Here is a 57,271-nt window from a genome sequence, read left to right on the forward strand (position 1 = left end):
AATCTGCATTGTCTCCCCGGAGTCTCCATCTCAAGCAGGGGGGTTCCAACCTTGACAACTTTAAGATTTGTGGACTTCAACTCCCAGAATTCCCACAATACTGGCTAGGGAATTCTTGGAGTTCATTTCATTTTCATTTTTTTTATTTATTGGATTTGTATACTGTCCTACTCCCGAAGGACTCAGGGCAGTGAACAGCCACAAAATAAAACACATAAATACAAAATTTAAAAACAGAATAAAACCGAATTAAACAATTTGGCTGAGACAAATTTAAAACACCCAATAATTTAAAAAACAAATTAAAATTTACATTTTAAAGGGGAAAGATTTAGGCCAGGCCGGCTTGATGGAATAAAAAAGTATTGAGAGCGCGACGGAAGGTGCGCAGATCCGGGATCCTCTGTTTCTCCGGGGGGAGCTCATTCCAGATAGTATGTGCCCCCACAGAGAAAGCTCTCCCCCTGGGGGCTGCCAGTCGACATTGTTTGGCCGACGGGACCCGGAGGAGCCCCTCTCTATGAGAGCGTACCGGCCAGTGGGAGGCTATTGGTGGTAGCAGGCGCTCCCGTAAATAACCAGGTCCTAAGCCATGGAGCGCTCTAAAGGTGATAACCAAAACCTTGAAGCGCACCCGGAAGACCACCGGGAGCCAGTGCAGCTCGCGCAGGAGAGGTGTTACATGGGAACACCACGTTGCTCCCATAACCACCTGCGCGACCGCACTCTGCGCCAGTTGGAGCCTCCGAGTGCTCCTCAAGGGGAGCCCCATGTAGAGAGCGTTGCAGTAGTCCAGGCGGGAGGTGACGAGGGCATGAGTCCCGATCTAGAAAGGGATGCAGTTGGCGAATCAGGCAGACCTAATGAAAAATCCTCCCGGTCACGGCTGTCAAATGCTCTTCTAAAGACAGCCGTGAATCCAGGAGGACGCCCAAGTTGCGAGCCCTCTCCGTGGGGGCCAGCGATTCACCCCCAATAGTCAGTGATGGCGCCAACTGACTATATCGGGATGTCAGAAACCACAGCCACTCGGTCTTGGATGGGTTGAGCCTGAGCCTGTTTCTCCCCATCCAGATCCGCACGGCCTCCAGACACCGGGACATCACTTCAAGGCCATCGTTGGGGTGATCTGGGGTGGAGATGTACAGCTGGGTGTCGTCAGCATACTGGTGGTACTTCACCCCGAAACCACGGATGATCTCGCCCAGCGGCTTTACATAAATGTTGAACAAAAGGGGCGAGAGGACCGAACCTTGTGGCACTTGTGTTGAAGTCCACAAGTCTTAAAGTTGCCAAGGTTAGACACCCCACCCCCACCCCCGATCTAAAAGGCTTCATTGGAGGGAAAGAAAAGCTAATTTGAATCCATGTACCCCCCTCCCCTTCCAGAGACATCTCTGCAGGAATGTCTTCAAAAGGACAGAGTTCAAATTGAAAGCAAACAATTTTCTCACTTTCAGGAAAATTTCAAATGGTTCCTTTCAAGAGGTTTCCGGGCCAAAACAAATAACGGGGAGTATCATTTCTCTCTTTTGCTGCAAAAATGCTGACGTCAAGGACATCATTGGGAGTGATAAAACAAAGGCCTTCCCGGAAATCAGATGTTGAGTCTTGCTGAGTTCATGGTAGAGTAAAAAACAGCATTAGATCTGAAGAAAGGGAGCTAAAGATGGCTGGTTCTTCCTTCTGGCCCTTAATTGTTTTCCTGAGCATCTTGTCCGTATCTGGTGAGTTGATTAATACACTTTTATTACACTTGGCTCACTGTAGCTTTTTTTGCTGCAGCTCAAAAGTTGTGTTTATCTTACTTTTTTCTCCTTCCTAGCATTTTTCCTGCAAGCACAGGGTCTGCTCTTTTCAGATGTATCTTTCTTATCCATGGCTTAACCCATGGTTAGCTGAATTATGGTTTATACAATTCACCTACTTTTCTGAAGCAACAACAAATTGTGGGGATTATTTTTGCAACCGCAAGCTAGTCTAAAAGCTAGGTAGATATTTTATGATTTAATTTGTTGGATAGTTGGAAGTAGTCTGTTCTTCAACAATTATGAGCAAGAGTAGGCTTCTTTTTGTATTCCCCAAATAATGAATTTTTAGAAGGGGCAGACATTAGATTTACCAGGCTATCTTTTGCATATTGGTGGATTTGAAAAAAACAGATTTTAAGCAAGTAACAGTGCTAGGAGATGCAAAGGAAAGTTATGGCAGGCATGGGCTGATGGCACACCTTGAAATATATAGCAGTTGTGTGCATTCACTGGAGGGAAAAAATATTGCAACCACGAATCACACAGGAAGCTACAAGCAACTTCCAGAGAAATAAGAATAACAGCCAGCTCAGTTTTTAAAAAGAAATGGCAAGAGAGCTTTCCAAAATACAGGTAGTCCTTGAATTATGACCGCAATTGAGACCAAAATTTCTGTTGCTCAGTGAGACAGTTGCTAAGTGAATTTTGCTCCATTTTACAACCTTTCTTGCCACAGTTGTTAAGTGAATCATTCCCCATTGGCTTTGCTTGTCAGAAAATCGCAAAGGTGATCACATGACCCTGGGACACTGCAACCGTCATAAATATGAACCAGTTGCCAAGTATCTGAATTTTGATCATCTGACCATGAGCATGCTGCAATAGTCATAAGCGTGAAAAATGGTCATGTCACATTTTTCAGTGCTGTTGTAACTTTGAATGGTCACTAAATGAACCGTTATAAGTCGAGGACTACCTGTAGTGTAACTTTGCTCACATGCTTTCTCCAGTTTTTTCATCCTATGTAGCAGTGGTGGGTTGCCCCCGGTTCGCACCGGTTCTATGGAACCAGTCAGTGGTGGGATTCAAATAATTTAACAACCAGATCTCTGCCTTAATGATTTCCTCCAACAACCAGTTCACCAAACTGCTCAGAAAGTTAACAACCGGTTCTCCCGAAGTGGTGCGAACTGGCTGAATCCCACCACTGGAACTGGTAGTAAAACCAGTGGGAGGCTCCACCCACTGACCCCGACATCATCAAAACGCTTCTGGGCATGCGCAGAAGCTTCTGCGCTTGTACCCAGTCCCACTGTGAACCGGTAGTAAAGGTAAGTAGAACCCACCCCTGCTACGTGGCTGCTGATATTGAGACATAAAGGCTGGACTCCGAAAATTTTAAATACCCTTCCTTACCCATCATTTGAATACCCAAGCTATAATATAACTGTACAAAATTTGCCAAATTCATGGAGGAATTTCTCTAGCAATGTGTATCAGCCAAGAAGTAAATAGAACCTCCATGAATGGAGGTAGTCTATCTCTAAACAGAGTTGGCGATATTTAGAGGGAAAAGACCAATACCAGACCCTTTTACTTTAATCAAAATATGGGGGTAGGGGTGGCTCTTTTATATATACACATAGGGGTGAAATCCAGCAGGTTCTAACAGGTTCTGGAGAACCGGTAGCGGAAATTTTGAGTAGTTCAGAGAATTGGCAAATACCACCTCTGGCTGGCCCCAGAGTGGGGTGGGGAGTGGAGATTTTGCAATGGGCTTTTTTTTTAAAAAAAAAATACTTTTCAGCCTATTTTAGGGACTGCATTGCTGTTTTCATGTGTTTATTTTTTTCAACAAGGAGTGGGGTGGGAATGGGATTTTGCAGTATCCTTCCCCTGCCACACCTCACCAAGCCGCGCCCACAGAACCGGTAGGGAAAAACTTTGAATTTCACCCCTGTATACATATACATATACATTATAAAAGAGAAGGCCAGAATAAATGGAGCATATTGTAAAATTGATGGATCTTTGTCATGCAACTAAAAATGTCATTTTCCCCTAGACGAATGGGCTTTAAAAAAAAAAAAAAACTTTTCAGCCTATTTTAGGGACACATGCTGTTTTCATGTGTTTATTTTTTTCAACAAGGCAGGGAAAAAAATGTTTTTCCAACACACGGACTAATTGCAGGTCTAATTGGACCAGCGTAAGGGGAGAAAAGAGGGTGTTTGATCCAATCCTGCAGCATTTTCATGTCCTCCTCCACCACCGATTGGTGGCCACTGGGATTTTGAACTCCATATTCCTTTCCCACCGGCCTATTCAATTATATATTGAAATGCGGTCCTGTGTGCATGTTCCTGCCTGGCTCTAGGGCAAAAGTAAAGTGGTTTTCCAGGATGCAGGCTAAAACACAGCCTTTTCTCCCTCCCAGCGAATCGTCCCAGGGGCCGTATCCTGGGGGGATCAGAGAGTGCCCCTCATCACAGGCCTTACATGGCGTCTCTGCAGGAGAACGGGAAGCATCTCTGCGGAGGGTTCCTGATCGCTGCTCAGTGGGTGCTGAGCGCAGCCCATTGCTTGGAGGAAACGTAAGTGTGGGATTTCTTCTCTGGTGACCGGAGATGCAAAGCTCATTTTGAATACAGATAAACCTCTCTTCCCCACTCTGTGTAAGAGCAGGGAATCGGTCCAGCAGCCAAGGATATAATAACCAGGCCTGCCTCTTCTTCTGCCTTAGACCAGCTTGAATGTTTTAGAAATTAGCAGGCAGGCAGGTGTAACCCACCACAGAAATCCACTCCTTTGCCTAAAAGAAGGCAACCATTTGGTTGTATCTGCTGCCTTCATTATTGGCAGTTGTTCAGGGAAGAGGAAACTCTGGTCCATATAAAAGAAAAAAAGAAGATGCATGTTGGCAGATACAAATCCAAATCCATTATTAGGAAATATCTTACTGGTTTGTAGACATGGACACAGTCCCTTCCCCTTCCCTCCCTCCTCCCTCCTTCCCTCCCCCCTCCTCTCCTTCCTTCCTTCCTGCCTTCCTTCTTTCCTTCCTCCCATCCTCCCCCCTCCTCTCCTTCCTGCCTTCCTCCCTTCCTGCCTCCCTCCGCCCCTCCCTTCCTTTTGAGATGATGTTTAAAGTTTGAATAGCTACAGAATATTCTTAGAACGAACAGGAGACCTTATACCAGGGGTGTCAAACCAGTGGTGGGTTCCTCCCGGTTCGGTCCGGTTCGGCCGAGCCGGTAGCGGTGACGATATGATGTCACCGAACCGGTTCCTCCCCCCCGCCCTCCCACCCCCCCCACCTTATTCTTACCTTTTATTTGGTCCCACCTCCAATCTATTGCTGCTGCCTCCTGAGTCCCAGCTGATGACTAGAGGGAAAAAAACTGTTTAAACTCTTGCCGCGGGGCTTCAAAGGGCCGTCCTACAGCTGATCAGTGTTAAAAGCAAACAAATGAGTCAGGTCGTAAGTGCGAGGACTGGTCGTAAGTGCGAGGACCTTCTAGAAATGACTGACCATCTAGCCATGCCTACCTAGTCACATGACCTCCAAGCCACATCCACAAAATAAACCACGCCCACAGAACCGGTAGTAAAAAAAATTAGAACCCATCCGTGTCAAACTCAATTTCATTGAGGGCCACATCAGTGCTGTGGTTGACCTCGGTGTGTGGGGGAGGTGCATGGCCAACTGAGTGGGCATGGCCAGCTTGACGCCACTCACTGGGCGTGGCCAACTGGGTGGGTGTGGCCATCTGGGTGGGCGTGGCCAGCTTGATGCCACTTCCCAAACTCCTGGCATGTTTCCTCTTTGCATTGGGTAGACTGGGTCGAAGCGATGTGGGTAGACCGGGATAGTCCCACGGGCTGGATCCAACCACATCATGGGCTGGATCTGGCCCATGGGCCTTGAGTTTGACACCCCTGGCCTTTACCATTCCAGACAAATGGCTGTCTAAATCTCTTCTTAAAAACCTCCAGTGGTGGAGCACCCACAACTTCTAGAGGCAAGGGGTTCCACTGATTAATTGTTCTCATTGTCAGGAAATTTCTCCTTAGTTTTAGGTTGGATCTTTCTTTGATAAGTTTCCCACCCATTATTTCTTGTCCGGCCCTCAGGTGCTTTGGAGAATAGGTCGACCCCCTCCTCTGTTGGGCAGCCCCTCAAATATTGGAAGATCGCTATCAAGTCACCCCTTGATAGCAGTCTTCCAATTGATTGTTTCAGAGGGCAAACATAGTTATGCAAACACAGCCACTCTGCATGTAGTGTATTCAGCAAAACTGTTTATGTAAACGAGCCAGACTTTAGCCCATGGTGCAAACTCAGCCACTCCGATATGTAGTTTGGTTGACTGATAAGGTCCCTTTGATTAACTTTTTAGATCATAGCTAAACAAGCTATATCATATGCTGATATGGAAACCAATTTCAAGAAGTTGTGGTACTTAGTTTTGACTCAGTATACTTAGATCTCTCGCTTTTTTTATCCATTTATCTGTAAGCCGCCCTGAGTCTCCGGAGATGGGCAGCATATAAATCAAATTAAAAAAAAAAATTGACTTTCCTTCTTGATCAACTGTAATTCTAACAAAAGAGAATATTTGTAGCTCAGGGTTGAAATGAACGGTCCTTGGTGCTGTCTAAGACATCACTAGCACTGATGATGTTAACTAGGACATCATTAGGAGCCTGGTGGTGCAGTGGACTAAACCAGTGGTCCCCAACCTTTTTATCGCCGCGGACCAATCAGCCTTTGATAATTTTACCGTGGCCCGCTGAGCGCGCGCAGGGGTGGGGGCTTTGGGCCACACGTGCGTACCTGCGCGGGGCTCTCTTCTCTGGAGCCTTTGCGCACGGCCCAGGAGCTTTTGCGCACGGCCCAGGAGCCTTTGCGCTGCAGCGTTCATGTCCCCCGGCCGCTGCGCGGCCCGGTGCCAGGTACTCCACGGCCCAGCACCGGTCCGCGGACTGGGGATTGGGGACCACTGGACTAAACTACTGTTAAAGTAGTATTTAGCTGCCAGCTGCCTGCAATTACTGCGAGTTCAATTCTCACCAGGCTCAAGGTTGACTCAGCCTTCCATCCTTCCGAAGTAGGTAAAATGAGGACCTGGTTTGTGGGGGCAATAAGCTGACTTTGTATAAAAAAGAACACCGCTTTGGGGGGGGGTCAAAAGCCCTACTAAGCAGGTATATTCAAAAGTATGAAGGCTATTGCTTAACACATTGTAAGCTGCCCTGAGTCTCCGGAGAAGGGCGGCATATAAATCAAACTAATAAAATAAAATAAACTAGTTGGGGTAATGAAACGTCTGTAAGAAAACAACCAAGCTCAGACAGCACTAAACCCTTCAATTCTAATTTTATTATGTTTAGAATCACAAGTAAACTGAGAACAGAGCTGAGCAGATTCCATTGAGGTTTTAACTCTTTACATTTCCACATTTATTTTGAAACATGCATCAATCTAAAAAATGATGGAAGATATCATTCTTCAAAGGGTTGTATGAGAAGGATGCATGACAGAGACCTGTTAACATAGAGGACCCTGATTGTTCACACTAACCACAATCTCCGGTGCAGGAACAATGGGACGCTTCAGGTCCTCTTGGGGGCCCATTCGCTCTCAGAAACCGAACCGAACAAGCGTCTGTATGGAATCCGTCGACTCATTTCTCACCCAGGGAGCAGCGAAGACACCATTCTCCATGATCTCTTGCTTATCCAGGTGGGTATTCCACGGCTGAAATCAATTTTGCCTTTTAAGAAAATGTAATGGCACGTGGGAAGGATCGGACGAAGAGGTTCTCCCTAGATAAGAGGAAGCAAAGTCCACAGCTGTATAGTGATTGGAGCAAGAAGCTCAGGTGGGATCCCCCCCAAGTTATCAAGCTGTAAAGGTAACAGCAGGACAATCGTACTTCATACTACATGTACAAGATTCTACAAATAGTCCTTGACTTACAACCACAATCGAGCCCAAAACTTGTGTTGCTAAGCGAGACAGTTGTTCAGTGAGTTTTGCCCCATTTTATGACCTTGCTTACCACAGTTGTTAAGTGAATCATTACAGTTATGTTACTAACACGGTTGTTAAGTGAAACTCGCTTCCCCATTGACTTTGTTGGTCAGAAGATCACAGAAAGTGATCACATGACCATGGGATCAGGAGTGAAATTCAGCCGGATCTATCCGGCTCGGGTGAATCAGTAGCGGAAGCTTCACTCGCGCATGGCGCATGCACATTTGCGAACCAGTAAGGAAGGTAAGTGAATTTCGCCCCTGCCTGGGATACTGTAACTCTCATAAATACATACCAGTTGCAAAGCATCTGAATTTGTAATGTTGTACATCATCATACATTGTGCTATTTCAGTGCAATAAAATCTGTATAACATGATTTTAAATAATTAACATGCCATTATTTAAAAAGCTCATAGCGTTGGAAATAAAAAGAGAAAAGTAAAATTATTTTCAATATCAATTGCCATTTAGGATGTCATTATTCCAAGCATAAGATTATTTAATTTTTCATCCAAAGCTGAATACAGTATAAGGTTTAAAAAAAGATGTAATTCATATCAAAGTGTTAGCTATGTAATTATAATTTTAGTCTTGAACTAATTACTTAATAAAGCATTAACATCTCTATTGTTAGTGTTTGTGCATGTTGATAAAAGGAAATAAATAATTGATGAAGCACATTTAACAAAAGTTAGAATTCCTTTTTTTTCTTTTTTGTACTGTTTTGTGCAAGGTTTTGCAGGAACATGTCTAAATCTTACTAAACCATTATACAAAATGGAGTTTGGTGCAAACTTAGGTCCTGTTTTATCTTCTCACTTTCAGGACCAACTCCCTTTTTTTACAACCCTTTAATCCCTGTTTGGGGTAGAGTCAGGTCAATGGATGGAGCTGAGTCTTTACTGGACAGATCTCCTTCTGGACACCATGTGGAGTTCGCAGCAGATATTTTTTTCTCTGCACACTAGGAAAGAAACATGTTGCTACCTGAAATTGATCTCTCAACCTAACACTTATCCGTTCTTCCCGTTTTATGGCAATAGAATATTGGCAATTGGGGATCAAATTTCTCTGCCCGGTTGCTGGGTGGGCATGGCCGTGGTGGGCGTGGCCTACTTGTCCTCCTGCAGCATGGGGGGGGCGTTTTCACCCTCCCCAGAATCCAGAGGTTTTCCTCGAGCCTCAAGGAGGGCGAAAATGGGCTACCCCAGGCTCTGGAGGCCCCCCAGAGGTCAGAAACGAGCCTGTTTTTTGGACTTCTGGTATTTCCAGTAGGCCCATTTTTCGCCCTCCCCAGGCTCTGGAGGCTTTCCTCAAGCCTCCAGGAGGGCGAAAATGGAGGCCGGAAACAGGGCCATTTTTGGACTTCTGGTACTTCTGGTAGGGCCGTGTTTTGCCCTCCCCAGGCTCCAGAGGTTTTCCTCAAGTCTCTGGGAGAGCAAAAATGGCCTCCCCGGGCTCCAGAGGCCCTTCGGAGGCCAGTTTCTGGGCTTCCGGACCTTCCAGTTGGCCCATTTTTCACCCTCCCAGAGCCTCCACGCAGGCTCTGTACTTACCTGGCATCCAAAACGGGCTGTGTGGAGACTCCTGGGAGGGGTGGGATAGGATGGGCGGGGTCAGCCAGTCTTTGCAACAGCTGCTTCGGTGAACCAGATCAAAATTAACATCCGGTTTTCCCGAACCGATCTGAACTGGCTGAATCCCACCCCTGCTTCCAACTCTGTTAATCTGAAGGAATTGATATCCTGGATGCAGTCTGCTTCCTTCATCTCTGGTTCTCTCAAAATTAGCTTGCAGAGCCCGCGGTCCTTGGGTCACATGTGCAGATCCTGCCATATCAGACTGTAAACAATGATGTCCCTGAACATACTCGGTGTGAAGTGGCCGGCTGGGGTATTACTAGCAATACGGGAAAGAAAACAGACAAGCTGAAGTTCGTGCAACTTAGCATCATCGGTCGAAATCAATGCAATAGGAGGCAATACCATGACGGCAGCGTGACGGAGAACATGATGTGCGCTGAATCCAGAAAGAAAGACTCCTGCAAGGTGATCACAGGGCTGGGGGAGAGGGGGTGGGGAGGGGGGAAAGAAAGAGGCCTTCTTTACCATGCTACTCTAGGGTGAAGCAGAATCTTGGAAACTCCTCGGGTTGAATTCTCAGCCAAAGTTTCAGTGAGTTAATTAAGGCTTCCCATTGCCCTGAACTCCGCAGCCTTTTCTCATTGTAAACCATACTCTTCCTCCCCTGCTTTCTTCTCACGACTTCTCACATCTGGTTATTTGAATTGAAACTTGTTCAGGTTAAACTGCTTCTGAACATGGATGCTCTGTTGCAGGTAGCAAGCCTGCCAGGTTTCATTCGCCACCCACAGGCTGCACATAATATATTCAGCCATACTTTATGTTTATGTGGCTCACAAGCTCTCTGGAGAGCCTGCTATTCTCTCTCTCTCTCTCTCTCTCTCTCTCTCCCCTCCCTCCCTTCCTCTCCCCCATCCATCCATCATCTCTATCTATCATTTATAAGGTGACCAGATTTTAACATTGGTAAAGAGGGACATTGTGGGCGTGGCTTATTTTGTGGGCGTGGCTAGCTGGTCATGTGACTGGGTGGGCGTGGCTAGCTGGCCATGTGACCGGGTGGCCATGGCTATGTGTATAGGATAAGGTGAACAGATTTTAACATTGGTAAGAAGGACACCATTGTGGGCGTGGCTTATTGTGTGGGCGTGGCTTGGAGGCCATGTGACTGGGTGGGCGTGGCTAGCTGGTCATGTGACCGGGTGGCCATGGCTATGTGTATAGGGACTACTCAGAGGGCTGAAAAGTCATTTCTGACTGGTCCTCACACTTATGACCATCCTCACATTTATGCCCGTGCAGCATTCTTAACAACCATGTCACTCATTTCACAACTGCTTCTCTTCACCATGGTGACAAGATAGGGCAAAAATGTAAAATGTGAGGACAGTCGTAAGTTCGAGGACTGGTCAAAAGTGCGAGGACCAGTCAAAAATAACTTTTTCAGCCCTCCAAGTAGTCCATATGCACAAAAGGACTAACCAGAGGGCTGAAAAAAGTCATTTCTGACAGGTCCTCGCACTTTTGACTGGTCCTCACACTTATGACCATCCTCATATTTATGCCCGTGCAGCATTCTTAACAACCATGTCACTCATTTCACAACTGTTTCTCTTCACCATGATGACAAGATAGGGCAAAAATGTAAAATGTGAGGACAGTCGTAAGTTCGAGGACTGGTCAAAAGTGCGAGGACCAGTCAAAAATAACTTTTTCAGCCCTCTGAGTAGTCCATATGCACAAAAGGACTAACCAGAGGGCTGAAAAAAGTCATTTCTGACAGGTCCTCGCACTTTTGACTGGTCCTCACACTTATGACCATCCTCACATTTATGCCCGTGCAGCATTCTTAACAACCATGTCACTCATTTCACAACTGCTTCTCTTCACCATGATGACAAGATAGGGCAAAAATGTAAAATGTGAGGACAGTCGTAAGTTCGAGGACTGGTCAAAAGTGTGAGGACCAGTCAAAAATAACTTTTTCAGCCCTCTGAGTAGTCCATATGCATTAAAGGATACAGCAATAGAGACGGATGAAGGAAGGGAAATTAGAGTAGGAGTGAGGGTAAGAGAGGGAGGAAGAGAGGAGGAGAAGGAGAAAGGAAGAGGAAGTAGGGAGGAGAAAAAGAGGGTGGGGGGAAGAGAAAGTAAGAAGGAAAGAAAAGAGAGAGGTGGTAGGTTTGAGGAGAAAGACTGCTGTACAATAAAAAAGATGAAAGGGAAGAAAGCCAACCCCAAGCAAATATAAAGATATTAAGATAATGAATTGTTAAACTTTAAAGAATAAAAGAGAACAAATATGAATAAATAGCAATAATTAGAAACACACATACAAACATACAATGTATTTTCTTTGAACAGAATAGTTGGCTGGTTCACAAATTTAAACAGCGTTTAGTCATTTCAATTAAATTTACAATTTCTATATTTCCTTTTTGCCATATTTATTCCTCATCTATTTTTTTAAAAAACCAATATTACCCTTCATCCTCATCTCTAATCTTAATCAAATTCAATTTTTCCCTTCTATTCTATATTATACCCCTTCCCATTGTCATCTATTTTTATATCCATCCTCACATTGGTTAATTATGTAATTATGTAATACAGTTCTTTAATACAAATTCAACATTTTAATATAAATCAATTAGTTATATAACTATCTTTTTTGTATATTAATCAATATGAACATGAATATTCCAATTATTTCCATGCAATCCAATTTCTTACAAATCAATTAATTATATTTACCAATAATAATAAACCAAATAATTTCCCCCATATATTCCTCCAAACCACAACTTAATTGCTGGGTCGCCCGCCCCTCCTCCCATCCGCGCAGCATTAGCCTACCCTAGCCCAGGGCTGGGCAATTGTGGCTCTTTTACAACGTTTGGACTTCAACTCCCGCCGAGCCCATTCTGGGGAATTGTGGAGAATTCTGGGAGTTGAAGTCCACAAGTCTTAAAGCTGCCAAGGTGGGAGACATCAAGCATGAGGCTGGCCAAGTATCCTCCTTGAGAGACAACAGTTGAACATCAGGAGAGCTGTAAGAGGGCAGGGCTACATTTGGAAATTTTCGCATTTTTGCAGGTGGTGCATTACGATCTGGTGTCTGCAATGGAGAGCAAAATCCGGCTTCTTCCCTCCGCTGTAAGGGCGGCATCAGGATTCCACCTTGGTATATTTGCAGCACAAGGCAGCCCTCCTCTCCTGTCGCTTGGGACTCGGAGCGGTAAACAGCGTCTGGTTCGGGGAGCAGCCGGATTTTGCTCTCCATTGCTCTCTCGGCCCCCTGCAAGCTCTCGTCTCTCGAGGAGCGCTCCCTGAAATGGCGCGGGAAACTTTGGTTGGGCTTCTCGAGAGACGAGAGCTTGCAGGGGGCCGAGAGAGCAATGGAGAGCAAAATCCGGCTGCTCCCTGAACCAGACGCTGTTTACCGCTCCGAGTCGGCAGGAAACGAGGGCGGCCTTGCGCCGCAAATATACCAAGGTTTTTTTTTTTAACACTGATCAGCTGTAGGTCGGCCCTTTGAAGCCCAGCGGCAAGAGTTCAAACAGGTTTTTTTTCCCTCTAGCCATCAGCGGGGACTCAGGAGGCAGAATGAAAAATCGGGACTTTTTTAAAACGCCGCGGGACGCGGGACAAATTGCTCAAAAGCGGGACTGTCCCGCCAAAAGCGGGACGTCTGGTCACCTTAATCATTTATCATCTATCTACAATACAAAATATCCAGTTCAATACAGAACTAGGCATTGGACAGCTTATCACATCAACAGCCCAGGTGGAGAGAAATATGGGAAGGAACATTCAAACAGACTTTACTAGGAAATTCCTCTTCCAATTTCCAACATTTTGTATGAATCCTAGGCGGGCCTTCAAGAGGTAAATGCTGGCTAGGGGAATTCTGGGAGTTGAAGTGCATGCATCTTAAAGTTGCCGAAGTTAAAAAAAAACACTGCTCCAAGTCAAAACTCACATTAGCTGGAGGCAGGGAAAAAGCAGCCACCCCCAGTAAGAAGGGAACATTCTCTGAACTTTTTAATTTGTGGTTTCACGTTGTTCTTATAATAAATAATGTCTTCTGCCCTCTGGTTGATTATTGATTCATCTAAACACCATTCTTTGTGACCTGGGTCCTGTTAATCAAGACAAGCCCTTACATTTAATTGCAGAAGAAGGACAGTAGAAATCCATACCAAAAAACTGTATATTAGAAGAAAAACACAGTATGTTACAAGGGGTGTCAATAAATCTGTTGCCCTCTTCCAATCCTGTGAGGTTTTTTTTTAAATAAACTTTTTTACTTCTGAAAAGGAAATGCTTTCTTGCTGCAAATTTTTAGCAAAGTTACTAGTAAAAAAAAAAAAAATAGCATTCCAAAAATCAAATGGAGGGCTTTTCTTTTTTTTAAAAAAAAAGACACAGGGAAACAAAACTGGACAACCAGGAATACACACTGCACTTCATAGGTTCAAAATATTTGGCAAATATTTTCTCTACCGCATCTTTACAAAGTAGGTCAGTGATAGGAATAGATGGAACCTCTCATGGAAGGTGAGATTTGAAGCAAGGTATTACTAATAATAGAGACCCGGTGGTTCAGTTAATGTAATGAAGTGGGCTCTGATGGATGACCACTGGATAACTTTCTATTCACTCTATTCTAAAAAGCAATGCATCCGGCTGGAAAGAGTACAAACTCAGCCAAGGTCCTTTTGGTTCCTCTAGGAGGCCTCTAAGTTGTCAGAAGAAAGGAACATTCTAATGACATACAGCTTAAAGGTTGGTTAGGTCAAGGGGATCCACATGAGTTAAAAGTTGTCCATCGTCAAAAGATAAAAGAGATGCTTCAGTAATCTACAAAAAAGAATTATGATTGTTTTGCAAAGAAACTCTGTAATGTCAATTAAAATTGATAAATGTATAGGACCATATGAACTGCTGACTTCAAAAGAATCCTTTGTCTAGAAGGGTATAAAACCATTGTACCTAATTCCTGTCTTTGTTCAACGCTTCATGTACAGAGCCTTGAACCTATTGCGCAATATATAAAATCTGTCTCTGATCAACCCAAAAGTTGTGTTTGTCTTATTAAATCCACAACACAGTGGCTAAGATGTTGAGCTTGTCGAGCGAAAGGTCGGCAGTTCAGCAGTTCGAATCCCTACTGCCGTGTAATGGGGTGAACTCCCGTTACTTGTCCCAGCTTCTGCCAACCTAGCAGTTTGAAAGCACGTAAAAAATGCAAGTAGAAAAATAGGGACTACCTTTGGTGGGAAGATAACAGCATTCCGTGCACCTTTGGCGTTTAGTCATGCCGGCCACATGACCACGGAGACATCTTTGGACAGCGCTGACTCTTCGTCTTTGAAACGGAGATGAGCATCGCCCCCTAAAGTCTGGAACAACTAGCACCTATGTGTGAGGGGAACCTTTACCTTTACCTTATTTCTAATAATAGTAATATTAAAACTGGGACTGACTCTGATTTGCTTCTCAGGGAGATTCTGGCGGACCTATTGTTTGCAACGGCATTGCTGAAGGCATCGTGACTACCGGCTCCACTGTTTGTGGCAATTGGCGGAAACCTGGGATTTACACCCGGACTGCTCCCTACGTCTCATGGATCACCAGCACCATAGAGTCTAACAATTAAGTCATAAGAGGGATTGCTTGGTAGCTCTCAATGCTGAGGCTTCAAGATGCAGAGGGGGATGAGATTGGACAACCATTTGTCTGAAATGATGTAAGGGTTCCTGCCTGAGCAGGTGGTTGGACTAGAAGACCTCCAGTGTCTCTTCCAACTCTATTATTCTGTTATTCTGTTCTCTTAAGAGGTTCAGAAAAAAATCTCTTTCGCTTATGGAGATGGGCTCTGCTTTTTTTCTTTTTCTTTTCATCAAGGGGCACCTGTACACCAACCAGCAATGCTTACCAAGAATTATTGTCAGCTTGCAAAAAATAAAGAAATATATGGAATGCAGATGGCTGCTACTTTTGTCCTTATTTAAGACTCAGAGAGACTGGAATCCCGTTCCTCATACCCAATCTCTTATTTGAGTGGTGGCTAATTTCAAAAAATGATTTTGTGTGACAGATTTACCAGCCTATGAGTTCTGAGTATAATTCCTGACGGCTTCAAAGTGGACCAGGGCAGAAAACCCTGGAGAATTCCTGCCAATCAATGCAAATCATACTAAATCATACTGGTTGGACAATTCTGGGAGTTGAAGCTCACACAATAAAGTTGCCATCTTAAAATCAGAATGATTTTGATTCATACCCTATATCAGTGTTTTTCAATCTCAGCTCCCACAATTCCCCAACCAGCCATGCTGAGAAACACAGCTATAAGTGGCTGAGAAATTGGTCCAAAAAAGTTTTGGGGAAGGCTAGATATATTTTATTTTATTTTATTTATTTTATTTATTAGTCATATTTCTATGCCGCCCACTCTCCGAGGATTCTGGGCGGCTTACACCAAAGACAGTATACTAAATAGCATATTGCCCCCTAACAATCTGGGTCCTCATTTTACCCACCTCGGAAGGATGGAAGGCTGAATCAACCTTGAGCCGGTGAGATTTGATCCGCTGATCTGCTGAACTAGCAGTCAGCTGAAGCGCTGCAGTACTGCACTCTAACCACTGTGCCACCTCGGCTCTTTTTAGAGACTGGATAGACCTGTTGCTTTAAATTACAGGTAATCCTTGACTTTCAATTATTGGTTTAATGACTCTGGGAGTTGAGGGTGCTCTATGGAGGTTTACAAAAATACAGACTACGGGATTTGACCAGAATGATATAAGATCTCCTGTCATGAGCAGGAGGTTGGATTAAAAGACTTCTTCCAGCCCTACGATTCTATGTTTTATCACAGTACAAATTCACAACAGCCTTGGAAAAAGTGACAACTGTACTTGCACTTATGACAGTTGCACCATCCCTGTGGTCACATGATCACAATTCAGGCACTTACATTTACAACCTGTTGCAGCATCCTGCAGATACATAATTATGATCCGTGACCCTTTTTTGCCAATTTCTTGCAAAAAAACTACCCACTGGGGAAGCTGGATTTCCTTAATGTCTGTAGTGATTCACTTAACAATCACCATACCAATTGTTGTGAACTCTGATCCAGCTTGACTTAGAACTACAATGACGTAACAATGGTAATTCCAGGCCCAATTGCAGTTGTAAGACAAACGTCAAGACAACCACCCACCCTGTTGCATTGTATGGCACTGAATGCTGGGCAGCAACAACAAGAACCGAAAGCCATGGAAATGCAAATGCTCCGTTGGATATAGGACCATATCACAAATGACACTATTTGACAGCATTTTGGTGTGGCACCAGTGGTGGGTTGCTCCCAGTTCGCACCAGTTCGCAAGAACCGGTAGTAAAAATTTGTAGTAGTTCGGAGAACCAGTAATAACATTGGCTGGCCACGCCCCTGAACCAGTCCCCGGCCCGGTCACCGCTCGTTTACCCCGCCCACCTCATCAGAGGCTTTTTTTTTTTTTTTACTTTTAAAAGCATTTTTTCTACAACCTCTTCGGCCGATAAAATGCTTTTAAAAGTTAAAAAAAAAGCCTCTGATGATCGCGTGGCTCAGCTGGGATCGTCAGAGGCTTTTAAAAGCATTTTTTTCTGCAACCTCTTCGGCCGAAGAGGTTGTAGGAAAAAAAATGCCTTTAAAAGCCTCTGGCGATCCCAGCTGAGTTGCCTGATCGGCAGAGGCTTCTAAAAGCACTTTTTTTCTGCAACCTCTTAAGGTTGTAGAAAAAATGCTTTTAAAAGTAAAAAAAAAAAAAGTTGGCCATGCCCACCCAGTCACATTACACCCCCACCAAGCCACACCCACAAAATAAGCCACGCCCACAGAACCTGTAGTAAAAAAATTTAGACCCCACCCCTGTGTGGCACCAATTATAAAGATGAGAGAAGCCGGCTCCGATGGTATGAACATGTTCAGAAAACAGCACCTTCCACCATTGCCAAGACTGCCTACCAATGGCCGGTGACCTCGCAGGCATCCAAAACAGAGGTGGCAAGACACCATCAACAAAGATATGCAAGTTGCGGGACTGAACCCTGGAGACGCAACTGACCGTGCAAAGTGGCACTCAATGATTCGAAAAGCCTGCACCTGCAGAAATACGCTAGGAAGAAGAAGAAGAATTATAGTCGTAAATTGAAGATTATATGGATGTAAGTGCAACTCAGTTTGTCAGGCAGGATTACTGTACATATAGATGCAGTTTTCTAGAGGCAAGCATTGACTTCTATTTTCCACTAGAGGGTGCCCACGTATTCTGGAATCCAAAAATCTTTCTCTTCTTCATATATATATATATATACTACCTACTATCTCAAAAGAAAATCGCTTTACAATAAAAATGTAGAAGAGGTTTCTCTTTCCTTTAAAAACCGGGACAAACTTTTGCCACAGTTCCAGGCCAGGTTGGCTGTTGGCCTGATTTCCAACTGGAAATGGTAATGAAATTCATTTAGCTTACATTTAGATGTGAACTTACTTAAGGTTGCAAACAAATACCCAAACTGGAAATTAGGCAGTGGTGGGATTCAGCCAGTTCGCGCCACATCGGGAGAACCGGTTGTTAACTTTCTGAGCAGTTTGGCAAAATGGTTGTTGGAAGAAATCATTAGAGCAGAGAACCGGTTGTTAAATTACTTGATTCCCACCACTGAAATTAGGTATTATTAAAATGCAATGTTCTCCAAACATTACAATACAGGAACATGAAAAAGGAATCTGTTAGGAAAGACTAATGTAAAACGCACATTTTAAAGAAATATGTATTATGCAAAATTATTTCTTATCTCTGGTATTTCCTCTCTTTTTATGTTTGTCCTCTTGGAAGGAAGAGAGGGATGGAAGAGAAGATTGTGTTTGTAGGTGTGCATGTGTTAGAGAATGGCTTGTGTGAATGAAATAGAATGGTTGGTGAAAAGAAATATGCATCAGGTGAGCTACTATTTTTATGAATTAAGGTTGTGGTGTTGTTAGTTGCGAAGTCGTGTCCGACCCATCGCGACCCCATGGACAACGTTCCTCCAGGCCTTCCTGTCCTCTACCACCCTCTGGAGTCCATTTAAGCTCACGCCGACTGCTTCAGTGACTCCATCCAGCCACCTCATTCTCTGTCCTCCCCTTCTTCTTTTGCCCTCACTCGTTGCCAGCATTAGGCTCTTCTCCAGTGAGTCCAGTGAATTAAGGTACCGTACTTTATTTTACAGGTCATTAATTCGATTTTTAATTTGGATGTGACTCTTTCTTAGTGTTATCTCTAGCAGGTTTTGTCTGTGTATGTGTGAATTGATTGACTCCTAGGGCCAATTCACAAGTGTGAATTGATTGACTCCTACCGACCACATTGACAGATTTTCTCCAAATTGATCTGCTTCTATCCTAGTTTTTCAGGTTGTTCCTATCACCGTTATAACGGAGTCTGTTCCCCTTCTTGGTGGCCATCCTCTTCTTTACTTCCACTCTTTCAGGCATTAGTGCCTTTTTTTGTTTTTTAAGAAAACTAGGTCTTTGTATGAGAGCTAGTTTGATTTAATTTAATTTAATTTAATTTAATTTCGAATTTATATACCGCCCTTCTCCCTGAGGACTCAGGGCGGTGTACAGCCAAGATAAAAAACATAGAATACAAATATTAAAACATTTAAAAATATATATAAAATTTGGCCCAAAAAATTAAAAATCGCAGACTAATTAAAAGGATTTAAAAATTTTAAAAATTTCTTCTTAAGCCAACCCGGCTTGCTGAAAAAGATAGGTTTTCAGGGAACGACGGAAGGCATTGAGGTCCTGGATTCTTCTTATCTCCGGGGGCAACTGATTCCAGAGGGTGGGAGCCCCCACAGAGAAAGCCCTCCCCCTGGGGGCCACCAGCCTACATGATGTAGTATTTATTTATTTATTTATTTATTTATTTATTTATTTATTTGTTTGTTTGTTTGTTTGTTTGTTTGATTTATATGCCGCCCTTCTCCGGAGACTCAGGGCGGTTTACAATGCGTTAAGCAATAGCCTTCATACTTTTGTATATACCTGCTTAGTAGGGCTTTCGGGGGGCCCTTAAGCGGTGTTCCTTTTTATACAAAGTCAGCTTATTGCCCCCACAATCCGGGTCCTCATTTTACCTACTTCAAAAGGATGGAAGGCTGAGTCAACCTTGAGCCTGGTGAGAATTGAACTCGCAGTAATTGCAGGCAGCTGGTGCTATTTAACAGCACTTTAGTCTGCTGCGCCACCAAGGCTCTTGCAGTAGTTAACGTTTCAGGATAAAAACTAGAAACACCTTGCCAAGCTGGGTGACCTTGGGCCAGTCACTCTCCTTCAGACCCAAGAAGAAGGCAATGTCAAACTACTTTTGAAAATCCTTAACTAAGAAACCGCAGGGACCAAGAGTCAATGCTGATCTGAAGATACACGCACACACGAATACACACATACCAGTAGTCGGTTGCCCCCGGTTCAGATTGGTTCACAAGAACTGGTAGTAAAACTGGTGGGAGGCTCCGCCCACTGACCCGGACGTCATCGTAGGTGAACTGCGCATGCGTAGAAGCTTCTGTGCATGTGCAGAAGAGCGAGCACGGGGGCGGGGGCATGAAGCAAACATGTAGTAAAGGTAAGTAGAACCCACCCCTGACACATACACCTTGGTATAATGTGCTTGAAGTATGGTTACTTCTACCTTAATCAGAAGTTTGAAAATCCATTTATTTGTTTGTGTTTGGCTGTCCACTGTATTTATTTATTTATTTATTTATTGGTTCAGTTTATATGCTGCTCTTTTCCGGAGACTCAGGGCGCCTTACAATGCTTTAAGCAATAGCCTTCATACTTTTGTATATATCTGCTCAGTAGGGCTTTCGCCCCCCCCCCCAAGCGGTGTTCTTTTTTATACAAAGTCAGCTTATTGCCCCCACAAACCGGGTCCTTATTTTATCTACCTCAAAAGGATGGAAGGCTGAGTCAACCTTGAGCCTGGTGAGATTTGAACTTGCAGTAATTGCAGGCAGCTGATGTTATTTAACAGTGCTTTAGTCTGCTGGGCCACCAAGGCTCTTTCCCAGGAGTCTTCTCCAACATCACAGTTCAAAAATGTCAATAATCTTCTACCCTGCTTCTTCAAGGTTCAACTATCATATCTGTGAAGTGTTGCAAGGAAAACCATGGTTTGTATGATTTTGATCTTAGACATAGTATAGACACATCACAGCATCCGAGAATCTTTTCCAAGATCTTCATGGCTACCAAAATGCTACCCTGCAGCATATTTCTTGAATGCTGATTCTTTTGCAGCTGAATATTTGTGTGTGTACAAAGACAGACAGACAGAATCATAAGCAGACATGAGGTCCTTTCCACTCTTTTCAAGGGGAAGTGGAAATTTCAGTGGCAATCTACAGCCTTAAGAGGTGCAGTGGCTCAGTGGCTTAAAAAACACGAGAGAAGGTCTATATTCCAGCGGTTCGAGTTCTACCACCACATGATGGAGTGAGCTCTTGTCCCTTGTCTCAGCTCCTGTCAATCTAGCAGTTTGAAAGCATGTCAATCAGAGGTGGGTTTCAGCAGGTTCTGACCAGTTCTAGAGAACCGGTAGCGGAAATTTTGAGTAGTTCAGAGAACCAGTAGTAAAAATTCTGACTGGCCCCTCCCCCATCTATTCTCTGCCTCCCAAATCCCAACTGATCGGGAGGAAATGAGGATTTTGCAGTAACCTTCCCCTGGATTGGGGAGGGAATGGAGATTTTACAGTATCCTTCCCCTGGAGCGGGGTGGGAATGGAGATTTTACAGTATCCTTCCCCTGCCATGTCCACAAGCCACACCCACCAAGCCACACCCACAGAACTAGTAGTAAAAAATTTTGAAATCCATCACTGATGTCAATACAAGTAGATAAATAGGTACCACTTTGGTGGGAAGGTAACATTGTTCCGTATTTCACCGTACGCTTTGCACTGCGGTGTGATAGTATGGTGGCCACATGATCAGTGAAACATTTTTGGACAATGCTGGCTCAATGGTTTAAAGAAACAGAGAAGAGCACCAGCCCTAAACTCAGCTACAACTAGTAAAGTAAAACCCACAGGGATTCCCTTACCTTTTTCTTACTACAGCCTTACCGTAACAAAGTGGGGAAGCTGGCTTTGCACAGAATAATAATTTTTTTTCCTATCTCCTTTTCCTTTGAAGGCCATTTTAGACTCGGGATTGCTATTTATTCACCTTTTGTGAAGGCATATTACTAAAAACATGTTTTAAAAATGTGAATTTCAAATGATGTGACTTGAAAAAACTTTCCCTGTAATCTAGAATAGAACAGGGGTGTCAAACTCGATTTCATTGAGGGCCGCCCGCATCAGGGTTGCGTTTGACCGCAGGGTGCTGGTGTGGGTGAGGCCAGGGAAGCCATGGCCAGCTTGACGCCACTCGTGTTGGAGGTGCCTGTGGCGGCCCGAGTCCTCTGCCAGTGAAAACGGACTCCCGAGCTCCATTTTTGGCTGCAACGGCCTTCTGCAGCCCTCTGCCAGCAAAAACGGAGCCTGGGGGGACCACATGTAGCCCCCTTCAGATCCGTTTTCACTGGCAGAGGGCTACAGGAGGCTGTCGCGGCCAAAAACGGAGGCTGGGAGGGCTGCACGCGGCCCTCCGTAGCTCTTGTTTTCACTGGCAAAGGCACTGCGGGCTGGTCTTTCACGGTTTCCAGGGTGGTCCCGCAGGCCATATCTAAGCACCCCGCAGGCCGGATCTAGCCCGCAGGCCTTTAGTTTGGCACCCAGTGCAATAGAGCTAAAGAATTATTGACGAGAAACAAAAGAAAGCATTTAGAAAGGATCTACATTTTTGACGATGGATTTCAAATCCATAAAACATCAAGAGGTGGTACACTTTTTCTTTTTAGCGGTTCTGAGAATTGTACCTGACGCCTTACTAATTGTTAAACTCACTTAACTACCGTCTCACTTAGCAACAGAAATTGTGGTTGCTAAGTCAAGGACTAACTTGATTGCCAAAAGTGCTTACAGAAGAAACAGCCCTCCAGTGAATACCTGGAATTATAACATGGTTGGTTTTTTTAACCAACAGCAGGAACATCCCTATTCATAAGCAGAAATAATTCTTGGAATTGTATTTGCAAAATGGGAAAATAAAATTACTTTGGGGGAAGGTGGACAGTGGCTTCTCTAGAAATTAATTCTGAAAGATAGCATGTTGTGCAGTTCCTCTACTTTGAATTAAAGTAAGCCATTTAATTTCAATTACTGAGACCTCTTGTAACTCTTGAGAAGGGGGACTGTATATTCCATTCAGATAGATGCTACTGGATATTTTCTGGTAATACCTGGTAGTGTCAGCTTTGAGATAGCTCTTATAGCTAAGGCACTGTATATAATCATCTAAAGTGTGAGAGTTGTTAGTTGAATTACCAGTATAGGGTTAAAACCCCATAGAGCAATGTTCTCCAACAGGGCCAATTTCCATGTGTGTAGACTTACAGAATACAAGAGTGGGAAGGGATCTTGGAGGTCTTCTAGTCTAACCCCCTGCTCAAGCAAGGAGACCTTATACCATTCCAGACAAATGGCTATCTAATCTCTTCTTAAAAACCCCCCAATGATGGCACACCCACAACTTCAGGAGGCAAACTGTTTCAGTGATTGTTCTCACATTTTTTCTATCTTACCAAGAAATATGCTACGGTCTACTTTGTCAAATGCCTTACTGAAGACTAACTAAATTATGTATACAGTATTTCCCTGATCCACTATTGTATTCTATGTCGAAGAATACAATCTTTCTGTTTTTGGCAGGGTGGATAAAAATCAATGATTTTTTTTAAAAAAATCCAAAAAATCAGATTTTTTTGATTTAAATCGGATTTTTTTTATTTTTATCGAATTTATTTTAATAAAAAACTTTTGGGGTAAAAATCTATCGTAAGATAGTTTTCTATTTAAGATACATAAATAATTTAGTTTATTCAGCATGAAATGGAGCTTAGTTATGTAGCATGAGGCTGTATATTCTGCAACACTGGGACTATCGGTGAGTCAACAGTGGGTCAAAGGAGTAGCAGAGATGACAGTTGCTCTTTAAAAATTATGATTGAAATCGAGTTGATTTAAATCAAGCCTTTTTACTAGGGATTTAAATCATGATTTAAATTGTGATTTAAATCAACTCGATTTAAATCAAATCCACCCTGGTTTTTGGCATGATCCATTTCTGACAAACCCATGTTAGCTTCTATTCATAGCTTTGCATATTTTTCGGTGTTCACACTGTTGCTTGATTGTCTTTTCCAGGATCTTCCCAGTATTGAACTTTAACTTCAATCCCCAGAATTCACAGAAATGGTCAAGCTGTCTATAGAGAATTCTGGGAGCTGAAGTCCACACATCTTAAAGTTGCCAAGTCTGAGTTACATGGATTTAAAATGTACCAACTACATCCAGTAACACCAACCAATTGCAATCGGTGGTAAAGAATGATGAGAAATGTAGTTGAACAATATCAGGAGAGCTGTGGGCTCCCTGAGCTAAGTGTACACATCAAAGAAGACTGAAGTAAATTAAGGAAGAGAGGCAGGGAACAGAACTATGGGGAAAGAAAGTAACACAAAATGCTAGTGATGTGTGACAGTTGAGAATATCCTGAAGATACAGGGTTCAACTCTCCACTCAAATCAACCTTCCTTGGAGTAAAAATGGGAGGGGGGGTTGTGAGTGGGGAATATATGCAGATACATAGGCAAACTTCAACTTATGCATCACGTTAATTCATGGTTTTGGTCATTTGTGTTTCGATTAAATCACAAAATTCAGTGGGTAGAGTCAGAAAAAATATTAAACGAACACTAAACAATCACATTAGGCTGACGGTGTCAATACAAAATATATTTACACTTTGGCTGAGGTTGAGGACTAGGAACTTGGATGAAGAAGCTGGGATTTGATTTAGATGGAAGAAAATGGGTGCTCTACAGCTGGCATGAGTTCCAGGCATAAAAATAAAAGGGAAGAACTTTGCCTAATACCAGATTCACATTTGAGATTTCCACGGCATGAATGTTTACAGATATTTTTACTTAAGCCTATTCTTCTTATTATTTATTTATTAAATTTTTATACCGCCCTTCTCCCGAAGGACTCAGGGCAGTGTACAGTCAAAATAAAAACCAACAATATAAAAGTTAAAAACAATTTAAAATTATTAAATAGTTTGGCATTTCTGATTTTTTTGCTCAAAATACCAGTTATCAACAATTTGAAGAAGCAATGTTTCTTTCCTTGCCATGAGCACTAATTAAAGTTTGAAATGGTTTCAACGAACACGTATTTTCTTTCTTTTAATTATTAATTTTTCTGATAAAAGCTCTTCAGTCCTAAGGAACAGTGGTTTTGAAGTGTACTTGGGCTGACAGAGATTTTGCACACGAGTGAAAAGAGATAATGTGTTTACTGAAAAACACTGACTCACAAATGCGTCAACCTTATGTACAAAACAGCATCATGTTTTGTGCAAATCCCGCCTGTGGGATTATGCAACAGTTCAGAATCCATATCAAAAACTTTAAAAAATTGAATTCCATGGAACCATGGTTCTGAAACTGCAATTAAACTCAGAAATTAAAGAGAAAGAATTAGGTGTACTGTAGATGTGGGATGAATTGGACATCAAAAAATTAAGTATTTTTATAAATAAATCTCTTATTTATAAATTCAGCACTCTGAGTATCCAAAGTTTAAATGTTCTTCTTTACAACACTTTCCTTGCTAATACAAAAGGAAGATGTCAAGGCCATTGGGTAGAATATTTGCTATTTTACAGCAGATTTCTGCATTGCAGGAAGACAGTTCCCTCCACAGATGGGAGACTCCAATGGACACAGCTAAATGACACAAAGTCAGGTGACATAAATCCACTCTGGTTCTTCTAATTTTTAATTTGAGTATTACAGGTAGCCCTTGACTTATGACTACAATTGGAACCACAATTTCCATTGCTAAGCAAAACCATCATTAAGAGAGTCATGCCTGATTTTACAACCCTTTTTTTGCCACGGTTGTTAAGAGAATCATTACGGTTGCTAAATGAATCACAGCGTTGTTAAGAGAATCCAGCTTTCTCCACTGACTTTGCTTGTCGGAAGCCAACTGGGAGGGTCGCAAAAGGCAATCATGTGACCCCGGGATGCTGCAACCATGGTAAAAACAAGTTGGTTGCCAAGCGTTTGAATTTTGATCACATGAACGTGGAGATGCTGGCAAGTGTGAAGACCGTCATAAGTCACTTTATTCAGTGCCACTGCAACTTCAAACGGTCGCTAAACGAATGGTTGTAGCAATAGCAAAAGCACTTAAGACTTATATACTGCTTCACAGAGCTTTTACAGCCCTCTCTGAAGCGGTTTACAGAGTTACCATATTGCCCCCAACAATCTGGGTCCTCATTTTACCAACCTCGGAAGGATGGAAGGCTGAGTCAACCTTGAGCCTGGTGAGATTCGATCTGCCAAATTGCAGTCAGTCAGCAATCAGCAGAAGTAGCCTGCAGTACTGCGCTCTAACCACTGCGCCACCATGGCTCTTGTAAGTCAAGAACTACCTTTATTAACTACCTGTATCACTGCAAACACAAAAATCAAGAATTGCTGGTCTTGAATAACTTCCAACTGCTTTCACCTCTCCTCCACCATTTCTTCCCATCACTGTTTCCTGAAAATAAAACGGCAAAGCGAACTTCAAAACAGAAGGAATTTAAAAACTGTTCCAAGCTGTTGAGAGGGAGAGAAGGGAGAAGGGAGGGTGTTCCTTTTAAGGGTTTGGAGAGGTTTTTTTGCTTTAAAAGTTCAACGAGGGAGGGAAATACTTCATGAGGAAAAACAAAGAACAAAAAAAAAGTTCTCCATTTACATAGCATACAAAACTTTATAATTATAATCTGTACAAACTCAGATCCTGTTACAATATTTACAAAACCATCACTCAGCCATGAATATCTTTCTCTTCTTCACTGTCTCCACTTTCTGAGAAAACACAGAATTATTGGGCACAAAGAAAGTCACTGCTTATCTGTGAGGGACTAAAAAAAAATTGCAAAAAAAATCTGCAACTCCTAGCAGGAGACCCCTTTCCCCCCTAGATTTGCAGAAAGGGATCTCTGGAGTCTGGAGTTTCGTATCCCAGGAAATTTAAAAAACAGACAAGATCAGAGCTGTGGTTTTCACATCCTTATATCATCACATCCTTTTCAAAGGAATGGTCTCTGAATTATGTAGAGCTAGAAATTCAAAAGACAACATATCAGCTGTATGCTGAGAGAAGAACCAAATCTTCCTGAAATGGAAGGATTTTAGACTGGATTATTTCAGACTGCAGACAGAAGTGGAGAAGGATGGGATAGGTTTAACCTTGGTTTCCCAACACATTACCATATTTTTCGGAGTATAAAACGCACCTTTTTCCCCCAAAAAAGAGGGTGAAAATCTGGGTGCGTCTTATATTCCGAATGTAGCCCCGCCCAGCTTCTCAAACGGAGGTTTCAGAGGCTGAAAAAAGCATTAGATATGAAGCTTCAGAAAAGAAGCCCCCAAACAGAGCTTCAGAGGCTTTTTTTCTGAAGCTCTATTTCTGAGGCTTTCAGAAGCAGGAAAAAAAGTTTTTTCTGAAATGGAGTTTCAGAAGTTTCAGAGGCAGGAAAAAAAGCAAAAAAAAAAAGCAATGCACAGAGCTCACAACCAAGGAACCTGTTGCTAAAATTCACCTCTGGGAACAGCTGATTGGGGGTATTCTGGAGGCTGATCCACCTGCCAATCAGCTTTTTTCTTATTTTCCTCCCCAAAAACCAAGGTGCGTTTTATACTCCGGTGCGTCTTATACTCTGAAAACTACGGTAGTTTCTAGACACAGGGAGTTTTGAGGCAGGAACATATGGAAAGAAAAATAGGAGAGAATGTTTATAGTTAGAATGTCTCTCCCAGCTCTCTCCCCCCAATTCTCTGGGTGAAGCAAATGCATACACCAAGAAAAGCTCTTCTTTTTCCTACAATTGTCTATTTTTCTGCAACTTGAACAACTCTAAAAAATGCTTCATTTTTTTTAATGCAGCATTTTAACCCTTCCTGAATGTTGAGCTAAAAGCTGCCATTTGTATTTAGGGATATCAATGCAACTTTGGCACTGGCCAAATTCCATTTGCTACCAGAAGTGCCAATCAATTCAAACTCCTCCAGCGTCTCCCATCGATTTCTCATGGTGCTTTGGCCCAGGAAAGTCTTCTCCACCAAGGGGTGGATAAAACCACCTGCAGCTGTTTCTGGAAGTTGTATCTTATGTTGGGGTTTTTTTGAATGGAGTTTCTGAGGTGAGCTGCAAAACTCCTCACAAATCCCATCTGGGGAAGGCAAAGAGTCCTGGCATCCATCATGAGTAGCTGAGGGGCATTCTTCTCCAAAGACCACCACAAAGGCAATTCTTGATCCATCGTTGCTCCCACTGCTTCACAGCCGTGGTCTTATTGGGAGAACGGAGCATTGTAACACAGCCGCACCTAAACAGGGGACAATATGGCACCCAGCTGAAAAACTTCTCCAGAAGGTGTGGAGCAAAAAATGGTCTCCTCAAAAAATGTTTTAATTTTTTTAAAAAACAGGGTTTCCTGTATGACACCGGATGACTTTGGGTCATCCCTCTGTCTCAGCCCAACCTATCTCACAGGTTTGTTGTTGTGGGGAAAATGGGAGGAGGAAGGAGTATTAGGTCATGTGACCATCTCCATGGTCACATGGTCAAAATTCAGGCGCTTGACAACTGGCATGTATTCATAATGGCTGCACTCTCCTGGGGTCAAGTGATTACCATTTCTAACCTTCCCAGCTGGCTTCTGACAAGCAAAGTTAATGGGGGAAAGCCAGATTCAGTTAATAACCCTGGCAAAAAGGTCATAAAATGGAGCACAACCCACTTGTTTGCTTAGCAATGGAAATTTTGGGCTCCACTTGGTCACAGAGTGAGGACTACCTGTATTTTATATCAGGTTTACATATATCCAGTGGGATTCAGCCGGTTCGCATCAGTTCAGGGAAACCGGTTGTTAAATTACCCACCCACCCCCGTTATCAAAGTGGATCCTGGGCGCTGCACTACAATGGAGAACCGGGCAACGGAGCGGCCTGTGCGAGGGAAGGAGAAGGTTGCCTTCCCTCTTTCTTCTCCCTGCTCCTCTTCCTTCCCTCGTGCCGGACGCTCCGTTGCCTGTTTCTCCATTGCAGCACCCAGGATCCACTTTGATGGGGGGGGGAGGGGTAATTTAGTTGGCCGTCACAGGAGGCTCGTCCCGCATGTGTGGAGGAAGTGGAGCATGGGGATGGGCCACGCTTCCCACAACAGGAGCCTTCCTATCCAGGAGCCTGGATAGCTCAACAGACAGAGCACTGTAATTTAACACCAGCTGTCTGCAATTAAAGTAAGATCGAATCTCGCCAGGCTCAAGGTTGACTCAGCCTTCCATCCTTTCTAAGGTAGGTAAATTGAGGACCCAGTTTGTGGGGGCAATAAGCTGACTTTGTATAAATATACAAAAGTATGAAGGCTATTGCTTAATACACTGTAAGCCGCCCTGAGTCTCAGGAGAGGGCGGCATATAAATCAAATTAAAAAAAAACAAAAAACAGCCAACCTGACCCTGGGCGAACCGGTTATTAAATTATTTGAATCCCACCACTGCGATATATCCTCCACAATTTATAAAGAGAGGAGCCATCATTAGGCGTTTTGTCTTAACTCTCTACTTGATTGTAGAAACGTGTTTTCACCCTTTACAAACTTCGACTAGCAGCTGCAATTTCTCTCTGCTGTAAGGCAGGAAGAATCAGTTGCAGTTGCAATTGAGTTGCAGTTAAGATGTATTGCTTAATCCTATACACAAGAATCTAGTCACTAAATTGGCACTAGATAAGAATCAATGGGATTCAAGAGGGCTTGGACTCAGATCATTTGTGGGAATGTAAGGATTCTAGGCTTGAACTCCATACACACATACCTCACCCATCCTCGGTTCTGCCTATTCTTCTCCTACATTTGCTTACATTTAGTCAGTTTGGGATTAGGTTCAAAATTTAAGAGAAATCTTTTGGGGAATACTGAACTCTTCCTTCCCTCAGCCTGGGATGCTAACCTGGTACAGGACTTGCATTCTTCAGTAGGATAAGCTCCAAGATGGAGCCGTCGCAGGTGGTCAATCTTTGGGTACCCAGTGGTCCTGGGAATGAAGACAACATTGGTTAGATAGCACAGTGCCAAATGCCATGGGGAGAGACAATCCCTCAGGGTGATAACACAACATTGTCATCAAGAGTGGGAGACACCAATTTCCCTGCCCCTATTATTCCATATAGGATAGGAGGGGGGTCAACAGCTTTTTTAAAACGAACACAGCTGGGTTCATGAAGGTTGCAAAGGGGTTAATATACCCAATTTTGATGCTTACTTTTTTTTAAATAATCAAGGAACAGCACTGGTATAAAATCAGTGATTTGCTGCCATCTGGGAGTTGCAAAAACGAGCTGAGGCTCATGTGAGCTGTAGAAAGATTACAACCAAGGCTAATTTGGGCCAAATCACCGAGTCAAAGAACTTATATTTCAGGATCTCTTTCCCTTCTGCTTGTTTTTAACTGGATCTATTAAAACAGTGGTTTTTCCAACTTGGTCATTTTAAGATGTGTGGATTTCAACTCCCAGAATTCCCCAACCAGCCATGCTGACTGAGGAATTCTGGGAGTTGAAGTCCACATGTCTTAAAGCGGCAAGTATTATTAAAATCTATAGAGATTCTCAGTCGTCCACGTCATGGTTGTCCCAAAGGTGCTTTCTTTCAAGAGGCCACTGGATTTTCTTGTTTTTCTTTGAAGACGTTTCGCTTCTCTTCCAAGAAGCTTCTTCCGCTCTGACTGGATGGTGGGGAATGGAAGTATTTATATTCCTTGCAGACAGCTGGTTGAAAAAAAAATGCAAATGACTAGCTGTCTGCAAGGAGTATAAATCCTTCCATTTCCCCACCATCCAGTCAGAGCTGAAGAAGCTTCTTGGATGAGAAGGGAAACGTCTTCCAAGAAAAACCAGAAGGTCCAGTTGCCTCTTGAAAAAGCACCTTTGGGACTGTATTAAAGTGAGGTGATCTTTCAGTAAGGACTATGAAAGCTTTAAGCAAAGAGTAAAACCCATAAAGGACCATCCCTCCAGTAGGCCAAGAAGCTTCCCTGTCGGGTCAAGAGAAAAACCAGTTTGCCCACAATGCACCTGGTAAATGCATCGCACGGAACTGAAGCAGAGTGTCCAACAATCCCGGGAAGCTTTCCAAACTGCAGCCGGACTGGCTGCTTGTTCTGCAGCTTGCTGATGATGGCATCGTTCACCGGAAGCCAATCCATGTTTGGGATGAGGAGCTGGCTGGGTAGGAGGCAGCATTCATCGATCAAGGTATCGTCTGGCTCGCTGGGATGCCCTTCGTCACGACCTGTCCAAAGGGGGGAAAGGCTTTGGATCAGTGTCTTTCATCCTAGGATGCTTTAAGAGGCGTGGATGTCAACTTCCAGAATTGATGTGTATTGGATCACAAACACCTATTTTCACCTTGTCCGAGACGCTCTCCGGGTGATCTCGCCCCTCAGGGTCCCCAAGACACGGCGAAAAAGATAGTGCTGTGGAGCAGAGCTCGCTCACACAGCACCCTGCCGCCACGATCCCCAACCGGAAGGGGATTTCTATTTAACAAGAAAACTGGCAGCAAAAACATGTTTGTTTGTTTATTTATATATATATATATATATATATATTGGTTCAATTTATATGCTGCCCTTCTCCGGAGACTCAGGGCAGCTTACAATGCGTTAAGCAATAGCCTTCATACTTTTGTATATATCTGCTTAGTAGGGCTTTCACCCCCCACCCCAAGCGGTGTTCTTTTTTATACAAATTCAGCTTATTGCCCCCACAATCCAGGTCCTCATTTTACCTACCTTGGAAGAATGGAAGGCTGAGTCAACCTTGAGCCTGGTGAGATTTGAACTCGCAGTAATTGCAGGCAGCTGGCAGCTAAGAGCTACATAACAGCACTTTAGTCCACTGCACCACCAAGGCTCCTTATTATTACTTCTATTGCTTAACGCATTGTAAGCCGCCCTGAGTCTCCGGAAAAGGGCGGCATATAAATCAAACCAATAAATATTGTTTTATGGGAATTTTTTAAAAATCTATTTTAAAGAAAAGAAATGGCTATTTTTTTCTCAAGTCTGGGCCATAGACTGGACTACAGGTAGTCCTCAACGTACGACCATAATTGAGTCCAAAATTTCTGTTGCTAAGCGAGACATACGTTAAGTGAATTTTGCCCCGTTTTAGGACCTTTCTTGCCACAGTGAAGTGAATCACTGCGGTTAAATGGATCTGGCTTTCCCATGGACTTTGCCTGTCACAAAAGATGATCACATGACTCCAGGACACGGCAATTATCAGAAATATGAGTCAGTTGTCAAGCATCCAAATCATGTGACCAAAGAGATGCTACAACAGTCGTAAGCGTGAAAAACGGTCATAAGTCACTTTTTTCAGTGCCGTTGTAACTTCAAACGGTCACTAAATGAACTGTTATAAGTCGAGGGCTACCTGTATCTGGTCTCCTTCTTTATCATCTTAAAGTGAAAAAGGAGAGTGCGCGGGCTTGTCTCACAAACCAATACTGAAACATATGTGGATCAAAACCTATGCTTGGAAATGGTTTGTTTTGAGCTCAAAATGCTCAAATGGCTTCTGAGCTTTGAATGAGTCACATCTGGAATGTTCTACACACCATTTCTTGGTGCTCCAAGCCTTCAAGCCACAACTTTTCCTATGCTTGGCAGCACATCAGATTACTCACAGCACAACCACAATTTGGTAAGAAGCCGGAAGAGGAGGGACATGCTGTCCTGCGTGTCAGACGTGGCCGTATAAATGGGAAGACAGCTTGGCTTCAAGAGGCCCCAGATCCGGATCATGACCATCAGTTCGCGGAGCATCCCTAGGGAGGCCCCATCCCGAAGGAAACTATGACCTGGGCGAACAGGTCCTGATGTGGGTCCAGAACCCTAAAGGCAGAAAAAAGAACCTGAAGGTTGTTCAAGACTGAAATGATGCACACAATACTACAATTAACATTATTGGTAGACTTATAATAGAACAAAACAGTGGTGAAATTCAATTTTTTTTACTACCGGTTCTGTTGGTATGGCGTGGCTTGGTGGGCATGGCAGGGGAAGGATACTGCAAAATCTCCATTCCCTCCCCACTCCTGGGGGAAGGATACTGCAAAATCTCCATTCCCTCCCCACTCCTGGGGGAAGGATATTGCAAAATCTCCATTCCCACCCCACTCTGGGGCCAGCCAGAGGTGGTATTTGCCGGTTCTCCGAACTACTCAAAATTTCCGCTACCGGTTCTCCAGAACCTGTCAGAACCTGCTGGATTTCACCTCGGAACAAAAGGAATACTCAAATTGACTAGAAGCTTGAATTACCCTACAGCAATGACCCTACATCAAACGTGACAATGAACCTACTGCAAAATTTGCATTATGAGTCAATAGCAATAGTAATAGCACTTAGACTTATATACCGCTTCACAGTGCTTTACAGCCCTCTCTAAGCGGTTTACAGAGTCAGCCTATTGCCCCCAACAATCTGGCTCCTCATTTTACTGACCTCGGAAGGATGGAAGGCTGAGCCAACCTTGAACTATTCACAATCAAACTGCCAAACTGCTGGCAGCTGGCAGTCAACAGAAGTAGCCTGTATTTTAATCACTGTGCCACCGCAGCTCTTAAATGTCCTTAAATATCCCTATCTACCCATCCTTGGAAATTCTGCCTCCGCTTGATTTCCAGAGCAAACCCATAGTTTCTAATGAGGTTACTCATAATCACCAAGGCAGGAGTGGGGATAAAGGGTTGAGGGCTACCAAGCTGTCTATCTTAACCAGCAATGGTTCTCTGGGATGGGCTCATCTGACTTTTCTTGGTCAAAGATACTCGGCTTCAAGCGTTAGGAATGCTTCAGTTTTAGAAATCTCAGCTAATGAAATAATGCAGTTTTAACTGATTCAGTAAGCAAACCAAATCTGCATAAACCTTGTTGTTCCACCAGGCCGGGCTATCAATGTAAAGATTTTAATTGGTTTTAAATGTGGGATTTTAAATTTGGGGGTTTTATAATTGAGCCAATTATTTAATAATTTTAATTATTTTTAAATTTTTTCTGTCTTTGTGCTTTTAATCAGGCTGTACACTGCCCTGAGTCCTTCGGGAGAAGGACGGTATAGAAATAAAATTATTATTATTATTATTATTATTATTATTATTATTATTATTATTATTATTATTATTATTATTATTATTATTAATTATTATTAATTATTATTATTATTATAAATAAGAAATAAAATATTCAACAGAAATAGATGATACTTGCACTGGGTACACCACTTAAAGCTACCGTGTTTCCCCGAAAATAAGACCCTGTCTTATATTTTTTTGAACCCTGAAATAAGCGCTTGGCCTTATTGCCATGTGCTCAAAAGCCCGATTGGGCTTATTATCAAGGGATGTCTTATTTTGGGGGAAACAGGCTAATTAATCCTGGTTTAATTAGTCAGGATTTAAATGGGGTAGTATACGCGGTGGCTCAGTGGCTAAGACGCTGAGCTTGTCGATCAAAGGTCGGCAGTTCAGCGGTTCGAATCCCTAGTGCTGCGTAATGGGGTAAGCTCCCGTTACTTGTCCCAGCTTCTGCCAACCTAGCAGTTCGAAAGCTGCAAGTAGAAAAATAGGGACCACCTTTGGTGGGAAGGTAACAGCGTTACATGTGCCTTTGGCATTTAGTCATGCCAGCCACATAACCACGGAGACGTCTTTGGACAGCGCTGGCTCTTTGGCTCTGAAACGGAGATGAGCACTGCCCCCTAGAGTCGGGAACGACTAGCACATATGTGCGAGGGGAACCTTTACCTTTACACCAGTACATGCACTGTTTACTTTGTAGGATAAACAAGCAAGAAAGGACATTTCTGTGTAACACTGTGTAACAGCTGAATCCATACAAATCATTAAATACATTGCATAAAACTAAGCCACTTTTGATGTAATGGTTAAGAGACTGGGAGACTGAGAATTCCAGTCCTGTCTTAAGCATGAAGTCAGCTGAGTGATCTTCTCAACTCTCTCAGCCTTAGAAAAGAGGCTATGGCAAACTACTTCTGAAATCTTGTCAAGAAAACTGCAAGAACCTCCTTGCCAGGAGCCAACATTGACTTGAAGGCAAAAAATAAACAATCAAAAACAACCTTCTCGTTAAAACCTGGCTTATAATTCTATCCCAGTGCTTTTCAAACTTGGCAACTTTTAAATACCGTATTTTTCAGAGTATAAGACGCACCTTAGTTTTTGGGGAGGAAAATAAGAAAAAAGCTGATTGGCAGTGGATCGGCCTCCCAGAATACCCCCAATCAGCTGTTCCCAGAGGTGAATTTTAGCAACAGGTTTGTTGATTGTGAGCTCTGTGCCTTGCTTTTTTTTCCTGCCTCTGAAAGCCTCCGAAACAGCTTCAGATAAAAAGCCTCTGAAGCTCTGTTTGGGGGCTTCTTTTCTGAAGCTTCGTTTCTGATGCTTTTTTCAGCCTCTGAAACCTCCGTTTGAGAAGCTGGGCTGGGCTACATCCAGAGTATAAGACGCACCCAGATTTTCACCCTCTTTTTGCTGGGAAAAAGGTGTGTCTTATACTCCAAAAAATACGGTATGTAGACTCCCATGACTCGTGCTGGCTGCTGCTGGGATTCTTGGAGGTGAAGTCCACATATCTTAAAGTTTCCAAATTGGAAACACAGCACAGTCTTGCTCATTTTGGTTCAATAAACCATAAGCCCGTATATCATGGGCTTCATATATGATGAAACTCTTTCTTCCTGATTTGTTTGGGCGCAGGGTAAAACAAAGAGGCACCATGTATTATTATACCCCATTATTATTAAGTCAAGATTCCTGATTCAAAAATAATGTGCAATCAAAACCATAACAAAACCATAATGAGCCAAGGTGGCGCAGTGGTTAGAGTGCAGTACTGCAGCTACTTCAGCTTACTGCTAGTTCAGCAGGTCAGCGGATCAAATCTCACCGGCTCAAGGTTGACTCAGCCTTCCATCCTTCCGAGGTGGGTAAAATGAGGACCCAGATTGTTGGGGGCAATATGCTATTTAGTATACTGTCTTTGATAAATAACTAACTACAGTCTTCATATTATATGTGGCAACTGAAAAGAGATGAGAAGAGGCATCACTGAGAAGAGGCATTCCTGTATGTAAAGGGCAAGAAAAGGCCTCACTTTAAACAAACAGTCGGTATCTGTCGATGTTAGAACTCAAATGGTGAATTTGACAAAAAAGTTTACCCTCCATTAAGCAAACAGCGTCATGGGGCATCTGCCAAACCTCACCTGGTTCGGGAGACTGGCGAGCAAATAGAGCACGAAGTCCCCAACCCATTGGATCAGTTGTTGGAGAGATTGCAAGGTGGTCATCTCCAGCACAAATTCTTCTGTCTTCAAATTAATCATCACTTTGTCGATATCTGGAAGGATCAATGGGAGGAAACTTCAAGGAGATAGATAGAGATTAGACATTAGAAAGAACTTCTTGACAGGAAGAACTGTCAATCAAGTGGATCAGGTCAGTGCGTGGAATGGTTTCTTCCCCTTCACTGGAGATCCCAAAGATGCTTTTTCAGGAGGCAACTGGACTTTCTGATTTTTTTCTTTTGAAGACGTTTCTTTTCTCATCCAAGAAGCTTCTTCAGCTCTGACAGGATAGTGGGGAATGGAAGGATTTATATTCCTTGCAGACAGCTGGTATAAAAAAAACCTCCAAGTGCTTCAACAACTCTCTAAAAGGATGCAAATGACCAGCTGTCTGCAAGGAATAGCAATCCTTCCATTCCCCACTATCCTGTCAGAAGTGAAGAAGCTTCTTGGATGAGAAGCGAAACGTCTTCAAAGAAAAACCCCAGAAAGTCCAATTGCCTCCTGAAAAAGCACCTCTGGGACAACCATGACCCGGCTGACTGAGAATCTCTACAGACCTTCACTGGAGGGTTTCAAATAGAAGCTAGATCTTTCAGGAACAGTGCAGTGCAGTGTTTCACAACCTTGGCAGTTTGAAGATGTCTGGACCTCAACTCCCAGAATTCACTGGTATAGTGAATCCCTGCAGTATATGAGGGACTGGACCTGATGAGTCCTTCCAACTCTATGATTCTATGATCAATCAATCATGTCCATCTAATCAGCAAGATTGGCCCCTGGTTTGAGGGTATTTTTATTTTAGGCCCATGAAGTATTTTGGATTACAATTTCCATAAACTCTTGCTATTAGCTTTACTGGTTAGTGCTAATGAGATCTGTTCAAGGCCCCGGAGAATACTAGCTTTCTTCTCCCAATACAAGTAGTCCTTACTCAGTGACTGTTCGCAGTTATAACGGTAATGAAAAAGTAGCTTTGTGACCAAGCCTCATATTTAGGACCTTAGCAGGTCTGTAAAGGAAAGGAAAGTTTTACAATATCGTAAGCATAGTTCTTGTGGTTTCAATTAGTGACTGCCTCATTTAGTGACTTGAGATGCCGGTAATATATATATACACATACATACATACATACATACATACATACATACATACATACATACATACTGTATACATACACACACACACACATATATATATATAGCCTAAATTTAAAAAACTGGCAATATTCCTAAAGCAGCAAATTTCATCAGATCTATTATGAATGAATAATTTTCTAAACTGGAACCAATTCATTAGTCATTTCATTGTAAATTCCTTCCTTCCTTCCTTCTTTCCTTCTTTCCTTCCTTGAGAGAATTTTATGGGTAAACAGTTTGCCATAATTTATTAGTTCCTTCAAAGTTAACTAAATTGTAAAAGCTTCCCTTTTCTCTAGGACAGGGGTCTCCAAACATGGCAACTTTAAGACTGGTGGACTTCAATTCTCAGAATTGCTCAGTCAGCATGGCTCCACCCATCCACGCGGACACTTCTGCACATGTGCAGAAGCATCGCGCGCAAGCGCGCACACATGAGCAAACCAATACCAAGCTAAATTGAAACCCACTACTGATGGGGATACTTCAAAGGTTGTTAACTGTGAAAACCGTGACTGTCATAAGTCACTTTTATCAGTGCCGGGGTGAGCTCCTGTTACTTGTCCCAGCTTCTGCCAACCTAGCAGTTCGAAAGCACGTAAAAAAAAAAATGCAAGTAGAAAAATAGGGACCACCTTTGGTGGGAAGGTAACAACGTTCCGTGAGCCTTTGGCGTTTAGTCATGCTGGTCACATGACCACAGAGATGTCTTCAGACAGCGCTGGCTCTTCGACTTTGAAATGGAGATGAACACTGCCCTCTAGAGTCGGGAACGACTAGCACATATGTGCGAGGGGAACCTTTACCTTTTTATGCTTGGCTGGGGAATTCTAGAACTCCACATATCTCAAAGGTGCCCAGGTTGGGAAACACTGGTCCACCTGATGGTTAAAAAAATAAGTCAGAATGGTGGCTTTGGCAATACAATTGAAATTCTGCCATTTTTGCGTACGTTGATGCCCACAAAATAACAGACAAGGCTTCAGTCATGGTGTTTGGCCACCATTTGAAAGTTTTGATTCTTCCGCCATACACGGACAACCTTGAAAATAGAAGAACTTTTAAAATGAGCTTTTCCCCCCCCTCCTTTGGAAAATCTAGCAGACCAGGAGAGGACCAGGCCTTTTGAACATACCTATATCAGTGATCTTGGCACAGATCTCCGTCAGCCTGTCTCCAGGTGTCTTGTCAGGCGTGTTGAGGACTGGGGGCCGGAGCAGGGATTTCAGGGTGCAACTGATGGCGATCAGGAAAAGCTTAGCGTGGTAGTCGCACACGCGTGCCACCGTACTGGAGGAGAGCTTGCAAAGGGAGGCTTTCATGGCAATGATCCGTGTGGACAGAACCTGTCACAGGAGGGACGAGATCACCCGTGAGAATGCTGCTCCTTTTAGCATGGACGTTCACACATTAAAGTCAAGAAATAAATGACGCTGGGTTCACTTGTGGTTTAACTTCTAGCAGTTCAGGTCAGGGGTGAAATTCAGCAGGTTCTGGAGAACCGGTAGCGGAAATTTTGAGTAGTTCGGAGAACCGGCAAATGCCACCTCTGGCTGGCCTCAGAGTGGGGTGGGAATGGAGATTTTGCAGTATCCTTCCCCCAGGAGTGGGGAGGGAATGGGGATTTTGCAGTATCCTTCCCCCAAGAGTGGGGAGGGAATGGAGATTTTGCAGTATCCTTCTCCCAGGAGTGGGGAGGGAATGGGGATTTTGCAGTATCCTTCCCCCAGGAGTGGGGAAGGAATGGGGATTTTGCAGTATCCTTCTCCCAGGAGTGGGGAGGGAATGGGGATTTTGCAGTATCCTTCCCCCAGGAGTGGGGAAGGAATGGGGATTTTGCATTACGCTTCCCCCGGGAGTGGGGAGGGAATGGGGATTTTGTAGTGTCCCCCCTCTGGAATGGGATGACAATGGAGATTTTGAGTATCCTTCCCCTACCACGCCCCCAAGCCACACCACGCCCCCCCAAGCCACACCCACAGAACCGGTAGTAAAAAAATTTGAATTACACCACTGGTAAAGGTTTATTCCAAACACACTTGGCTAACCATGATTTAGCTCAGGTGAAACCATGGTTTAAACATGCAACAGAATGAGTCCAAGCACTATTATATATGGCCAGGTAACACCACTATTCTGTGAACTGTGCTGCCCCACCCCCCGTCCAATCAGCTTCCGGGTACCATTCAATTATTACCTAAAGAGCCCTACACAGATAGTCCTTGACTTATGACCACAAATGGGAACGGAATTTCAGCCGTAAATTGTTGTAAGTCAAGACACTTGGTCATGATTGTCTGTTTTTACAGCAGCCATTAGGCCAATCGTGAAACTTCTAAATCAGAGGTCTCCAACCTTAGCAACTTTAAGACTTGTGGACTTCAACTTCCAGAATTCCTCAGCCAGCAAAGCTTTGCTTTGCTGGCTGAGGAATTCTGGGAGTTGAAGTCCACAAGTCTTAAAGTTGCCAAGGTTGGAGACTCCTGGTCTAAATCATTCTTCTGAAGAAAGAATAGCCAAAAAAAAAAAACGTAGCAAATAGTGGTCCCGCGACCACAGGACACTAGTTGTAAATGCGAGCCGAAATGTGGTCATATGACCACGGGAGGAGAGGAGAATTTTGACTTACTTTCAAGCAGAAGGAAACAAGATGAGAATGCACGAATGAAGGCAAATATACGTGTCCCAGGATAATATTGCAAGATCCAATCTGGGTCAGTCACCGGGACAGAGATTTCTTCCGAGCTTTTGGATTCGTGCTAGAGCCCATCTTCAGAGAACTTCTCTCTACTGGAATATGTGCTTTGGGCTACTGTGAGTCAAATCTATGTGGTGCCTTCCTATTGGTTGATTGGTGTGTTGATGGCCAGCAACTGGCTGTTGTTTCCTTGTGCCGTCAAGCCCTCGGCTCCTAAGCACCTGATAAGCTGGTGGTAAATCAGCACTCCTCTTGACTGACGAGGGACCCATTTACCAGGCTTCAATCATTTCCCTGGCTATTTTTGTACCTGCTCAGCCAACAATTTTAGTAGCTGCGAAATTGAATGCATGTTTCGAAGATGGGAACTCACCTGCTGCAGGGCGGCATTCTGGCGCATGTATTCCTCGTGCAGCTTTTCCACCAGATTCTGCACCATGCCGGGCTGGACGTGAAGCAGGATGTCCCACCAGTCATACCCTGTCACCATGCAGTACTCCAGCAGGAAAAGCAAGTGACGGAGGGAAATATTCATATCCAGAACATGCCCCATGGAGGGAGAGATCCTGAACATGCTAAGCTGCAGAGAGCAAGGGGACAGACAGAAATGACATGTTGGATGCCGCCAGGAAGTCAATTATCTCCAGCAAGATTAACGCTGGGCACTTTCCAGGATTCTGCTCTTGTTTGAACCAGGGACCTGCTGCATTGCTTGCCCGATTGTGAAGCTTGACTCATTTGTTTGAGCTATCCGGTCTCCTAGGTTTGGCAATAATTCCTTGTTTTGCCCAGGTTGATCTCAGAGAAAATGAACGACTTTCCAGTTAAATGCACAACAAAGCAAAGAGGCACTTCCTTTACAAACTCTTGGACTTATTTATGGAATTCCCTGCAACAAGCTGTAGCAATAGCCAATAATTTAAAGGCCTTCAAAAGGAAGTTACTCGGATTCATGGTGGAAGGAGCAAATAAGCTATTATTTGCAAGGCTTAACATGCCTTTCCAATCAGAACAAACCCAAGCAGCTTATGTACCCTATCAATTTAAAGAAAGTTAAAATGTACAGATCGAATCTTACCATTCAAAAACCAGCTGTGGAGACAAATCCCTTGTGTGTCCAATCACACTTGGCCAATAAAGAATTCTATTCTATTCTATCAATATAATTTTTCATTCACTCATCTTCAGAATACAGGGAGTATCAGCTCACAAAACTGAGATGCTCGTGTGAAAAACAACACAGGGAGATAGAGATGCCCGATGCCTTCAGAGACATTTGGCTGTCTGCTCTATGAATCCGGAAGCAGGTGAGAGGATTTTTCTTATGATCCAATCCAGCTCTTATGTTTTTGTCTTGGAAAAAAGGGGAACTACAAGTAATCCTTGACTTATGACCACAATTGTGCCCCAAATTTCTGTTGCTAAGCAAAGCAGTTTCCTTAAGTGAATTGTGCCCCATTTTATGACCTTTTTGCTACGGTTGTTAAGTGAATCATGCAGTTGTTAAACGAATTTGGCTTTCCCCCATTGACTTGGCTTGTCAGAAGCCAGTTGGGAAGGTTACAAAGGGTGATTAGACGACGACCCCAGGACAGTGCAACTGTCATAAATACATGCCAGTGGCCAATGGCTCGAATTTTGATCATGTCCTCATGGGAATCCTGCAATGGTTGCTTGAAAATTGGTCGTAAGTCACTCTTTTCATGGCCTTCGTAATTTTGAACAGTCACCAAACAAATGGTTATAACTTGAGGAATCCCTGTAAAAATCTTTCTTGGCCTCTCTGCTTTAAATACTGAGGCGATCTTACTCTGTACCCTCAATTGTACCTTTCCATGGCTATCGACCCCAACTAAGGCCAGCGAAGTCCAAGACATCTGCATTGCTTTGAAGTAGACCAGAGGGCCCGAAGTTCTCTGCCTTTTGATGGTCTGCTCATCCACCGGGCGCTGCGAGCTGGAGCCGTAAAACACTGCCATGGTTTGCAAGGAGAGACGGTTGATGATGTGGACGCTGCCATCATGGAAAGCAAGCGCCAGGCCTGGAACAGAGGTGGGTAAATTGCAAAGGGATTTTTTAAATGGTTTACCGAGAGAAGTAGGGCTGCAGTGCATTCCTTCTGGACTATTCTATTATTTTATCCCTCAGCTAGGCCAACCCAACACCACTGTTGGGAGACACTTCTGCTCACAGTTTAGTATTCGTGGCAAATTACTAATTTGGTAAATTTCTAAATAAAGTTCTAATTAGGATTAGGAAAAAGATGCATCTATGATTCCCAAGACTTGATATCCCACTTTTAGGCATTTATAATTTTCTTATGAGAGCCAATTTGGTGTACAGGTAGTTCTCAGTTTAGGACCGGTTGCTTAGTGACCCTTTGAAGTTCTGATGGAGCTATCTCGGGGTTACTTATGACCTAGATTTGAAGTCCCATTGGTCACTCCCCCTGCGGTCCAGAACAGGAAGTAGGGAGTTCTGCTTTGAAATTGGCATGGGGGAACCTTGGAACTCACTCATACTAGCAGTACCGTGTTTCCCCGAAAATAAGACCCTGTCTTATATTTTTCTGAACCCCAAAATAAGCGCTTGGCCTTATTTTCAGGGAGGTCTTATTATTTTGAGGCGCATGGAGCAAGATGGCTCCTCTTGCCGTCTTACCTGATTTCCAGCTCTGTGTTTAAATATTTTCAGGGAGGGCTTATTTTCGGGGGAGGCTTATTTTAGCGCATGCTCTCAAAAGCCCGATTGGGCTTATTATCAGGGGATGTTTTATTTTCGGGGAAACAGGGTAGCACTTAAATTGATACTGTTCCATATTGCTTTAAAGGAGCTGTCTCCAACCTTTCTAGCTCGGCGGACCAGCAGAGGCAGCAAGGCAGGAGGAGGGGGGGAGTTCGCGAGTGTGCTCACCCATCATTTCCGTGGCCCGGTTCAGAATGGGCCGTGGATCAGGGGTTAGGAACCCCTGATTTAAATGCACTATGAGTGGTTTACAGAGTCAGCATATTGCCCCCAACAATTTGGGTCCTCATTTTACCGACCTCAGAGGGATGGAAGGCTGAGTCAACCTTGAGCCCGTCAGCATCGAACTCCTGAGCTGTGAGCAGAATTAGTCTGTAATACTGCATTATAATGACTGCGTCACCCCAGCACTAGTTTTTTTGCTTATCTGATAAGGCTACATATCCAAGAAAAACTTTCCTCACCTAAACCCGGGTAGAACTTGGTGTCACTTGCTACCTTCAGATCGGTGCTGGTCAGAGAAATTGGCAGTTTGGGTAATGCCACAGCAGAAACTCGGTCCAGGTCATTAGTGGCTGAAAGGATTCGCCATTTCAAGATCATCGGCGGCTTGTCCCCAACTTAGAAATAAAGAGGAAGAGGATAATTAAAGTAGTACAAAAAAAAAAGCATTTGGTAACGGAACTTCTTTCCTTTCTGCTCAGCACAATCAAATTACTGTAACATTCACACTTTCTAGATGTGTTTGGGACTGCAATTCCCAGAATTCTGAGCAGCAGGGATACTGAGAATTCTTTGGGTGTGCTGGCTGTTCAGAATTCAGGGAACTGTAGTCCTGAAATTTGTGGAGAGGCCTGGTTTGGAAGAGACTGTGCGAGTGTATTATGTCACCTTGTACCACAAAATGAGCGGCATATAAATTTGGTAAATAAACAACTTTTCAACCAGAAAAGCAAACTGAACTAAGATGCACATACAAAACTAGTTTTCTTGTATTCCTAAAACACCACAGTTGAAGGAATATTGCATGGTCTGAAAATCTATGCATTTTACACACAGGTCGCCTACATTTTCTTTTTTTTCCCAAAATGATACTAGCACTTTTTTCAAATTTATCAAATGTATTGTTTCTAAGCAAAAGGAGCAGAAATTCAGCTTCAAATTTGCCAGGTCAAGATGTACCAATTTAATGGCTTCTTGCCTGGGGAAGAATCAAAAGAAGCTCATTTCCAGAGGGAAATAATTGTGATGAGAATCTGTTGCCAGGTGATTTCCTGTGCAAAGACAACAATTAAATATCATCTGTGGGTCTGATTGCTCTCAGTTAGAAAAATTGCTCCTGCTGAGCTGTGAGGGAGGGAGATAAATAGAAGGAAAGCTGGAAAGAAAAGAGCAATTTTTTTATTGGCAACACAACCACATCTGTGAAAAACAAAGAAGTTATTCATATGGGAGAAGCAGAATTCTAGTCCAGCCTTAGACACGAATGCTGGTTGGGTGACTTTGAGCTAATCCCTAGGAGACTGTGAGTTCTAGTCCCACTTTAGGCATGAAAGCTGGTTGGGTGACTTTGAGCCAATCCCTAGGAGACTGTGAGTTCTAGTCCCACTTTAGGCATGAAAGCTGGTTGGGTGACTTTGGGCCAATCCCTAGGAGACTGTGAATTCTAGTTCCACTTTAGGCATGAAATCTGGCTGGTTGACTTTGGGCCAATCACCAGGACACTGTGAATTCTAGTCCCGCCTTAGGCATGAAAGCAGCTGGGTGACTTTGAGCCAATCCCCAGAAGACTTTGTCCTGAACCCACAAGGCTCTGCCTATGCCTTTTCTGCCTCATTGCTTCGGCTAGAATTGCAGTTCACAGATTTCAAACTCCCCAATCTGACCATTCAGGAATCCAGGATGATTTCAGCCTAATGAGGAGAAGAAGCCATTTTCTGCTGAATTCTTTCTACATCTGCTCCCTGACTCACCTGTGGGAGAAATCTGCTGGAAAATGTTGTTAACCGGCAGTCCTTCTTTCCGGAGTGACCAGCACTCCACAATGCTGTTATTCTGACTGGAGGCGCACAACAACATCTGGGGAAGGAGGGAAGGCCAGGTAGAACAATGTTAGCAACCTTACCAAATTTAAGATGTGTGGACTTCAATTCCCAGAATTCCCAGTCAGCATGCTGAGGTTGAAAAACACTGGGTTAGTATCAGTGGTGGGTTGCCCCCGGTTCGGACCGGTTCGCAAGAACTGATAGTAAAACTGGAGGGTGGCTCCGCCCACCGACCCTGACGTCATCAAGAAGCTTCTGCGTATGTGTAGACGCGCGCGTATGCGAGCGAAGCAAGCGCGTGCACGCGGCCCTGTTGCGAACCGGTAGTAAAGGTAAGTACAACCCACCCCTGGTTAGTATATACCTCCAGAGGCATGTTTAATAAACACCTGGGAAGACCGGATTGGATCGGGTCCAAGTCCAATCTCGTTTCCCATGGTTGTGCTCTAGGATAGGAGTGAGAAACTGATCCAGATGCAGCCCACCTCCTACTAGCTTCAGAGTTCACTGGAAGCTCCTCCCCCCATTTGTTCATTGTGCAGCTAGATCAGGGGTGTCAAACTCATGGCCCGCACGCCAGATGCATCACGCGCTGGCCACGCCCATGCCCGGTTTAGCGAAGGAGAAAAAAAAAGTCACGGTACATCACGTGACAATGCGAGTTTGACACCCCTGATCTAGATGAACAATGTTTCTCAAACTTGGAACTTTTAAGATATGTGAACTTCAACTCCCAGCATGCTGACTGGCTGGGGAATTCTGGGAATTGAAGTCCACACATCTTAAAGTCTCGAAGCCTGAGAAACATTGTTGTGGAACGCCCAGTATTTAAAATTCAAAATAATTAGAGGAAGGCAGAGATTATGGTGAGAAGACAGTAGATAGATAGATAGATAGATAGACAGACAGACAGACAGACAGACAGACAGACAGACAGATAGATAGATGTTTTCTGAGGTTTTCGCGGGTGTTTGTATGTAGGTCTTTGGTTATTCGGGTTTTCTCCCGCGAAAAATTGGAAGTGTCTTGGCGAAGTTTCGATGAAGTCTCATTTGTCATCTTCAGGCTGGTGTTTTCGGCTTTTACAATTTTACACGGGAGAAAACCCAAATAACCAAAGACCTAGATAGATAGTTAGATAGTTAGATAGTTAGATAGATAGATAGATAGATAGATAGATAGATAGATAGATAGATAGATAAGCAATCACAATAGCACTTGAACTTATATACCACTTCATGGTGCTTTACAGCCCTCTCTAAGCGGTTTACAGAGTCAGCATAATTGCCCCCTACAATCTGGGTCCTCATTTTACCCACCTCAGAAGGATGGAAGGCTAAATCAACCTTGAGCAGGTGGGACTCGAACTGCCGAACTGCAGGCAGCTGGCAATCAGCAGAAGTAGCCTGCAGTACTGCATTCTAACCACTGCGCCAACCCGGCTCTAGATAAATGTGTGTGAGAGATTGCATATGCACATGTGTGCGTGCATGCAAGCACTTGAGTGAAGAGTAACCATGGGGCTCTGTCCATGCTGATCTATGGCTTTTGCTCACTTCCAAGATACAACCATTCTCCAAAGATAATCCATGAAAGAATGAAGCTCCCGAGGCGAAAGCAGTTCTCTGTTCTTTTTCCACAATATAGGTAGCCCTCGACTTATAACTCTAATAGAGATTGCCTATGATGGTCATCAGTTGTGATGGTCATAAAATGAGTCATCCATGTGACCGACCCGATTTTACAACCTTTTTTGCAGCAGTCATTAAGCAAACGCTGCGGTCATTCAATGAAACCATTGTTTGCCAAAAGCCAATTTTGCCAAAAAGGGAAGTAAATGTTGGTTTTCAGCAAAATAACATTATAAAATGTAGTCATATGACCACCGGCCCAGTGGTGGCTTCCTCCCGGTTCAGTCCGGTTCGGCCGAGCCTGTAGCGGTGACGATATGACATCACCGAACCGGTTCTCCCCACCCGCCCTCCCACCCCCCGTTATTTTTACCTTATATTTGGTCCCACCCCCAATCTATTGCTGCCTCCTGAGTCCCAGCTGATGACTAGAGGGAAAAAACCTGTTTAAACTCTTGCCGGGGGGCTTCAAAGGGCCGTCCTACAGCTGATCAGTGTTAAAAGCAAACAAATGAGTTGGGTCGTAAGTGCGAGGACTGGTCGAAAGTGCGAGGACCTTCCAGAAATGTCTGACCAGCTAGCCACGCCCACCTAGTCACATGACCTTCAAGCCACACCCACAAAATAAGCCATGTCCACAGAACCGGTATTAAAAAAATTTAGAACCCACCCCTGCCTATGATGGTCATCAGTTGTGATGGTCATAAAATGAGTCATCCATGTGACTGACCTGATTTTACCACCTTTTTTGCAGTAGTCATTAAGCAAACTCTGCGGTCATTAATGAAGCCAATTTTGCCAAAAAGGGAAGTAAATGTTGGTTTTCAGCAAGAAAACATTATAAAATGTAGTCCTATGACCACCGGCCACTATAAATGGCCATAAATAGAGGCTTGCTGCCGAATGCATACGTGGTCATATGGCCTTGGGGTGGAGGGCAACCATCAGAACCAGGTCGTTAATTACTCCTGTGGAGGTCCGTTGCAACTTTGAACAGTTGCTAAGCAAATACCTTCGGAGATTCTCAGTCATCATGGATGTCCCAAAGATGCTTTTTTCAAGGGGCAACTGGACTTCCTTGGCTTTTCCTTGTAAATGTTTCACTTCTCATCCAAAAAACTTCTTCAGTTCTGAAGAAGCTTCTTGGTTGAGCAGCAAAAGGTCTTCTAGGAAAAAACAAAATCCAGCTGCCTCTTTAAAAAGGACCTTTGGGACAATCGGTAAGTAACTGGTTGTATGGCAAGGATTACCAGTAAATGCAAGACTGCTATCACATCCTTCCATGTGGATTAACTCTACGGACAAACAATATCCACTCCTTCCATGTTTCTGCATCGGGTTCTCCAGGTTCTGATCTGACTTCAACCGACTAATCTAGACATGGCCAAGTAGCTAGAAGGAAGAGGCAGCTAGGACTGGAGAAGGAAACCCCAAGGACCTCACCTGCTCAGACATGTCGCGAGCTAGAAATTTCAAGTGGGTGATTGCAGGATATTTGTCTTTCCGAGCTGGGTCTGTGGTGCAGCGCATGAACAAGGAGGGCAGGATCTCGGTGTCAATCTTACACTTCTCGTTCACCACACTGACGCAGACTTTGTAGAACTGGACTGGAGAGGCACTGCTGCCATCTGACGTGGCCACCACAATGTTGCCTCCACCGGTGAAAGCAATATCAGCCAAGGCCACTCGGCAGCGCAGGCGGCAGAGGCTCTCCGTGGAGGTCAGCACTTGTCCGTTGGGCTTCAGCAGTGAGACGATGACCAGCCCGCTGATGGTTACCGCGATCCAGCCTTCCATAGGTTTCCCCCCGAAAAGGGTCAACGATGGGGAGAATTTGACCCGGGAGAATTTCTCACCAAAATTGGATGCGCCAGACTAAGGACAGAAGGAAACAGAAGATATTTAGGAGAGAGATGATTACCAAGCATATTACAGGTAGTCCTTGACTTGCAACCATTCGTTTAAGTGACTGTTTAGAGTTACAACGGCACTGAAAAAAGTGACTTGTGATCGTTTTTCACACAACCATCGCAGCACTGACTTTGCTTGCAGGAAGCTGGCAGAAAAGGTCGCAAATGGCAATCATGTGACTGCAGCTCACTGCGATGTTGTAACCACAAGCCAAGCATCCAAATCATGAGAGCCATAACTTTGAATGGTCACTGAATGAATGGATGTAAACTGAGGACTACCTGTAAAATAGCAACCCTTAATTAGCCGCCTGTATTTTTCGGAGTATAAGATGCATCATTTTCTCCCTAAAAGGGGGTGAAAATTTGGGTTCATCTTATACACTGAATGTAGCCCTGCCCACCCCCTGGCCCCTACCCTTTGGCTTCTGCCTCCCAGCAATTTACCTCCTTGCAGCAAACAGCAAGAAGAAAAACAGCCCATTTCAGCTTCAGCACAGCCTAATTAGCACAAGTTGATTGTCCCTTGGATCAGCCTCCCGATTCTCAGCTGTTTCAGGCTGCAGGGATTGCCATTGCTTATTGCTGTGCAGGCCTTGCTGCAAGGAGGTAAATTGCTGGGAGCAGATTGTTTTTTTCTTGTGCTAATCAAGCTATGCTGAAAACGAAAATAAAAGTAAAGCAGGCTGTTTGCTGCAATGAGGCAAAATTGCTGGGCGGCAGAGGCAGAGGCAGATTTATTTTTCTTGTTTTGCTCACCAAAAAAGGTAGGTGCGTCTTATAGTCTGGAGCCTCTTATACTCCGAAAAATATGATACTTACCTTCTCCACGTGCAAAGCCAGTTTCACCCCATTGTGCAGCCAAGAAAGTGCCACTACTGGGTCTCCTTCCACTTCACTGCCCACTTCGCTCTCCCAGCTGTTGGCCAAGTGGTCCATCATACTCCAACATTTGACGTGCCCATCAGCATCAGCAGACAGAAGTCTGGATCCTGCAGCCAGAAAAAAAAAAGTCAGAATACCAATCAAGGGAAGGACAGGCCCATCCTCTAGGTGTAAAATGGAATGAACTGATCTCGCATATTTTAATGTTGTCTTAAAGGTAACGTTTCTTTCATTAACTTTTTGATTTAGGGAATATCATGAAAGAGACAACACAAGGATTAGTGAAATGATATTTTATCATCATAGGTTATAATAGCAGAATCTTGAAAGGCTGACAGTTTCCTTGCACCCTCTTATACCAAAAAGTAGAGTAGTGTTATTTTGAGTCTCTTTCTCATGTCCTCTTCTCCCTCCCAGGATTGAAATTGTCATTTATAATCTCTTAATGATCCTTGTATTCCTTCATCAAGGTCAATTTCATGCTCATAGCCATGTAATCATCTTGGCAACAACCCAGATATGGTTTGTCCATGCTTTCTTTTAGGATATTTTGTGAATAGTCTACAACTGTGAAGCTTGCTGGTAGTTTCTCATTATAATAGCTTCTGGGATCAGTTAAGGTCAGCTGGGTATCTAATAATATAAACCACCTGTCAACTTCGAACTGAACCTGGCAGCAGCCATCTTTCTGTTCCTCAGTTGCCACACAGAGGGGAAAGTGGGGAAGGAGGTTGGAATGCATTACTAGACAAAACGAAGAGCTTTCTCCTGAGAACCAAGGTCATCTCTACCAGCAACCGATAAGGCTGGGGAAGGACTACCTGAAGAGCCCGCCAATTAACCCAATTGGCTAATGTGACTTGTGACACTTGGGGATGGGTTTATTTCCTAGTTTAATTACGTTATTTTTCAGACTATAAGATGCTCTGAAGTATAAGACACACCTAGCTTTTGGGGAGGAAAAAAAAAAGGGGGGGGGGAAATCTACCTCTGCCTCCCAGCATCCATCCGGTATTCATCTGGCCTGTTTGCCACAGCCCGTTTGCCACCTGTTTGCCGCCGCCACGGCCCATTCTAAAACAACTGATCGGCGCCACACCAACCCCCTCCTCCTCCTGCAATATTCGGAGTATAAGACGCACAGACATTTCCACCCACTTTTTTGGGGGGGAGGAAAGTGCATCTTATATTCCGAAAAATATGGTATACTGAAATCATGGGAAAGATTTCGAATTGGTTTTCCATTCCACTGTGCTGATATGATGTACTCAAAAAAGAGGACCTTTGAGAAAGAGCCAAATCTTGGGTTTGTTAGTTGACACCATCCTTCCCCATCCTGGCACTTTCTCCAATAAATCTGGAAAGTACCAGCCTGAAGAAATGGGTCTTTAATATCAATTTCATCAACTCATCCTGACACTTCAAGTTTTTTTTTGAAAAACCCAGGCAACCCAATGGTGGAGACACTTTTTATTTGCAAGTGCCACGAAATGAATCTGAGGTCTTCAGGTCAAATAGGTGCACCAAGCTACAGTTGTCCTTCTTTACCTGACTGATCCCATTCCAAGCAGCTGATTACTTCAATGTGTCCAGAATTGATGGAGTGGACGTCCCACGGATGTTCTGTGTCAAGGATGTGGATCATATGAGTGAGGTCTGAGGGAGGAAATGAAAGAAAAAAAAGTGACATAGATGGTGTCAACCCTGAAGCTGATCTGACCAAAGCCATTTTGAAGCTTTAATGCTTCCACACTGGAGCTGAGGGATAGGGAGGGGGAAATAGAGATAGCTGAGGTTTGTAGCCAAAACAAAATACTTTCTCCTGGGAACCAAGGACATTCTGACACCTGGTCAGGGAGAGGAGGAGTGACGTTACCAGGCAACCGGACAGCACCCTGATTGGATCATGTGACTGATTGGGGAAAGGGAAAAACTTTTACTTTTAATTAGGTGAAAATCGTGGGAACCTTCAGAGTCGGTTTTCACCAGAACAGTGCCAATATGATATATCCAATAAAACTATTCTTTGAGGAATCTACCTGCCTTGGAGTTTTCTTTGCTATGGGTGTATTACTTGGAACCCTGACAGATTTATTTATTTTATTTTATTTTATTAAATTTCTATACCGCCCTTCTCCCGAAGGACTCAGGGCGGTGAACAGCCAGAAGATAAAACACAGAGATACAAAATTTAAAATAGATTAGATGGATGGATGGATCAGAAAGCAGTAGAAGGGAGAAAATATTATTTAGAATTAACACTGCAGCTGTTTGGAGATCAGGTAAAGTAAATGAGATGGCAAAGCTGGGTTTAAGATTGAGGGAGCCTCGGGTCAATCAGCCTCTGCTTTAGACTCACTTCCAGCTCTAAATGGAGAAGTAATAATAATGGGTAGATTTTCCATGCTAGTTCCCCACATCTACATTGGACTACAACAGAGGTGGGCAACTGTGGCCTTTTTACAACCTGTGGACTTCAAATCCCAGAATTCCTGAGACAGCCAAGCTGTTGGGAATTCTGGGAGTTGAAGTCCACAGGTTGTAAAAGGGCCACAGTTGCCCACCCCTGGACTACAGGTAATCCTCGACTTACAACAATTCATTTAGTGATTGTTCAAAGTTACAACAGCACTGAATAAAGTAACTTACGACCATTTTTCACAGTTACAACCTTTGCAGCATCCCCATGGTCCTGTGATCAAAATTCAGATGCTCGGCAACTGGTTCGTATTTATGACTGTTACAGTGTCCCTGAGTCATGTGATCCCCTTTTGCGACCTTCTGACAAGCAAAGTCAATCCAGGTAATTTAACAACTTCCAGTGATTCACTTAACTACAGTGGTAAGTAATGTCGTAAAATGGGATAAAACTCCATTTTGACGTTAACAATTAACAAATTTCTCACTTAACAACAGAAAATTTGGGCTCAATTGTGGTTGTAAGTCGAGGAGAACCTGTACTAAAAATAACATGAAGATCTGCCCATAGTCTGGATCTTTGACCTCTGCACCAAAATCTTTCATGATGGGGAAAGCAACAGCTATGGTCTGTTGCCCATCTCGGATTCAAGAGCAGATTGTCTCTGGAGGCTCCACTGAGCCATCCATGAATTTATGGAATCTGCCCAATTCTCTGTGAAAGCCGAGAAAATACAATACATTCGCCATTATCAGATTGAGGCTATTTAATGGGCTGACCCCTATGTTTGGTACAAGATTATCCATTTCTTCATATTCTCTTATTTATCTACTTATACCCCGCCTTTATTATTTTTATAAATAAGTCAGTGAACATACTGAATAGACCTTCCTCCTGTTTGTGAGCAACTTTTATTTATTTATATCCCACCTTTATTTTTTATAAATAACTCAAAGTGGCATACAATACTTCCTCTTCCTCCTATTTTCCCTACAACAACAATCTCTGTGAGGTGGGTTGGGCTGAGAGAGAGAGACTGGCACAAAATCACCCAGCTGGCTTTCATGCCGAAAGTGGGACTACAACTCCCAACCTCCTGGTGATTGGCCCGAAGTCACCCAGTCAGTTTTCACACGTAAGGCATATCACAGTCTCCTGGTTTCTAGCCTGGTGCCTTAAATATTAGACCAAACTGGTTAAAATCTTAAAACAATACCCCGTTTCCCCCAAAATAAGACATCCCCTGATAATAAGCCCAATTGGGATTTTGAGGGCATGGAAATAAGGCCAAGCGCTTATTTCAGGGTTCAAAAAAATAAAAGACAGGGTCTTATTTTCAGGGAAACACAGTATTTTTTTAAAAAAATTTGATTTTTGATTTGATTTATATGCCGCCCTTCTCCGGAGACTCAAGGCGGTTTACAATGCGTTAAGCAATAGCCTTCATACTTTTGTATATTTATACAAAGTCAGCTTATTGCCCCCACAAACTGGGCCCTCAATTTACCTACCTTAGAAAGGATGGAAGGCTGAGTCAACCTTGAGCCTGGTGAGATTCGAAATTACAGTATTTGCAGACAGCTGGTGTTAATCACAATGCTATTAGTCTGCTGAGCCACCAGGCCCAGGTATTAAAATATTAAAACAATTTCAGCAACTATCTTCATATTCCAGAATGTATTAAGAGTAATGTCAATGGCAAAGAAGCCAACATAGTAGGAAATACCTTTTTCCTCCTCATTTTTGAGATCTGTGGTGAAAGCAATCAAATTGCGACAAGACCAGGCGCAGACGAGTGGAATGGATGGGCAGTGGTTACTCTTTGGACGCTTCTCCCACTCACAGATATATGCCAGATCCATTGTGTGTTCCTCAATTTAATAGCAGGGAACTGCTACCTAGAAGAAAATTGCAATTGGAAGCTGCCATAACTATTATAAAGAAAAAATAATAATACCAGCTGATAAACCAAAGGGAATCACAGCAGCCATCCCCTGTTCCACTTCTTAAAAGTATGCTGCTTGCAATATTTTGTCCAAAGTTTGGACAAAAGGTAAGGGAAGCAGTAAGTGTCTGCAAGGCAGAAGAAGGAACATCAACACAGAGACAAGGCAGCAGACATTTCCCCACTCTTCACTAGATTAATTCCATCAGATGACCACCATAATCCAAATTGTGTGTCACTGGTAGAGAGTTGGACTTTTTTCCAAGTAGGATCAACTGGAATGATAGTCTCTTTTTAATTCAATTTCTTCCTAAATCAAAGACAAAGGACCTGTATGTGAAATAAATTCACATTTTCTCCTTTTTAACTTTGCCCACATTTACCTCTTCTTTTTTTAAAAAAAATATTATCCAGGCATGTTTACAAAGGCAGCCACAAAATCCTCTGCTTTTGTCAAAGGGAGAAAAGCATCATCCTGCTGTCACAATGCAAGATGCACATCCAAAAGGGGCCAAACTGGTGTCCCAACCCTCTTTTGTGATTTGCCTCCAATACCTGCCTTCCCTCTCACCCCCCCCAAAGACATCTCTGAATTGCTGGATCACATCTGGCTGGCCATAATGGTAGATGTAGCTGAAAAAGTTGGAAACAACATGTCATCTCATCCTTTAAACCCCATAAATCCCTAAGTGAGCTTTAAAAGGAACGTAAGGTTTCAAATAGATTCAACGAACCAGTTGGATTAACTGAAACAATGATGATGGAAAAAAATAATGCTACTGAGGCAGGCTACAATATCTGTTATTTTTTTAAATGAATCTTTCTAAATCTGTAGCCATCGGGAAATGCTTTGCGATCTTATGTTCATGCAACATAATGTAAGGTAGCTGTAGATATTGGGAAAATGAATCCTTGGTGTCCTCTTGAGCTTGGTTGTTTTCCGCAGTCATTCCATTGTCCAAGAAATGGACAACAGGGGTGGGCTTCAAAAATTTTAGCAAGGGGTTCTCTGCCCGGTTGCTGGTGGCCATGGCCATGATGGGCGTGGCCTAGTCGGCCTCCTGCACCACAGCGGGGGGGGGGGGCATTTTTGCCCTCCCCAGGCTCCAGAGGTTTTCCTTGAGCTTCCGGGAGGGGGAAAATGGCCTCCCCAGGCTCCAGAGGCCCTCTGGAGGCTGGAAACTGGCCCATTTCTGCCCTTCCTGAACTTCTGGTAGGCCAGTTTTTCGCCCTCACCGAGCCTCCATGCACGCCCTGCACTTACCTGCATCCAAAATGAGCTGCGTGGGGACTCCTGGGAAGGGCGGGTTGGGCAGGGCCAGCCAGGAGTGGGGTTTGGGGGTTCTCCGAACTGCACAGAATCTTAGCTAGAGGTTCTCCCCAACCCCCAGCAGCCCACCCCTGGACAACAACCAAGAAAACAACCAAGCTCCGAGATCACCAAAGATTCCACACTTCCACCCTGACCTACAAACATTTTCTTCTATTGTTACTTTTCTTCCTTGTTGCAATTTGATTTGAATGCCATTAATGGTTTTAAATTGCATTTATCACAACTAGGTATATGTATTAGCCATAAATGTTCATGCAGACAAGAAGGAGCTAATTAGGCAATCAAAACCAGCCCTAGCATCAAATTAAAGCACTCCCTGTTCAGCCTTTTGCCTGAATACATTCCATGAAAAGATCCCACCATGTCTCTGCTTTAATTGTCAATATGTGCTTTAGTTGTCAAAATGTCATGTTAGGTAGTTCTTCCAGTATTTTGTGTCCCTAATAGTGGGGAGAGTGAGAAGAGATCTTGATCTTTGCGACTGTAACTTTCCTCCAAGTATTTTTATTTATTTATTTATTTATTATTAAATTTCTATACTGCCCTTCTCCCGAAGGACTCAGGGCGGTGAACAGCCACAAGATAAAAACACATAAATACAAAAATTTAAAATAAAATAAAAACGAATTAAATAATTTGGCTGAATTTAAAATACCCCATAATTTAAAACAAATTAAAATTTACATTTAAAAAGGGGAGAAGATTTAGGCTAGGCTAGATAATTTAAACAGCATTATCATTTCCCTTCCTTAGCTGTCTCTTCCCCCAGTTAAATATATCTGGTTTCCTCAATCTCTCCTCATGAAGGCCTTGTTTCCAATTCCCTAATTAAACTTGCACTTTTTACAATTACTTTTTACAATCACTCCAGGTTTTTAAAAAGGGGATGTTTGGAACTGAACACAACATTCAAGGTGGATTCTGAGCTATGCAGTATTATCATAGAAACTGCATTTCCTATAATTTGGGACCTGTGCTTCTATCAATGCAGCCCAAAACTGCATTTCCCCCTTTTTTCAACTATGTTGCACTGCTGAAGCATATTCAGTTTAAGATCAGTGACAATTCCACAAATCTTTTCAGATGCATCGCCACTAAGCCAGGTACCCACTATCTGACAGCTGGGGAATTCTGGGAGTTGAAGTTCACAGATCTCAATGTCACCAGGTTTAAGGAACACTAGTCTAGATTTTTGCAGCCTAGATATGATGGTTCTAAATATGACAGGTCTTCCCTCCTTCTGTTCACTCAAGTCATTCATGAAAATGTTAATGGGTACCATTTCCAGGAACAAACCTGTAGCTTCCCATTAAATGCCTTATTATTCCAGGTTCATCCCAATTTGATTTTTAAAACACGACTATTCTGTCCATTCTGTGATTATTAATTGGAGTCAACAGTGACTTCATGGTGCATAATCAATCAATCAATCAATCAATCACTCTTTGAATATGGTTTTGAAGGCATCTGTGTTTTTTCCTTAATTGATCTAAGTTGCCAATACAGGTAGACCTCGATTTACGACTACAACTGTGCCCAAAATTTGTTAAGTGAGACATTTGTTAAGTGAATTTTGTCCCGTTTTATGACTTTCTTACCACAGTTGTTAAGTGAATTACTGCAGTTGATAAGTTAGCAACCCGGTTGTTAAGTGACTCCGGCTTCCCCACTGACTTTGCATGTCAGAAGGTCACAAAAAGGGACCACATGACTCCTTGGGACACAGCAATGGTTATAAATATGAACCAATTTTACCAAGCATCTGAATTTGGATCACATGATCATGGGGGGGGGATGCTGAAAACGTACTTTGAAAAAAATGGTCATCAGTAATTTTTTTCAGTGCCATTGAAACTTTGAATGGTCACTAAACGAACTGCTGTAAGTCGAGGACTACCTGTAAAAACTACATTTAGCACCCTGTCAAATGCTTGCTAAACTCAAATTGTATTAAATTCATAGCATCCCACAAGCTACCAAAAACCCCAAACCAGCAATCACTGCTTTGTATCCTGTGTAATAGCTCTAAAAGATTAATGCCTCAACAAACGATGCAAGGGGGGAAATTACTCTGGAAGTATAAACGCTGCAGCAAAAATATCTTCCGAGAATAGCTTTAAAATGTTGAGATGTTTAGCATTCTTTCTTGCTTCTCCTCCCCCCCCCGTTCTTCCCAAATGAACTCTCCCATATCCCCCTACTTACCCCAACCATCCATGCGGTCCAGCTCCCGTGCGCATGCGCCAAAATATGGGCTTTTCTCTTTAACGCTGTCTAATGAAGTGCCTGATATTCATGTGAAATAAAGTGAAATAAAATCTTTTAAAAGTTCACCCCAGAGAAAAATTTAATCTTCCCAAGCCTCTTTTGCTGCGAAAACTCAAATTCCCGTTTCTTTTCGGGGTTCCTAATAAGGATGAGCACCTCTGTCTGATCTTAATTCCTACCCAAACCTTTCGTGATGATTTGCATACGTCCCTTCCC

General features: G+C 43.4%; 2 protein-coding genes across 2 annotated transcripts; one reads left to right on the forward strand and one right to left on the reverse strand.

The window, feature by feature from the left end:
- Positions 1–1,596: 1,596 nt before the first annotated feature.
- Positions 1,597–15,365, forward strand: LOC139316750 (complement factor D-like). The gene is made up of 5 exons (XM_070943602.1): positions 1,597–1,727; positions 4,189–4,345; positions 7,353–7,497; positions 9,584–9,841; positions 14,883–15,365. Exons 1-5 carry the CDS (start codon positions 1,670–1,672, stop codon positions 15,036–15,038), a joined length of 774 nt encoding a protein of 257 aa, XP_070799703.1. The 5' UTR covers positions 1,597–1,669; the 3' UTR covers positions 15,039–15,365.
- Positions 15,366–26,340: 10,975 nt separating this feature from the next.
- Positions 26,341–53,377, reverse strand: MED16 (mediator complex subunit 16). Its single transcript, XM_070931770.1, has 14 exons — positions 53,236–53,377; positions 50,639–50,746; positions 49,028–49,197; positions 47,739–48,170; positions 44,593–44,698; positions 43,084–43,239; positions 41,704–41,915; positions 40,248–40,454; positions 38,312–38,522; positions 35,957–36,090; positions 32,356–32,563; positions 30,738–30,954; positions 29,615–29,698; positions 26,341–27,988 (listed from the first exon to the last, which is right to left on the reverse strand). Exons 1-14 carry the CDS (start codon positions 53,369–53,371, stop codon positions 27,862–27,864), a joined length of 2,508 nt encoding a protein of 835 aa, XP_070787871.1. The 5' UTR covers positions 53,372–53,377; the 3' UTR covers positions 26,341–27,861.
- Between the last annotated feature and the right edge of the window lie 3,894 nt (positions 53,378–57,271).

The sequence above is a fragment of the Pituophis catenifer genome, unplaced genomic scaffold (assembly GCF_029215685.1).
Source record: "Pituophis catenifer annectens isolate HBS135680 unplaced genomic scaffold, rPitCat1.0.hap2 SCAF_1, whole genome shotgun sequence".
Lineage (NCBI taxonomy): Eukaryota > Metazoa > Chordata > Lepidosauria > Squamata > Colubridae > Pituophis > Pituophis catenifer.

Bases quoted from the DNA above. Each gene is read 5' to 3' on its own strand.
- LOC139316750 (XM_070943602.1), top strand. From the start codon at position 1,670: ATGGCTGGTTCTTCCTTCTGGCCCTTAATTGTTTTCCTGAGCATCTTG. The intron at 7,498-9,583 runs GTGGGTATTCCA...TCTCAAAATTAG, and splicing joins ATGATCTCTTGCTTATCCAG to CTTGCAGAGCCCGCGGTCCT. The intron at 9,842-14,882 runs GTGATCACAGGG...TTTGCTTCTCAG, and splicing joins GAAAGAAAGACTCCTGCAAG to GGAGATTCTGGCGGACCTAT.
- MED16 (XM_070931770.1), bottom strand. From the start codon at position 53,371: ATGGATCTGGCATATATCTGTGAGTGGGAGAAGCGTCCAAAGAGTAAC. The intron at 32,564-35,956 runs GTGAGGTTTGGC...TTCTGCCTTTAG, and splicing joins TCGCCAGTCTCCCGAACCAG to GGTTCTGGACCCACATCAGG. The intron at 29,699-30,737 runs GTGCATTGTGGG...CTTCATTCCCAG, and splicing joins CCGTGCGATGCATTTACCAG to GACCACTGGGTACCCAAAGA.